Here is a 72,089-nt window from a genome sequence, read left to right on the forward strand (position 1 = left end):
ATTGGAAAATATCTGCTGAGCCAGCCAGCCCAATCCTCTGCAGCTGAGTCAATGACAGTTGCGGGCACTTAGCACCTTGCTGGCTCAGGATTAATTTCCATGCTCCTTCACTGCCCTTTATACCCATACACACAAACTACATTGAAGTCTTAATGGTATTTTAAAGTCCACACTCCAAAGTTAGGAATGCCAGCATGAAGATTGCCTGTGCACCCTTCATTTGCCCTCCTTGTGCATATGCATTGTGATACAATCTTACAACCTACATGCTTTCAGCCTGGCATATTCTGCAGCAGCCCAGAGCTGCAATTGCCAGGAGAAATCCTGTTCAGTCCTAGGCTGGAGCCTGCCCAATGTGGACAGAATCTTTGTGGATTTTAGCTGCTAACATCTAAGAAGTCTCTACTCAGAGGTACAAACTGTGATTTTTCACAGGCTTATAATTTTGCCAAATTTGGGCAGATTTTCACGAGGCCAGAAAAAGGTGCTTCCTGACACAAAGACAGCCTCCTGCTAGGTTTCAGTCATTGTTCCACTCCTGGAGGGGTGCTAGATTTTTTTCAAATAAAAGGTCACTAGACTTTTTTTATGCTGGCAAATGACCTTCTTGGAAACAGCTAAACCATTCTGGGTGAAATTTTCCAAAAAATAAATTCAGCTTGAGGCAGACACCTGGCATGGAAAATTTCAGCCTGAACAGTTAAAGTTTGGCAAAGTCATAAGCAACTGAAAGAGGATCTGATAACAGGAAGTGTCAAGCTACCCGCCATTTATAATTAAATCCCACCAGTAAGGGGTCAATCATGGCTTTATGAGAAGCTCTGGGGCAGCGGGAAGTTGTGCTGCACCAAGAGCAGACTAGGACACAGACTGTGATTTGAGGACTCACAATCTACACCCCGGTTTCCTTATGCCCCAGCAGGGGGAGGTACCCAACCCCAGTCTCACATCTGGTGCAGCGTACAACCCCTGCTGCACTGGCCAGCGCGCTGGGGATGACAGTGCCAATGCTTTGCCTCTTTCTCCCCCATATTCCACCTCTTCCCCTCCCTTGGGTGATCATAGCAGCTTCACCAAGGGTGTTCTCCCTTCTGCATAGCTACCTGTGATATGGATAATCATTGCAGGGGAAGAAAAGGGGTGGCTTCCACCCCTTTACTCTGTTGTGTGTGCATGCAGGATGGCCACAATCCTACCCTGAATTTGAAAGCAGCAGAAGAAATTGGACAAGCAAGGTAAGTCAAGGAAAAGCAGCAGCTGCTGTTAACGCGTGTGGTAAACCAGAGACAGGCGAAAGCAGTGCAGGGCTGCTGAGGGCCCAGACTAGAACACTGGTGACAGACGAAGTTGTTATTACTGAGGGTCCCAAACAATTTCTTTGCCTCAGCGGACACAAATGAAGAAGCAGGTAACATCCTAGACACAGAAACGTGTCTCCTGGCAGGTAGAGTGAGAACTGTTAAATTGGCTCTTCCTGTTGCACTGGAGCAGATGAAATGGCCATTACAGCTGACAGCTTCTGGAGGTTTTGAATGGTTCTAACAAAGCCCCAGGTCAAGAGGGCTGCAAATAGCAGCGCCTATATTTAATCCAAGAATAAGGAAGGATTCAGGGAACTGCTGCCATAAACTTGACATCAGCTGTGTGGCAAAGGCACTGGAAGCAATGATGAATGAAATTGTTAGCTCGCTTAGCAATGCAGCAGTTGGGGACAGTCACTGTGGATTCCTGGCATGAAGACCCTGTCTGATCATTTGTCTGATTCTTTTCATTGGCCACAGCGTAGTTCAAGTATCTGAGCATGAGCCACTGAAATGCTGGTCTCAGGAGGAGCCAATGCAAGCTAATCTATAGGGGGCATTCTATCCCTGGAACATTTATGAAAACAAGGATGATGATGATGATGAATTCTTGGCTATGTTGAGACCTGGGATTTATCTGAGCCGATAAAGAAATTGATTTGTATTTTTTTTTAAAAGCATTTAATCTAAAATTCCCTGTAGATTCAACTCTGAGTTCATTTTTTGATCATAGAAATGAAACAACTCTGGACTTTGCTCTTTTCAGAAACTACTGACTCTGAAGAGGTGGAATGAAAGCCATTCCCCTTCCCACCTCTTATGTTCTGCTGGGTTTCAAGAGGCCACAGAGGCTAGTTTAGAATTCTGGTCACTTGAGATGACACTAGGCTGGATGGAGATCCTTGGACAGACACTGAAAATGACCAGTTTCAGCAAAATCAAAGGCAAGAAAGTTTGACATCCTATGGAAGTGGGTTAAAAAGTGAGTGAGGGACAATGAGCATCAGAAAAAGGGAAGTCCAATGACACAGGGTGGAGGAAGCGCTGCAGGAGACTGTATTGGAATTAGTTGCTTGCCTTTGCCAAATTCTGCTCCCAGGGACTGATCAAAGCCCATTAAACTAACCCATTGGCTTCAGTAACCTTTGGATCAGGCCCTCATTTGCATGCATTCAGCACTGATGACCTCCATGGGGAGTATAGGCAGGGCATAATCTGGCCCCTTGTCTATAAATTGTGTGTGAAGGTGGTATAATATTCTGATAACACAAACATTGGCCAATGGAGCCAAAAAGGAACGGAGCCAGCAGATGCCATGACCTGCTGTACAGATTGAGGAATTCAGCGTGGACGAGAAACGTAAGCTAATAATAACATTCATCTCTTATGGATTATTCCTTAGCAGTAGCTCCCAAAGAGGTTTACAAAGGGAGGTCAGTATCATGACGACACCATTTTACAGATGGGAAACCAGACACAGAGAGGGGAGGTGACTTGTCGAAGGTCAGGCAGCAGGTCAGCAACAAATGTGGGAATAGAGCCCAGATCTCCTCTGTTCCAGTGTAACCTCTCGGCTAGGGCCTAGAATGATAGTATACACCCACTCATGCATTGCAGGTCAGGGTACACACCAGCCAAGAGACTGGGAGAGAGCTCGTCAGTGGTAGCATGAAGCAGGCAGTGCTATATAAAGTGCAAGTATAAAGTATATATAAAGCAGGCAGTGCTATATAAAGTGCTATATAAAGTAAATGATGTCCTCAGCTGCTGTAAACTGTAGCTCCATTTGGCCCAAGGCTTCAGTGAGTACATATGGGATTAGGAAGCAGGCAGAATCTCCTCAGCAACTCTCCCTAATCCCAATCATGTTTGTGGGTAGTAGAGTGAACAACAATGAAAATAAACGAGCTCTCTGGAAACCACAATGCTCTTTGGCTTGGGCTCTAAAATCTCCAGGTGTGCAAAAAGTTTCACCCATAGACTGAAAACCATCACTGCATGCATGCCTTCCTGCTCAGCCCACTGCTGTGAATTTCAGTTTGAGAGACAGCATGCTTTCCACCTTTAATTGGATAAATAAGACACAGACGGGCTCTGTTTTTATCTGGCTCCCTCTTTAAGACCAGTCTTCCTCTTCTGATACTGGCATGCCCTTTCCACGTTCTCTGAAAGCTTAGTGTACTCCCCTTTCTAAGTGACCAATGTGTTAATAAAGCTGGCCCCCAAACCAAACCCTGCCACAATCTGCTCAGCCCATTCATCTTCCTGCCTGTTTACCACCCTATGTGTAATTTGGATTGGCCCCTTCCCCCCCGATTTGTACTTATTTACTACTGTTCTCTGACCTTGGTCAGCAGTCCAATGGTTTTTAATCCAATTGCAAATGTCACCCTCAATAGGCTATGCACCAGATGGATTTACAGATATACAGATTAGTTAAACAACAAATCAGGGGAACGTGATAACTTTCAAGTATTTGTGGAGTGTAAATGAGCAGCCACATTGAACCAACAAGTCTGTTCACAGAGGCAGGTGTTACTCAAGCAAGGATGTGTAACTTTAGTGCCCTCGTGGCCACGATGGAGTCTGTTCTGCAGGCAGCTCTGGCCGAGAGAAGGCACATGCAGCAATGCAGCAGGAAAAATCCCTTCCACCCCAGGGGCACCTGTTCCAAACTCCCCAGAGTGAACACCCCCCTCCCCCAAAGGAAAAGTACACTGGATGTAACAAAGGGAGGTATTTATTTACAGAGGGATGAGAGGAGAAAAACAACAAGTGGAAATATAGGGCGAGCAGTAAAACAGGGCTGCATTCAAGCCAAGGCCCCACAGGCCCAGTGGTAGCACAGTCTGGAAGGGCAGACACTGAGCAATGTGTCTGCACACAGAATTCAGCAATCCAGTGGTGAGTCTTGGGTGTTCCTGGTCGCCTTCGGCGCCAGTGAACTTTCCCCCAGCAAACCCCTCCGGTGCCCTCTTCTGCTGCTCTCTGCAAAGCCACACAGAGCGACCACCTCCCTACTTAACTATCTAGCAAACTCCTTCCTTATTCCCAGTGCAGAGTCACAGCCCCATGCAGCTCTGGGCAGCCATGATACTCAGTCCTGCTCCAGCCTGTCCTTCTCCGGTGATTCCTCCCTGGCACAGTGCTCCTCCTGGCTCCTGTCCTGGGCTGTCCCCAATCGCTCAGGCCTCTGGCAGGTTCTTTGTACTTCCTTTGCAAAGGCCTACGGGCTGCTGCCTCTCCCTCCCTCCAAACTCCAGACCCACCCCCAGCGTTTCCCTCACTCTCCCCTTCCCCCCAGGAAAAGGATTTAAAGGGGCCATGCTCTCTAAACCCTAAAGGGGTTACAGATAGAAAAATCAGGGCCCTAGGAGGGGGAGGAATTGTTCAGGGTGCAAAGGGTTTTAAAATAGGATGAAAGGCATGAAACTGACAAATGGAACATTTAGGCTGACTATTAGGAAAAGCTGCCTAATGCTGAAAACGATTAGATTGTGGAATAATCTCCCTATGGAAGTGGTGGGAGCATTTTAAAACCAGATGGGACAAAACTCTGAAGAATGTGCATTAGGGAATGGTTCTGCATTCTCAGGGGACTGGATGAGGTAACCTCTGGGCCCTTTCCATCACTCATTTCTGTGATGCTATTAAAATAATGTAACCTGATATCTAGTACTGCAGCAAAAGCCTTTCCGGAAGTCCAACTGTATCATGTCTGGAGCTTCATCCCTGTCATCTCTCATTGTCATTGCCTTGGAGAAGTTAATCAGAACTGCTAAGAGAACAGATGTTATTGTTGTCAGTTTTGAGTCCATGTTCTCTGCCAGGCCCTTTGGGTAGATTTTTTAGCCATATTTTATACTAGAAGTGGGTTGAGATGGCTGAGATATTTCAAAGAGTAATTTTCCAGCTGACACAAGCTTAGGAGAGCTTCAGGGCAATCAGCTGGATGAGTTTAATGTGAGACCTGGCTCCTGATTCCCAGCCACTGACTGAATGAGGCAAGTCATTGAAACACTCTGTGCCTTAGTTTTCCTATCTACAAAATGGGGATAAAAACCAACCACCTATCTTGGTAAAAGACTTTAAGATCTTTGCACAAAAGCTGTTATATGAATGCAAATGACACCTTAATTAGTCGTTAATTATTATTAACAGGAATGCCTCAGACAATTACTCTGAAATTAGGACTAAACAATGGTTGCATTATAATTAGACAGCTCGCTGATCTCTCCTGAACGGCAGTCGCCATCCTGCCTCAAACACCTCCTTCCCCTGACAGCCAGTGTCAAGGTGTATTTAGGCCCAGTGCAGCACTACAAGCCTGAGACATTCCATGGAGTATGAGGCACCCCAGAGTTCCAGTTTCACACAACCTGGCCTGTTCCTAAAACACCAGAGTGCACAGCCGTTCAAGGGAAAGTGCCATATTGGGGCTGAGCACAGATAGGACACTACTGGGCCTCTTTTCCTCTTACTTTGAAGATAGGTAAGGGCTGTAGGGGAAGGGGAGAGTATCATGATAGGAGGAGGTGGAGGCCTAGGGGATGGAAACAGGAAGGCCAGTGCATGGGGTGGTGTCATAAGCAGGCCTCCTCCATTCAATTTGCCCCACTCTGGCGCTCCAGTTGGGGAGCGGGGTTGGGATCTTGTCCTGCTCCACGCGGCTCCCAGAAAGCAGCCGGCATGACCCCCCCTTCGGCTCCTACATTGTACACAGTGACACGGCCAGGTGACTCTGTGTGCTGCCCCGTCCGCAGGCACCGCCCCGCAGCTCCCATTGGCCAGGAACAATGGCCAATGGGAGCTGCAGGGGTGGCACCTGCAAATGAGGCAGTGTGCAGACCTGCCTGACTGTGCGTCAGAGCTGGAGGGGGGACTTGCTTCTGAGAGCGGCTTGCAGTAAATGCCTCCTGGAGCCTGCACCCCTGAGCTCCTCCTGCACCCCAATCCTCTGCTACAGCCCTGATCCCCCTCCCGCCCTCCCAACCCCTAGATCCCAGCCCAGAGCCCCCTCTTGTACCCCAAGCTCCTCATCCCCAGCCCCAACCCAGAGCCTGCACCCCCAGCCGGAGCCCTCACACCCTTCCTCCACACTCCACAACCTGCCCCACCCCAGAGCCCTCGGCCCCCCACACTTCAACCTGGAGCCCAGTCCCACACCCTGAACTCCTCATTTCTGGCACCGCCCTAGAGCCCGCATCCCCAGCCAGAGCCCTCATCCCCCTCCCGCAACCCTATCCCCAATTTCGTGAGCATTCATGGCCCACCATTCAGTTTCCATACCCCGATGTGGCCCTCAGGCCAAAAAGTTTGCCCACTCCTGCACTAAACCCTGTTTTATGACAATTTTAAGAAAGGAATCCCCTCCATAGAATCTAGTCACTTTTGGCTTGACCAGAGAAAGGTTTATTTGGTAGAGATATTGCCTATGGACTACAAAGATCCTGTCACAGGATGTCTCTTAAAGAGAATCCTATTTATGACTAATTGGCTGCCTCCCGGGTGATGGACCTGAGGGCAGGGATCAGATGGTTGCCTGCAGGCCCCACGTGGTCTTTAAAATAAAGGGCCAATAAGAAGCTCAACTGCAAGTGAGACCTGCAGGAGCCGGATCAGGGACCTGTACTGGATCCTGCTTTATTTATGTTGAACTTTTTTGATCTGGAGAAATAAAACTCAGTGCTGAAGAGAAACAACAGAAGCCCTGCTGCTTATGGCAGTGTTGTTGATGCACTTGCCAGTGAGTTGGCCTTCTGGCTTACAGATCCCAATTTCAGTCTCAGCCCACATAGTGAGCCCAGCTAGTAGACCCTGGAAATGTGATCTAGTATGTTGTCACCAATCAATGGACAGAAGAAAACTGAAATGCTGCTGGGATCTAGCTATTCACAGGCATTTCTCAAATAAACACTCTGTTTGGGATGACCAACTTACCTGCATGCCCATGAGCATGCTACAAATTACCCAGCAAACCTATGGGTTAATGGCTCCCATTACTTCTTAGCCGCCATTTTGAATAGTGTCACTAGTGAGGGATAGTTCTGGGAGTGTGGTCACAATTCCAGCCAATCACTATTTTCCACCTTTGGGGTGTAACCCTTATGGTAGCCACAGCACTGAAGATGGCTGTAACAGAGTTCTTAGTGGTTCCTCCCTCAGGGGGTGGGCAAACCTGGCCACACCCAGTTATCTGCAATGGATGGTCACAACACCAGCCCACTTCCCTACTATTTGCAAGGGGTGTATGTTCTTCTTTTAGTCGACCTCTGTAAACTGCTCTGGCTGGAGGATCAAAATAGAAGTCACAGACCCCTATGTCTTCAGGAATACTGTCTCCCTTTGGTCCCGGCAGAAAGGGCCGAGGTGGCAAATCTACAGAGCTGCCAACAATCCATCCCCAATATAATGGGTCTACGGAAATTGATCTGGCTGGGTCTTACCCTGAGAGTCTGCTGTACTGTCCTCAGGGCCAGGGTGAAGGTCTCCTGCCTAGGAGTTTCCTCTGTGGCATCAAGAGTCACTCCTGCAGTCTGCTGCTTAGGGCAATCCTGCTCCTTTCCCTCTCCCTGCTGACTGCAGTTTCCTCCCTTTTAAAGGCCTCCTCCCTATCATGTATGACTGACAGAGGAAAGGGGTGGGACTAGTCCCACCACCAGGGCCTCTCTGGCCCCTTCCTCATCTGTGTGGGGCCTATACACCCTGTCACAATGTTGCTATCTATTAATTTGGCAGGGAATTCAGAAAGTCTTGGACCCTACACCACTGATTTGCCATTGATTTTAATGGATGCAGAATGATACATCTAATAAGTACAAAAAACAGCCATATTTTAGAAGTATAGTTATATTATGCACAGTGTGTAGGAATATGTAATACTGTTGTAGCCTTGTTGGTCCCAGGATATCCTAAAGCTTTCTGTAAGCTCAAAAGCTTCTCTCTCTCATCAGTAGAAGACGGTTCAATAAAAAATATTATTTCACCCACTTTGACTCTCTAAAATCCTGGGAGCAACATGGCTACAACACCACTGCCTGCAAGCATTCTATTATGTCTAGTAGATTAACCAATTAGCCTGTGTCTTTTTTAAGTGTTGTTTTTTGATGGGATTTTAGTGCTTACTTAATTCAGGTCAAAAAAGAGAGGTTTCCTCTCAAACATTTTAATTAACCATCTACAGAAATCTCACAACCCCAGAGGCTATGATATTAAATATTCAACTCAATATGGATATCCCTCTCGGATTGTTATAGTCAAGCACAAGTTATATTCACCCTCTTTTATTCAAGTCAAAATACAATAAGCAAATCAAACCCTCCCATTCCAGAGAAAACAAGTTAAGGTTGATCTTTGACCTAAATCTTCTTCCACCCAGAGAAACAGGACCAATGTGAAATTTGTAAGGAAAGAGACCCACATCTGCTTGGGGTCAGTCATTTTGGTCAGTGGAATAGCCAGGGTTTTTGGGGTGACCATCACTACGTGTTCCTCAGCACAGGAATTCAGCCTGCTAAAATCTCAATGCCTCAGATCATCCATGGAACAAGATCATCCGGTGTTTTCTGAAGAAAGCTTCAACTCTTCACCAGGACTACTTAATGCACTATCCCATTAGGTACATAACCTCTGGAAAGTCATATTGTTTCAAAGTACACTCTTCTTAAGGATGATGGTAGCGCACTTTCCAAGGTTCAGTGGTGCTCTATGGTGTTAGCCTGGCTTTGGCTTTCTGCTACGATATTACTGTTATGCCAAGCTGGCTTCCCACCACACGCCATCCAAAAGCTGAGCAGCTCTGTTCCAAAGAGAATCGCACCTGCCCATGAATATGATCTGTCAGAAATGACCAAAGGATGCCCCCAGAGTCTCCCACTCCTGCTCATCCTCATCCTCTTTTATGTGGAACTGGCACGAATACTGTTCCATTCAGTCTTCTGCGGCAGAGGGATGCCATATGGAGGGAGGTAGTCAAAGAACAGATAACATTTAGGAAAGGGCAGCGGGTCCAAGTGTGTAGGAACAAAAGGCAATGTGTTGGACAGCCAGGCTGACGTCAGATACCCTTGGGCTGGTGAGTAATACTCAATGGGGGGTCCTGCAGCACAGATGTTGCTGGGCATCGGGCTGGAACCCTGTCATAAATGGGAAAAAAAAACCAGAAGAGAATTCTTTAAAAAGTCAACACAGACCTTTAGTTAGATGTAATTTACGAGCAGCCCAGGAATTTTCCCAGTGTTCAGCAATGAAAACTAAGGACTTGTAGACTTTAAGGTCAGAAGGGACCATCTTGATCATCTAGTCGGACCTGCACATTGCAGGCCACAGAACCTCACTCACTCCTGAAATAGGAGAGAGATATCATGTGTACCAACATGGATAATGCTGTCCAATCTAGGAAACAATACCAGGGCAAACAAGCACAGATTAACATAATGGGGTGAACATAGCAAGGATTTTTTACAGAAATGAGGTGGCATGGTTGCCTACACCAAAGTCCCTATCTAGTCCTCTTCTAGCCTATGGCTTCTGCAAGGTGTTCATCCTCTCAAATAATTGCTCAAAAATTGATATAAAAAAGGTGAGGGTCCCAGAGACAACATGTTCAGCCCCTGAAGGGATGAAGTGCATTGTATTACTCTTGATTGGTCTCCATTTGTCTAATTAAAATTCATCTGGAAGGGCAGGTTGGTCCAATGCAGGCTTTTTGGGGAAAGGGCTTGGAAATAAAAGGGGGAAACAATATTTCCACAAACAGACACCTCCCCACATATGCACTGAAATAGACTTACTTTCAGGAGGAATGACACAATGTCTCTCTCTGAGAAAAAATGGAATTCTTCTGGGTAACAAAGACTCTTTTTCTTTGTAACACCTGTACAAGGGAGTGATACTGAAAAGGGTGAGTCTCTGTCTTGCTCACTTCCTTTACACATGACCTCCCATACTCACTGTGATTTCCAACTTTGGAGCTGGAATGAAATCTGCTTCGGTCAGATGCTGGAGGCCACCGAAATATCCTAATTTTTCATGTTTCCTCCACTTTGCTCGCTGGTTCTGGAACCAGATCTGGGTGCAAGGGGAGAAGGAGGGAAGGCAAATGAAGGTATGGCAGGAATAAGACAGGTCAAAAGAAAGGTTCACATCTGTTTCAAAGGGACATTTCTGATACTCTTTGAAGATTTGATGGAGAGCGACAAGCGTCCAGGGTAGAGAGGCCTGTATGGCAAATGGCTCAACCTACCAAAAAGAATTTGCTTTCACAATAACACCTTTCCTACTATAGGTAATGGACAGGCTGTGTAGTATCTGTGTTTGGACAGACATGGCAACCATTGTTTGATCAGCAATAGCGCACATTGAGCAAGGTCTGTCAGCCAGGATACAGGGGCTTTTTATTATCCTTTTGGGAAAGTGATAAGGGATCTATAAACAGCAATCAGAGACATATTGAGGAGTCCTCATTTTAATGCTTTTCCTGAAGGGCATAGCCCCTAGTACAACACTGCTCCTTTCCCCAGGATGGGAGAGTAGTTTCAGCAGTAGACATAAAGACCTGGTGGAGGGTTCAGTTGGATGATCTACTGGCTTATGATGAAAGTGTTACCAACTGAACTATATTGATGACACTTCTTTCTATACTACTAGGTAAAAATTTTTAAAGCACTAGAATGGTTTAAGACATCTGTGTCTCATTGGGACTTGAGCCTAAGTCAATCAAATGCTTTAGAAAATTTTACCCATTAAACTTGCCCTAGCTAAAAGACTCCTACTTTTCTCCAAGGAGCACCTGTCTGCCAGCTGACTTGATCTTCCTGGCTAGTTCCAGAGACATGGCTAAATATTTACAGGCTAACCACTATAGCGGTACATGGGTGTATCATTGGTTGCATTGCTTGGTCAAAAAATATTTAAACCCGCCCTCTTTTGCATCAGGAGCTCATGAATGCAATGCAAGTCTTTCATTCCTTGGCAAGTGGTTCAAAGGGAACAAAGGAAATTAGTAACCAAAAGTAGTTACTGTTGAATATGTGATTTTTTTTTAAAAAAATCCAGCAACAAACAGGTTAATTATTTCTGCATCTCTTTCAGATGAATTACTTGGAATGTCAAGTGTCTGCTTTGTTGCTATTGGCTAAAAGATCCTGGAAAGACAAACTTGTATATGTATTGGAACATATGTATGGAACGACTTAATCCAGTATCTAGTGGACAGGATTCCTATGACAAAATGCACCATAAAATTACCCGTTTCTGGATTATTTACAGAATGGTCAAAGATGGAATGGACCATGAAGACTCAGCTACGTTCTCACCCTTTATGGTGATCTTTCCAAAGTCCATATCCTGAGGCATATTCATAGATTATAAGGCCAGAAAGGACTATTGTGATCCTCTAGTCTGACCTTCTGCATAATGCAGGCCATAAGATTTCCCTGAGTTAATTCCTGCTTCAGGTCCAATAGCTGTGGTTAAACTAGAGCAGATCTTTTTGAAAAACATCCAATCTTGATTTTAAAAATTTTCATTGATGGAGAATCTGCCATGACCCTTGGTAACTTGTTCCAATGGTTAATTATACTCACTGTTAAAAAATTACACCTTATTTCCAGCTAGAATTTTCAACTTCTACTAATTGGATCTTGTTATACCCTTCTCTGCTAGACTGAAGAGATTCTTTGATTAAATTTTTCTTCCCCATGTAGGTACTGATAGCCTGACCACATCACCTCTTAACTTTCTTTTTGTTAAACTAATCAGATCGAGCTTTCTGAGTCTCTCATTAGAAGGCATGATTTGCAATCATTCAATCCTTCTCAAGGCTGTTCTCTGAACCCTCTCCAGTTTTTTAACATCCTTCTTGAATTGTGGACACCAGAAATGGACACACAATTTCAGCAGTGATTGCATCAGTGTGAAGTAATATAACCTCTCTACTCCTACTTGAGATTTCCCTGTTCATATATCTAAGGTATGCATTAGCGTAGGCGCCGAGTTTCTAATCTGCTGAGGAGTGTGCCACCTGGCTCTGTTCAGGCCCTGTCCCTTACTCCACCCCTTTCCCCAAGGCCCCCCCCCACCCTGCTTCTTCTCACGCTCGCTCCACTCCACTTCTTCAGACCTCTTCCTGCCCTGCCCCTTCCCCGCCTACTTCTGCCCTCACTCCTCCTCTCACCTCCCAGCACCTGCAGACATTGCAAAACAGCTGATCTGTGGCAGGTGGTAGGCGCTGGGAGGGAGTGGGAGGCACTGATCCGTGGGGCCCGCTGGCAGGCAGGAGGCATTATGGGGAGGGGAAGGTACCAGTAGGGGGGCTGCCGGTGGGTGCTCAGAACCCACAATTTTTTTCCTGTGGATGCCCAGCCCTGGAGCACCCATGGAGTCAACACTATGTGCATTAGCCCTTTTTGCCATAGGGTCACACAGAGATCATGTTTAGGTGGCTATCCACCATGATCCCCAACTCTTTTTCAGGATCACTGCTTCCCAGGATAGAGTCCCCCATTCTGTAAGTATGGCCTATATCAGGGGTGGGCAAACTATGGCCTGTGGGCCACATCTGGCCCGTCAGACTATTTAATCCAGACCTCAGCTGTCGCTGGAGAGCAGAGTCGAGGGTTTGCCCCACTCCACATGATTCCCAGGAAGCAGCCAGCATGCAGGGTCAGTGCAACCATTTAGGCAACCTAGGCGGTCGCCTAGGGCACTAGCATTTGTGGGGTGGCATTTTCTTCAGCAGCGACTGCGGTGGCTGGATCTTCAGCTGCCCTGGTTGCCACTGGCATTTAGGCGGAAGGAGCTGGGACAGAGGAGCACGGGGAGGCCCACCTGCAGCAAATAATGGGGGGCGGCACACAGGGGAACTCCCCGCCCCAGCTCACTCCTCCCCCATCTCCTCCCCGTGCATGCCATGGCCGCTTCACTTCTCCCACCTCCAAGGCTTGTGGTGCCTAAGCTGATTTGCCCTGCAAGCCTGGGAGGCGGGAGAAGTGAAGCAGCGATGGTGTGCTCAGGGAGGAGGCAGGGCAGGTGTGAGCTGGAGCGGGAGGGGGTTCCTCAGGGCAGAGGGTGTGGGGTGGGGAGCTGCCACAGGGGGGCACCTCAGGGCGGAGGGGGGAGCTGCCGCTGTGGGGGTGCCTCAGGGTGGNACCATTACTCCTTGCTCTGTCATCTGCTACCACTGAGAACAGTCTAGATCCATCCTCTTTGGAACAGTCTAGATCCATCCTCTTTTACAAATTTCCTGTTTTGAAAAACATGTATATTTTTGTTTTAATGTAACCCAGATATATGTTGCTCTTTATTAGATTGCAGACTTAATATTCAGCATTTCTCCACTGCAAACTGTTCTCATGACAAAAGAATTCTCCGAACAGAAAAGAAATTGGATCCACAGAGGAGAGGAATTAAAAAGAAATCATTTCCAAACTAATTGATTTGCAACTTTAGACAATGCAGTGTGCACCAACCAGCAAAAGAAAAACGTGAGGCCAAAATACCTTCCAAATTTAATGGTGTTGATTCTTTTTGTGTCATTTACAATACATGCAGATTTGACTTTTTGCTGGGACTAGTATAACGATATGTCATGCACTGAACAAGCAGCTTACTTTATAGCTAATCTCTTAGTAGGTTAAAATGTCCATTAGTATCATTTGCCAGAAGGGAGGGATGAGATCAGCAAATTGTGGGTACGTTAGGATTTGATCTGGCAATGAATTCAATTAGATCAAAGCATTCTAGTTCCAAATGCCTATTTTTAATTTTATACTTATGCCTGAAGGGAAAGAAATGTGTGCCATAGCAGATATATTCTATGATGATAACTGAGACATTCAGGACTCAAAGTACTCATGATTTGAGGGCTATAATGTCAGCTGTAGGGATTTTTAATTAACACCTTCTGTATGCATTCAATATGCTCCCCCATCCAACAAAGGTTTTTTTTCCTCTTGAATTCTCTGAATTGCTTCAGGTCTTTTATCACTATCAAGCAATAATAGCAGCCAGTACATTAAAAAGAAATTAGCCAACAAAATGAAAGATTTGCTCGGCAGAGAATGCAGTAAAGTATGTACAATCATTTATAAATGGGCGTTAGCTCTTGCGATGTTGTTTTGGGGAGGGAGGCTCATTGGTCAAGGCAGTGAGTAATCTTCAGGTGACTGTGGGAGTTAGGGGTGTGAGTGAGCGAATAATCATAGCATTCCTTCCACAGCAACCATGACCAAATGTCATCCTAGATCCTTAAGGGCCAGAATATAGGCCAGGCTACATGATTATGTAGGGGTATAGGTAAGACTTTATCTGCCATGTGGCCTTCCCATATTTTGAGTCCAGGTGTAGAGGAACAAGAGGGTGTACAATGTCCACTGCTAGGGTTGCCCTCCTCCCCACCAAAGTAAGCGGGTGGGGGAAGCATGGGCTCTACCCTCACCAATGTAGTGGCCATGGGTACAGACAAGTAGCAGATTATAACCACGCCTGGAGCAAGGCAGGAGCAGGGAAAGAATCTTGCCACAACAGGTTACAAAGCCACAGACTAGTCCGGCCTGAAGCCAGATTCATCGTCGCACTCTGATGCACAGAAAATACATCCGTTTCTATGGAAAACACCAATTTCTTCAAGGATTCAATTGAATTAATTAATTACTTATTGAAGTAATATTTATTAGTGGTCAGGAGAAGCCATGATTCCTCCCTGTCCTACCTTCTTCACCTTCAGTTCCTCTTGCCTTCTCAACATTTCCCACTGCTGTCATCTATTTCCACTAAAACAACTCTCCTCCAGACTCCATCTCTGCTCTTGCCCTTTCATGTGGGGCAATAGTCACAAGGGGGACTTTGGTGTCACAACACTGAGCATTGCAGCCCCTTACTTTTAGGGGCCCTGCTTCCTAATGGAATTTGCAGCCCCCTGGTAGGCACCAGACACTGTATAGCAGGCCTGGGGAGAGTTAAGCACCTAAACAAGAGATTTACTGAAGCCAGCACAATGGCAGGGAACCACCTAATTTAGCCAGTAGGAAATGCTGAGTAGAACGGTGTGGCCAAAGCTCTGCTCCTCAAGCAGTTAGACACCTAACTCCAGGCTGGAGGGAGACACTTATCTCTTGTTGGGATACACAACTATGACCCCTCATCTGGAGTTAGGCACCTAAGCTATGTCAGTCCTGTCCCATGAAATGGACCTGCAGTCCTCCCCCACCCCCGCCCAAGTCCCTGCTCCCTACTTGGGCAGAGTGGGGATTTGAACGTGGGTTTCTCACATCCCATATGAGTGCTCTAACTATGGGCTATTTGGTATGAAGGATCACTACCATCACCTTCTTCTCTAGTAGTATGAGTTAAGTGAGCTCAGAACACGCCTGCTAGATCAGACTTCACAGGGGACATAGCAGGGGAACATCTAGTTTGAGAATCCTGCTGGAGTTTAGTCATAACTTAGCTGTGAAGCTGCTCTGTGCCATCAGCACTGAGATGGCTTTGTAGATGCCCACTGGATGAAATTTAGGTATCTTTATCACTGGCAAATTGGGTGCTTACAGGGTTAGGTGGCAGCGTTAGGTGGGTTTGTGAATGCCTCTGGTGCCTAACTGCTCCTTTAGGCACCTAAGTCCCCCTTGTGACTCTAGCCCATGGAGTCTTCTCCTCCATCTCTTAATCATCCACCACCTCAATTGTGACTGTGGTGGCCTCATGGTATCTATCTCATTCCTACCATTTCCAGCCTCTCTTTCTTTAATTCCTTTGGAACATCTGCAGGGCCGGTTCAACCATTTAGGCAACCTAGGCGGTCGCCTAGGGCACTAGGATTTAGGGGGTGCATTTTCTTCGGCAGCAACCATGGCGGCTGGATCTTCGGCCACCCCGGTCACCGCCGACATTTAGGTGGAGGGAGCTGGGGCAGGGGGGGCACGGGGAGGGCCTCCTGCAGCAAGTAAGGCAGGGAGGGCGGCACGCAGGAGAGCTCCCTGCCCCAGCTCACCCCTGCTCCGCCTCCTCCCCGAGCACGCCATGGCCACTTCACTTCTCTCGGCTCCCAGGCTTGCAGCGCCTAACCTGATTGGCGCCGCAAGCCTGGGAAGCAGGAGAAGTGAAGCAGCGATGGCGTGCTCGGGTAGGAGGCGGGGCAGGGGTGACCTGCTTCACTTCTCCTGCCTCCTAGGCTTGAAGCGCCAATCAGCTTAGGCGCCGCAAGCCTGAGAGGCGGGAGAAGTGAACCAGCCACGGCATGCTCGGGGAGGAGGCGGGGCAGGGGTGAGCTGGGGAGGGAGGTGCCTCAGGGCAGAGGGTGTGGGGTGGGGAGCTGCCTCAGGGGGGCACCTCAGGGCGGAGGGGGGAGCTGCCGCTGTGGGGGTGCCTCAGGGTGGGGGCTAGGGGACGGGGGAGGGCACAAGGTGGAAGTTTTGCCTAGAGTGCAAAACATCCTTGCACCGGCCCTGCCAGCATGACCCCACTTCGGCTTCTACATAGTACACAGAGGCGTGGCCAGGCAGCTCTGCACGCTGTCCTGTCTGCAGGTGCTGTCCCCACAGCTTCCATTGACCACGGTTCCTGGACAATGGGAACTCCAGGGGCGGCACCTGCAGAGGGGGCAGCACGCAGAGCTGCCTGGCCACACCATGGAGCCAGAGAGGGGACATGCTTCCCGGAGCTGCTTGCAGTAGGCGCCGCCTGGAGCCTGCACCCTGAGCGCCCCTGTGCCCCAATCCACTGCCACAGCCCTGATCCCCCTCCCACCCTCTGAATCCCTCGATCCCAGCCCAGAGCCCCCTCTTGTACCCCAAGCCCCTCATCCTCAGCCCCACCCCAGAGCCTGCAACCCCAGCCAGAGCCCTCACCCCCCCATGACCCAACAGCCTGCCCCATCCCTGATCCCCCTCCTGCCCTCTGAACCCATTGGTCCCAGCCCAGAGCACCCTCCTGCACCCAAAACACCTAATCTCTGGCCCTGCCCCAGAGCCCGCACCCCCAGCTGGAGCCCTCACACCCCTCCCATGTACCCCAACCCCATGCCCCAGCCCTGATCCCTCTCCCACCCTCCGAACCCTTCGGTCCCAGCCTGGAGCCCCCTCCTGTACTCCAAATGCCTTATCCCCAGCCCCATCCCAGAGCCCTCACCCCCCAACTGTGCACCCCAACCCGGAGTCCCACCCTGCACCCTGAACTCCTCATTTCTGGTCCTGCCCCAGAGTTTGCACCCCATCTGGAGCCCTCACAGCCCTCCCACGTACCCCAACCCCCCGAAGTGGCCCTCAGGCCAAAAAGTTTGCCCACCTCATGCCTATATTCTTTGTTCCTAGATGTGCACATTTACGTGTAGCTGTATTAAAACACATGTTGTTTGCTTGCATCCAGTTTAGCAAGCGATCCAAATCGCTCTGTATCAGTGACCTGCCCTCTTCAGTATTTACTACTCCCCTGGTCATTTTGTCATCTGCATATTTTATCAGCAATGATTTTAATTTTTCTTTTTGGGTCAGTGATAAAAATGATAAATAGCACAGGACCCCGTAGGACTCCATGTGAAACACCAGCTCAGAGATGATTCCTCGTTTACAATTACATTTTTAGACCTGTCAATTAGCCAGTTTTTAATCCATATAATAGGTGCCATGTTGATTTTACATCATTCGAGTATCTTAATAAAAATATTGTGCAATGCCAAATCAAATACCTTCGGGAAGTCTAAGCATATCACATCAATACTGTTACTGTTATCAACCAAACGTATAATCTCATTTAAATAATGGATGCGGGTGCAACAGTACTTGAGTTAGGAAACTGTCATCTATAATTATTAGAAATTCTAAGAGTGTTTTAGTGTTGGAAGCATGAGAGCTCCATTATGTGCCACTCAGACTGAAGTACTCCGTGATAATGCAGCTGTTTCCCTAAACATTTTAGTACTTCAGCAGTCGGTCATCCTGTTCTCTAGTGTGATTTGGTGGTCTACAACAGACACTAAATAATCCCCCTTCCTGTGCTTTATATACTGTTAGGGCATTGTGAGTAAACTGTCCCTGCCAATGTCCGTGCTATGGCTGTTCCATTCGAATGCCTTCTTGTCATCAAAATATTAGGCATTAAAATTATAGCTAGCTGAAAATCAGTCCCAGTCATATAAACTGTCCTCTGTGTTAAATATCTTGTATTATATTGGGATTTGTTTACATGGATGCCTCGTAGTATGGAAACCCTTTCCACAGAGTAGGAGAAAGAGCCCAGGACCAGCATCCTGTGAGTAATTTAGCTCTGCAGATGGAAGATTTCCATACAGAATTGGGCTAAGCATGTTTCAGTTATAAAGTACGTGGCGTTCCCCTCTGGTGTCTTGTAAACAGCATCCAAATCTGCTGCATGCTAATATATTTCAAATGTAATAGATCTCACATGCAGGAAGGTTATGGTGTCAGATCTCAGCTGGCATAAATCAGTGTAATTCCATTAAAGGCCTGCGAAGATATGCTGATTTATGCCCCTGTGAATGTGGCCTGTGGGTCTACCACGTATGGTATCAAACAGAGAACTACCAAAGGTAACAGACTGTGTTTCCATTTGGGCTAATTTTTGAGATGGTGTGGAACAGCCATGTGGGTCACACTTTATATTGAATATACATAAATAGTTTGTAAAGGATTGATAAATGATTAGTAGATATTTTAATAAGCAGCCAGTCAGTTGTTATAGAGTCCAGCAGGTTGCTTATTGCCATTTATAACACATTATTTATGTCTGTGATATGCTGCTTATTACATCTGTTATTTATTAACCATTTGGTTAATCCCATCAAGGGTGAAAGATACTTTTCCCTCTCATCTGTAAAATGGGGATAATGATACTGAGCTCCATTGTAAAGCATTTTGAAATCTAAAGATGAAGAAGTACTATGTAAAAGCCAGGAATAATAATAATAATAATGATTAATAAACAATTTATAAATGTACCTTCAATAGAAGGTATGGCTGCAGTGTGTGTATGTGTGTGTTTGGGTTGGTGTGATGCATCCGGTATTTTAGGGGCACAGACTATACCTGGACCCTGGCTTCAGGGAGGTTGATCTTTGCTGCCAGTTGGTTGCGGATGTGAATGTCTGGATAGTGAGTGACCTGAAAAATCTTCTCTAGCTCCTGGAGCTGCTCTGCTGTGAATGTCGTCCGGATTCTCCGCTTCCCTTTCCTCTCATCTGTACAAGCAGTGAAAGATCAGTCACGCTGTATTATAAGGATACATTTATAAATAATTTATAAAGGTTAATAAATTATGACTATAGATGTTTTAAAATGGTTAATCAGTTGTTACAGAGTCCAATAGGTTGTTTATAACCATCTCTACACTACTTTCTAATAACATGCTTATAACCATCTATATCACATAGCGCTCAAATCTATAACATGCTTGTAGTATATATTGATGTAAAATGACTGAATGATTCATTCATGCAGCATCCGTTTCACCTGTTCTTGTGCCCATCATAAAACCCAGTCACAATCTCTCTGTTACCCAGATGGTCTTCCAACCCTAAGTTTACCAGTCAGACTCACCTTGCTGTAATCATCTATGGCCTTCTGCTCTGAAAATAGAATACTCCTATTAAGGGAGTCTGAGCATACAAGTTCTCCTACTTGTTTAATTTTAAACAAGCATTCAAAGTTCTCCCTTGACTTAGATTAATTTCTCTGTTGACCAGGAGATCTTGAGTCAGGCTGAAGAAAAGTGGCACAATGTACAAATGCAGTAGCCATTTGCCTTTGGTGAACTGTGTTTAACTCTTATTTTAAGGTCATGAGTGAAGTTTTTTTGCTGGCCTCAGCTTAGTTCCTCTGTCTACTACACAAAACCACTGCACGCAATGAGGCTGCTGCGACCACTGTGTCTACTGCTTAGTATGTTTCTTTGTTAATTTGTGCTCCCTCGGTTTGTCTGATGTATCTTCCTGATGCCACTTGTTTTTAAACTGAGATTAAGCTATTTTGGGCAGGGACCATCGATTATGTTTTTGTACAGTAACTAACCCAATGGGGCTCTCGCATCTAGGTGCTACTGCAATACCTATGATAAATAATAACCACCACCACCAGTTGGACTATTTGTCTTACAAGCTCAGTTGTATGCATGTTTGTATGCTTTTAGAAGTTACAGGTCACGTGAATGGCCACGTGGCTTGATTCTGACTTTATACTAGTTTTACACCAGTGTAACTCCATTGAGTTCAATGGGATCACTCCTTATTTACACCAGTAAGAGCAGAATTCTGTCCAGAGTCTACATATGATCTCCTGTTGGCAGTGCAAGTAGGCCCCTCCAGCTTGGATCACTTGTTCCTGCTCTCTCTATACCGGGGGTTGGCAACCTTTCAGAAGTGCCGTGCTGAGTCTTCATTTATTCACTCTAATTTAAGGTTTTGCATGCCAGTAATACATTTTAACGTTTTTAGAAGGTCTCTTTCTATAAGTCTATAATATATAACTAAACTATTGTTTTATGTAAAGTAAATAAGGTTTTTAAAATGTTTAAGAAGTTTCATTTAAAATTAAATTAAAATGCAGAGCCCTCCAGACTGATGGCCAGGACTCGGGCAGTGTGAGTGCCACTGAAAATCAGCTTACATGCCGAAGACGACATACATGCCATAGGTTGCCTACTCCTGCTCTATACTATGCTTTCATCATTACATACCACTAACTAGAAGTCTTGCAACTAATAATGAGCAGGATGTTTGCTGCATTTTTAAAAAGTTACCTTGCGGAAAGCCATGTAGTGAACAGTTCTGCAGGACACAGTCCTGTCTGGTTCTAGACATTGTAATGGTCAGTCAGACTCTTGGTCAAATGCCAAATTACATGGTTAGATACTCTGTTATGGTGTGGCTACTCTGTGCCAAACTGCCAGCACAAAGTGGTCTTAAAGCCTGCATAACAGCCACAGGAAGTGCTTGTTTGCAGCGTAAGTTAGAGTAACCCTCAGGCTGCTCTAATGTGGCTCAAGGAGGCAAGCCCTGCACAGAGCAGTGGCAGAAGGAGCAGGGGTCTGCAACAGTCAGTTCTGAGTCAGCTGATTTGCGGTATGTGCAGTTGGACCTGTGGTTCAGAAATGGAGAATTCTTCACCTAAATAGGATGCTGTTGATTGATCCACTTGAGAAGATACATCCTGAGTATTACGATTCATGTTTTCTTTCTGAACTTGAAAAACTGAAGCATGATAAGAACATAGCATTTCTAATCTTACGAGTGACTATGATGATCTTGCTACTCTGACCTGAGGTGACTGCAGTGAGAGCATTGGTATAATGCATGTTGCTGGAGAAAACAATCTATCTGAATAGTAGCTTTTGTTCTTCCATGGTCTGGTGACAACTGCCAATTTAATTATAAGCAAACCCTTCCTAATGGGAAAAGTTATCTGGAGCGGGCTGTCAAAAACAGTTACCTTTTCTGCTTTGGTTGAAGATTTGACTGTTAAAAGAAAACGTACCTCTTTGGGGCTAAAACATTTGGAAAGATGTGACACAGATTCCTAAAGAACATAATTGCTCTCTGAGCTACAGAAAAAAAAAATTGCACAGAAATGGTCTGAACTGGAATCCCATCTACTTCCTTGTCACCATGCTGACATAGAAAACCAATGAGTAGTCAGTTCTGAGACCATGCCCTGGCAGAAAGGCTAATGGGCTATAAGGGGATTTTTGGAAGGCTAATGGGATATAGTTTTTGGAGACTGCTAAGTGAATTATTCCACTTGAAACATGACAGCTTTTTGGCACATCTCAGGTACTTTAAAAATGGATCCAGTTATGCAAGAATATATGTGAGAAGCATCAGTTGTCATGAGCTCTGCATCTCATTCAGAATGAACTAATACAGCTCCCCTCTCAAAAAATTAAATCCAAACGATTGGACTTTTCACTAGCACATCAAGCCACCATTCATTAGACTGCATCCCTAACATTAGCCCCAAGGAGCAAATGTCATTTATACCAAGTCTTCTTGACATTATTAGATCAGTGATCTGCAATGGGAAACACTTTTGTGCACATATGTTGTAGGTAGCAGTAGTCAGGATCACACAGAAGCCCTGATTATAATGTTGGAGTCTCTATGGAAAATAGTTGCCAAAAGGGATATCACAGCAATGGTTCCATCATGAAGAGGGAAAAAATATGGGCGTTTGGTGCTGAGAATATGAATCTTTAGGCACTTTATGTTCCATGTGTATGTCCCAGTTTGAACTTAGTTCTTGGGTTCTCATTGGAGGATTTTTCACCACACAACTCCATGAGCGTGGCTGGCCATCCAACCCTTGTGTGAAATACAGCAGAAAAGCAAGATCAACAGTATTGGCAATATTCTGCCAATCCGGTGATGCTTTCTCACTCTGTAATGAATCCACATGCGATACCGATATTGCCATTTAACATTTCCATTGTGATAATGCTTAAACAACAGCCAGGTAGAGCCCCACAATGTTAGGCACCATACAAACATACAGTAAATGATGGTCCTTGCTTAAACAGCTTATGTACAGACATCACGGTCATCACTTATACCCCATACCACAAACCACAAGCCTCTACTACTTGAGCGAAAAAGAGAATGGCTATATTAGCTGACCATAGTAGTGATAGGCCTTCTGTTTATGTTTCCTCTCTGTAAACTGCCCCTTAAAGGATAATATGTTCACACACACTTGAGTCAATAACATTATGACAAGAAACTGGAACTGGTGAAGCATGAAGCCTCTAGTCCTGGATGTCAGCTTCAAAAACTTCCAGGTGTTGAGTACTGTGGCTGTCTAGCATGGCATTTGGTGCCGAGTTAACTGGGTAGGAGTTCGTTAGCTGATCTGGACACAGGAATCAGGCAACTACATGAACTTCTCGAAAACATCCAGAGAAACAATGTCAAGCCTACAGAGGAGGATCAGCTCTAGAGGTCAGTGCTGTTCCAGAATTTATAAGATTGGTTGGAACTTAAGGTTTTATTCACAGGAAAAGGAAAATGTGGGAATCAGAAAGATCTGGAGAATGTTGGGCCATATCCAGAGCTGGTGGAAATCGGTGTTTTCAAATTAGTGGAGCTATGTCAGTTTAGACTAGCTGAGGATCTGTCCCACTGCCTGGGATGTTTCAGTATTCTCAAACAATGCCAACATCTGAGCAATGAAAGTGCTTCCTCGCAATGTCCATTTCAATGGTCTCAGTCATATCAGTAGACGGCAAAGTGTCCAGGAGCAACATGTCCTTCAGAAACAGAAGGATCTCTTGAGCTTGCGGTGTCATATTTATTCCGCTGAAATAAATGATGTTGTGCTTTGCGATGAGCTGAAAAAAATCTTTCCGGCATTATTCTAACAGCTCTAATCCTCCATTCTGGTATCCCTCTTGAAAGGGCTTGGCAAACTGTTTTCCAATATGTGTATTGTACTGGGGAACATACACACGGTGCCTGGGAGTGTCACTTCAGCTGAGAGCAGTTTCTCAAAGCTAAAACTAATAAAATAAAATAAATAACCTGAGGTCAACTACGGATCACGTAGAGAATGAGCGGACAGGCTTTGATTTCAACTGGAAATGAAATTGCTGGCGAAATAGAATGCCTTGAACTAATAAAGGATTTTGCCACTAGGAGAGCTAGAAGACTGCATTTTTAATTAAATCTAATCAGTCATTCTGTTTTCAAACAAAATCTATTTTTTTAAAAATCTGAGACTGTACATTAACATTCTCCCCCACAAGATGAAACTTTCTCTGACTTTAGTTTCGATAGTTTTTTTTTTTTGCCTTGGGATCTTAGCTTAGAGATCCCATGGCAAACAACAGAATTCAAAATTAGTCTAATAAAGAATGTGGGATGAAGATATAAGACAGAACATTTTGGAAATGTAACATTGGCTTTACAAATTTGTTTCCAAAGTCTCTGGGGAAATAAGAATACATATGAGTTTTCTTGAGCTATTTCTATATGTAAAGCTGGCACTGACGCCTGCAGCCCTATGCACGTTATGCAGGGTGTTTTCCGCTGGCAGGGCCAGAGCGAGGCACAGGAAACCTAATGGGCCTGCAGCCCAATTCATAGAGGTGGCCCAAACTGAGGTCTGACTGGTGTGGTTCAGGTACTGGTGCAAGAGCCAGACCAATGGCAGTGGTGAGGAACAGCAGCACTGGCCACCCCACTACCCACTCAGGTCTGGCCCCGTTGCCCTCCATCATGATCTGGGGCGGTGGGGCCAAAATTGAACAGTGCGACACCCCCCTCATGTACCAGGTTGCAAAGCCACTCACTCAAATTTTCTCCCAATACCTCCAGTCATGGTGGAGGACCACAGAGCCAAACCTGAGTGGGCAGTCAGGAGGTCAGCGCTGCTTCTTGCTACTGCTACCATGCAGCTGGCTCCTGCACTGCTCCCCCGAGGGCCTGCCTGGCCTTGTCCTGCTTTCAGCAGTCTGTGTCCTCTCCGCTCCACCTGCAGGACTCACTCAGCCACAGCATCAAGACCTGCTACAAATATGGGGAGCTGCGATGAGTGCCCACATAGGGGAGCTGGCCAGGAGGGGGGTGGCGGAGAGACCTGAAGGGGGCAGACCTGAGGGGGCGTTGCTAGGGTTTTGCCTAGTGTTAGGTAAAAAGGCATATGGGTAGATTCCATGCTAAGTTAAAGTGAACATGATTCATACCATGTGAAAAATGTCTGGAAGTGCCCCTGAAAGCCAGTGATATTCAAGTAGGCAGTGTGTCCTGTGAAAGGCATTCAGTCACAGGTTCATTGTCTGCTGAAACCAACTCCACACAATGCAGGCAGCTAGATATGTCAGCTTTCGGAGATGCTGCAGAGATATAGCTGTCTTTAAATGAACATATGGTTAACATTGAAAGAGCCAGGTCATGAACTAGTGTAAATCAATGTAGCTGAATTAAAATAAATGAGAACACACCAACTGACACCTGCTGAGGATCTGACTGTTTATTTATAATTGGATTTGGGATAAAACCAGAACATCAGAGGAACGTTGTAGAAATTTAGATCCCGATTCCCACATCATCTCTGCTGATAATATAGAATCACAGAAATGCAGGGCTAGAAGGGACCTCGAGAGGTCATCAAGTCCATCCCCCTGTGCTGAGGCAGGACCAGGTTAACCTAGACCATCCCTGACAAGCATTTGTCCAACCTGTTAAAAACTTCCAAGGCTGGTGACTCCACAGTCTCCCTTGGAAGCCTACTTCAGAATTTAACTATCCTTTCAGTTAGAAAGCCTTTACTAATAACTAACCTAAATCTCCCTTGCTGCTGATTAACCAGATTATTTCTTGTCCTATCTTCGGAGGACACAGAGAACAATTGATCATTGTCCTCTTTATAAGAGCCCTTAACATATTTGAACAGGTCCCCATTTTGTAGTTTACATTTGTTTTTTCCTTCCTAACTGTGGTACTTCCTCTTGATTGAATTTCATCTTGTTGATTTCAGAGCAATTCTCTAATTTGTCAAGGGTTCTTTTGAATTTTAATCCTGCCTTCCAGGATGGGATCAAACCAGGGACGTTCAGAGCTTAGTGCATGAGCCTCTACAGCATGAGCTAAAAGCCAGCTGGCTCTTAGCTAAGCCTGAAGAGCAGACTCATTTAACTCTCTCTAAATGGTCTCAGTGCCACTGGATGGGACAGAACATCACACCCAGAAGGTGTGTGGGTTACACTTGCAATCCCTCCCAGCTTGGTGTGATCTGCAAGCTTTATAAATGTACTCTCCACTCCATTATCCAAGTCATTAATGAAAATATTGAATGATACTGGACCCACAACAGACCCTTGTGAGACCCTGCCAGAGACATATCCCTCGTTTTACAGCAAACCATTCATAATTGCTCTTTGAGTATGGTCTTTCAACAAGTTGTGCACCCGCCTTATGTAGTTTCATCTAGACCCCATTTCCTTAGTTTGTCTATGAAAACATTGTCTGGAACTGTGTCAGAAGCCTTACTAAAATCAAGCTATTTCACATCTAAAGCTTCGCCCCAGACCACTAGGCCAAGGGAAAGTGGAAAGAGGCCACCCAAAAATTCCTTTCCTAGGAAGCCAGTACCTTTAGACTAGTCCTGCTCACAACTCAAAGGGCCTGAGTCTCATTTACACTAAGGTCCCTTTACATCATTCTATTCTGAAGGCTCCTTTATGCTATCAGAGCCATGGAAGGGTTTCCAGGGCTATGCCTACACTACAGACCTTACAGTGGCACACTGTAAGATCTCCTAGGTAGCCGCTCCATGCTGACGGAAGAGAGTTCCCCTGTCAGAATAATTAAACCACCCCCAACAAGTGGCGGTAGCTATGTTGGCGGGAAAGCGTTTCCTGCTGACATTGTGCTGATCACACAAGCGCTTTTGTTGGTGAAGCTTTTGTCAGTCAAGGGTGTGTTTTTTTCACCTATCACTTTTTACTAACGAAAGTGCTAGTGTAGACATAGCCAACGTATAAATGATCCCTACTGTAAAGAGGCCTTAGGATACAAAAGGATCAGGGCTCAGTACTCGCCCTGCTTTGTGACAGTATGTTTGGAAATACTTAAAGGGTGGGTTTAGTTATAGTTATTTTGAACCAATTTTTCTCTGTGTACCTGAGCTGGCTGGATGTCTGGTGTCTTAGAAAAGAGATTTCATACTGGGCATCACTGGCATTCTTGTTTTTAAAATCCTTTAAAAAAGACTTCCCCTCTCTTTTTAATCTGTTTTGATTACAGGACTTCCAGGCTGGCACTTCAGGTCACTTTCAATGAGGTTTTTCATGGTGACACTTGGTTAGTGTCAGCCAACACCAGGCTGGAAGTGATCACTCTTCTTTAAAAGAGTCAGTTATTATGTTGTGCTTCACTGGCGGCGTTAAAACCAAATTTGTCTGTCTGGGTATGGAGAGCTGTCTGTGGGGGCTCCCCTCTGTCTTGAAGAGACTGCTTACTGATTTCAAAGCACTTGTGCTGTGGTTTTTAAGTAGCCATATGGCAGCATGGCTAATCTTTATTATTAAAGTGGTTCCTTACTCCTTATTAAAAGGGACTGGCTAAAGCAGGGAGACTGATTCTAATTGGGTATGTACAAATCGCTCTTGCTAGAGCCTTCTGCTAGTGAAGCGTAGCATTTAGTATCCTGCTGCTATTTGTTGAGGCATTGCAGAAATGGAGCAGCAGTACACAGGAGTTTTTAAAGGTTTGATTTCCCTTCCTTCCATCCAAATCACTGTGGATAAAGTTGCCTTCACCCTGGCACTGAACACATTGCCAGATAATGTGGCTGAAAAACTGATAGGTGGGGACCCTAAGCTGTATGAGCAGGAAAACTAAGAATACCAGGTCAGACACATCTTTAGGCAAGCAGAATAATGAGCATTTTTCCCCCTAATGAGAGACTATTAAATATGGACCATGTTTTGGAACAGGCCTTGCTGAGCTGCCACTGCAGCAAAAAGCCATGGCGGGTGGGAGGGGGGAAACACGACTTTTGAAGACTAAAGTGATCAAATCAATTACCATCAAGAATTTTAATGGTAATTGATAGCCTGTTTGCTTTGGGCAAAATAGTGGCAGCTTTGTTTTGGAGAAGTCACAGAAACTTGAGGAACTGTTAGAGAAATTCTTTTACCTAAGTTTGTTGATGGTTGGGTTCTGTTTATTTAGACAGAGGAGCAATTTCAAGTGCTGTCCACTAAATACCTGCCATAAAGATATATATGTGTGTATGTACAGAAATGCACACAGGGGCATGCGATAATGTGCTAGACAGAAAAACTACTCACTTCACATCTCTGCTTCCTTCCTTCAAAAGCAGCAAAACAGCACTAAATAATGATAACTGACTTTCATACAGTGCTTCTCCTCAGTAGATCTCTAAGAGCTTTACAAAGGCAACTAGTATCATGAGCCCTGTTTTGCTGATATGGGATTTGGAGGGACAGAGATGTTTAGAGACTTGCCTGAGGACACCTGGCAAAACTGCTGATCACATGGGTCCTAAGAAATTAGAGTTGGCCAAATTATTCATTGCAAACAATTTACTTGGGGCTAGGTTGTGACTTGGACTATGCACCCATGCAAGGAAGTAGGAACTCCTCTTGCCCCACGATACAGCAACCCAGACCTCAGGTTCTCAGATGAGTAGGGCTATGTGCCTTTTTAGTTCTTCTGTGGAGCAAGTGGGTAGGAACAGTGGATGGAGGGTTGGCTCCACCTCCTTATTGGCTAGTGCCACAATGTGCTGCTGGTGTAGGCCAGCTGTAACTAACTACCACCAGGGGGAAAAGAGGAGTCGGGGGAAGGAGTTGTGACTCAGAGAGGACTCTGACTCACAGTGCCTCCCGGGGCTACTCTTGGGGTCATGCAAATCACACACAACTCTTTTGCTCAGGGCTGTACCTAATGTCAGAATCTAGCCTGTGATGACTTTAGCCCTTATCTTCTGCTTGGCTGCAAAGAGATCACAGTGCTGCTAATTCCTACAAACATGCTGGAGCACTGGAGTGTTTGTGAAATGCTTGGAACAAGTATTCAGTCCACAGTCGGACGTCATTACTTGAGCGTTGTGACTGGTTGCCTCCATCACATGGTATTGTTTCTGTGTCCCAACTGGATGACAAAAATGGTTGTAAGCTGCTTCCAGCCAGAGAGAATTTGGGTTTGTTATATCAATAATTTCCTTTCTTGCTTCAATAAATATCAGCTACAGGCTTGAACTTTGCTTTCTGTGAATATCTGCGTAAGTCAAATGTTTGTTCTGAGGATGCTCACAAACAATGGCTAATAAAGTGATAACAACAGGCCAAATCAAATAATGGTTTCCAGTCTGGCAAACAGATTTTTACACTGTTTAGCCAGCTCTGTAGGAAACAGACTGTTCACACAGGGATGGGAGTATTATTGGGGGTCTCAGACAGATCCTTCACTAGCTTGTTCTTGCTAGTTGTTATTACTCGCACCTGGAAACCTTTACACATCAGGCACACTTGCTTACATTGCTGTCTCAGTCAGGGTCCCTGCTTCCTCCTCTGCACTTTGATTCTGTCATTAACTTGTTATGTAGCCTCTGCTCTTGCCTAATTATAGGCTAAAACTCTTGTGAAAAACAATAGAGAAAAGACATGCCTTCAGTTTCAAAGTGGAAGTATTAAAAGCCCAAATCCTGGTGTTGTGATTGAAAGTTCTCAGACCAGTTAGCAAAAACTTATAAAAAACACAGAAGACCTTCGAGATAAATTTATCAAAAACACCCTTAACCTACAAATGGTCACATCACACAGGTCCTATTATCAGGAGCCTATTGCCCTATAGCCTCTGGAAAATGTCCTCTATAAATGTACTATGCTAGGAAAATGGGGATTGGAGGAGGGAAGTACCGAACCCTTGCTTAATGGTCTCAGTTTTTAAAAACCGTGTTAAAAAAACCCCAAAACAACATTTATGATATTGAGAAGCTCTGTCTACCTGTTTGCATGCTTCAGTGCCCACTGGCATCACTGAGAGTCGCTCGTGCATGTGCTGAGAATCGAGAGGGGAGAATTTAGCCTTAGTGCCTTCTATTAAATAGTCAGGAGGAGTAGTTAAAAGCAGCATTACCCTTGTAAGAGTGAGAAGAAAAAACACTAGCTTCCAACAGCTCCCAGCTGTACACCCAACACCACATGGAAATATGAATATCACATTGCTACCTGTATATGTGAGTGCTACACCTTAACACTACATATAATGCAGGAATTATATTGGTCTGCAGCGAACTAGTGAGCTAAACAGTGGCAACAAAATGTACATCTAAACATTTACCCTTTGCTTCCCTGTTTGCCCTGTTCATTAGGAATTGCTCCCTTTTGTTCAGCAAGGTGGGGTATTGGTTTTGCCCTGGTCCCAGATCCTTTGGCTCTGGTAAGCAGTTTAGTGTATGCTGGCTGGACAATATTTATTTGGGATTGGAATGGTTTGCAATATTTTATTAACGGATGCTTTGTTGTGGCTGGACAAGCACTTTACACATTTATTAAATATATGAATGTCTTAATAAAGTTCCGGTTTTAGAGTGAAAAACTATGACTTCACAGATGTTTCTGAAATTGGACTGTGTGATCCAGGAAGGGCGGAAACTACAGATGATGAGGTTTGGGAATTTGAATAATATGCTCAAGCTGCAAGGTAAAGAAATGGTCTGTGTCTGACATCAGTGTGGACACTGAGATTTCATAGAACGTAAGCTCTTTGGGGCTGGGCCCATCTTTTTGAACTGTCTTTGTACTGTGCCGTGCACACACAGTGAGGTCCTGCTCCATGATTGGCAGGAGCGGCTCCAAGTTTTTTGCCGTCCCAAGCACAGCAGTCAGGCTGCTTTCGGTGGCGTGCCTGCGGGCAGTCCGGTGGTCATGTGGATTTGGCGGCATGCCTGCGGGAGGTTCGCTGGTGCTGCGCCATTGGCTTCCCCACTGCCGAATTGCCGCCGAAGCCATGGGACTGGCGGATCTCCCTCAGGCGCGCCGCCGAAAGCCGCCTGCCTGCACCCTCACAGCGACCGGCAGGCTACCCCCCGTGGCTTGCCACCCCAGGCACGCGCTTGCTGCGCTGGTGCCTGGAGCTGCCCCTGATGACTGGGGTTAGTAGGTGCTATGGTAATATGTTATGATAAATAGATTTTTATGCATGATAGAAATCCATTCAAGTGTGTGTGTGTGTAACTCTACAAAAAATTCAGAACACTTTTCAGTTTAAATAAAGTCAGAATTATTATCATTCACCAGTAACTCTAAAATGGCTCCCCTTTCCAACCAACATATAAGGACCACGCAGAGATGATGCAAAACATGGCAGGATCAGTTATTCAGAGTGACATGTAAGGATCATGCCTAGTGAAGGCCCCACTTACATATTCCATGCTTGATCTTTGAAGTATGCATTCATGTGATTGTCCACTTACCAGCCCTGTGGCAACCCACACAAAACCTCAGGAGGTGGCTTGTACTCCCCATGTCAGAGCCGCTTTGCAAAATTTGGTGAAAAAATAAAATAAAATAAAACACGTCTGTACAAATGAAAAATCACTGCTGACCGGTTCAGTGGGTATCTGTTAAGATTTTTAGCCCGACTTCTCTGTGGTTAGGCTGCTGTGAGCAGATCAACCCTGTGCTCAAGTCCTTCTGGTGGCTACCAGTCAGCTTCCACCACTGGTTTAAGGCTGTGATCCTAATCTTCAAAGCAAATCATGGACCAAACACCAGCTTCATCAAAGATTAAATTATAATTGATGAACCTCCATGAAAACTGCACTCCTCTGGGACAATGCAGCTCACAAAGCCCAGGACAAGGTGGGTGAGAGCTGTGGACAAAGGGTTCTCCCTCAAGGGGATCAAGCAATAGAACTGTACAGGAGACTAGCAACTCCAGAGTCTGATAGTCTTTAGGAACTGCTGCAAAACTCCTCTCTTTGAAAAGACCTTTCCACCATAAGAATGACACTCACAACACGGACACCCCTAATGTCCCCCTCAGCCCCCACAACTTTGCAGTCCCTCCCCGCACTGAGGAGGCACTAGGACCCAGGTGGTGTCTCTTTCCCAGCCTCATGTGGGCTTGGGAGAAAGCTATAAAGGAGCCAGCCAGAGACTCAGGTTGGTTAAGGGCAGAAGCAGCCAAAGCAAACACCCTGGTTTGTTCCTTGGCCTTTCTGAAAACTCTCTATGAGTCTGAGTGGACTTTCTCTGCCCTGTGCTGATTGGCTGTTTGCTCCAACCTTTCCCTTCCCCCACAGCCTCTCCGCCTCAGTTTCACTCCACACCTGCCTCTTTTACACTCTTCTCCCCAGCCTTGTCCTCCTCAGCTGCCTTCCCTTCAGTTTTCTTTCCCTTTAGCTGATCCCCTCCAAAGTAAAGCCACAAAAATAAAAACATGACACTAATCTGACATTTGCCACTATCACATTGCTCACTCTGCCTGTGTGTTCTACCCCTTCCCACACCCTGCCTCTGCCTTGTCTATGAGATTGGAAGCTCTTCAGAGCAGGGACTGTCTACTAGTCCGTGTTTCTGAAGGGCCTAGCACAGTGGGGCCCCATTCTTGGTTGGTCCTCGGGCACTGCCATAATATACATGATTAATAATAAAGACCCAACACAGCATGACCCAAAATAAACAAACAAACAACATCTTAAAAAACAAACAAAAACCCTACCCCAAGTAGAGTTATCATCCTGGAAAGGGAGAAGTGCCAAAGACTCCATGAAGCCTCCTGAGCACTGTGCCGTTGTTATCAATTTTACATGGGAGGTGCTCAGATCCTGTGGTGATGGGCTGCAGTATGAAACCTTAAGGTAGACAGACAGGCAGAAACCTTGTTCCCTTTCTGTAATGTAACATAGGATACTGGGACCAAGTAGTGCTGCTCTCACACTGATGGGCTAGTTTTCCTGGGAGAGATTTAAATGTCTCTTGGAATGAACAAATGAACCAACTAACTAATCTCCTCGGTGTTTTCCCTCTGAACATTAAAATTACGGATTTCAGCTCACACACATGAGGAAGTAGAAGAGAAAGCTCCACAGTAGCATGAACTCCATCACTTTGCCCATTTTGGGCCAAATTTTTCGCCTGTCCTGGGTGAGGGGAGAACTGTGGGTGATGTTGAGCCACTGAAGCAACTCCTACACCATCCTGCATCCATAGTCAGTGCAAGAGGCATGGCTGGGGGAAAGGAATGTGACCAGGTTGTCCCTGTGCCCCAGCCATCTCCAGTCCTGTAGCCAGCACAACTTAGAGAGACCTTCAGACTGCTCTACCCTGTGCCAGAAGTCTTGCCGAGCAGAGAACAGCACCAGAATCAAGGATGCAATGGTGGCTTGAAGTCACCTTTACTCTGCTGGACATCTGCACTAAGTGCTCTTTTGTGGCAGCAAAGATTGGGCCCACAGTACATACTTAACAGACTAACAAATAATTACAACACTGGGCCTGTTTGTCCACTGCCTTGCAGTTTTGCGTGGATGTACATGGTCACACAAGGCACAAGGCACCGGAGAACCAAGCCCAGTATGTGTAAGGAATTCAGCAAATGCCATACTGGGTGAGACCCAAGGTCCATTCGGCCCCTATCCCTCCTTTGGCAGCAGCTGAGTTTGCATGGAAACTTAACTTAATCATTTCCTGACTTTAGTGTGGTTAAATCCATAACCGTAACACTGCATTATTTAAGGGACAAATCTCAAGGGTCTTACACAGCCAAAGCATTGATTTAAATCAACGGGGATTTGTCTGAGGCCAGCCTGAATTAAAACAGAGACAGGAGCTCAGGATTTGAATTTATTCAGTAGAGCTGTGTCAATTTACAGCAGAACGCTTGTCCCACTTGTATTTCAGTTTTGTATTAGAATCATTGCACTCCTGGCCTGTTTTGATAACCATTTATAGTTGCACATACCCCAATACCAGTTATTAATCATTTCACAAAGAGCCACTGCTATCAGCATTCACACACAGCACAGGCAGCTCTAAAACAGGGTCTTTCCCTATCTTGTCACTTTATAGAATATTACGGTTAGAAGGGACCTCAGGAGGTCATCTAGTCTAACCCGCTACTCAAAGCAGGACCAATCCCCAGACAGATTTTTGCCCCCAATCCCTAAATGGCCACCTCAAGAATTAAACTCTCTTGCCCTGGGTTTAGCAGGCCAATGCTCAAACCACTGAGCTATTCTTCCCCCTCAGAGTCCACTAGCTCAGCTACTAGTGCAAACTGTTCAGAAAAAAGCACTGTGGAATTTTTCACATAGCAAGTAATGTGGCAAAGTCAGTCACATTATAACTGGCATCCAGTGGAGTGGTTAGCAAAATTAAGAGAGCTGTCAGTGTAGTAATTCTAACATATCTGGTCCCAACCTCCAGGATATGAAATCGATGGATAGGAAATCACTTTTCTCCAGATTGGGGAGAATTGGGCTCTCATAAAGGAATATTCTATCTGTTTTGCTCACTCCAGCAGTCTTGTCACTGTAAATAAACTGTAATAAGGCTATAATTCTATTTATTATAAATGACCCAGTATTTCTAACCCTTTATTGGCAGTGGCCATCTTGTGAGACAGTTTTATCACTTGTAATGCTGTTGTGTGATGAGTTCGTAGCAAAACAAGTGCTCACTCCAGACTCAGGATGCGTTCAGGGTTCTGTTGCAGGCATCAGCCTGTAGTCCGTGAATGTGATACTGATCATGCAACCCCATTGTCCTCTTTCTCCCTCAATGCCCCTACAGTTTACCTTTAGAAGTGGCTTGATATTTCTCTCGCTCTCTCATATGGACACACACACACACAGCTGCTTATTGGGGCCTGGAGGCGTCCTTCCCAGATTATCAGGGAGTTCCGGGAAATAGGGTCTTTTGGGTGGGGTCCCAGGTAAGGATTAGTGTCTCCCAAATCAAAGGCTTTTCGGGGGGCTCCCATAGGACAGCAGGACCAGAGGACCCCTCCCCCGCCAGCATCCCTGCTACCAGTGCTGTTGCAATGAGTTGAGATGCAGAGAGATGATTCAGAATCCTTGGCATTGTAGCTAGTGAACCCCTGGGGATTCCCTAGCTACCACACACTGGGGATTACTGGGTGTACCAGCTACTGCATTGTGAGGTAATCCCTAGTGGCTGCCTAGCTACTGCATCAAAAGCCTGCTCCAAAGTCTGCTGAAGTCAATGTCAGTGGAATGGAAGTGCAATGGACGTTGGATCCGACTCTAAGGATGGTGGGTCTACACTTAGTGGACCTTGCCTGTCTGCCTTTCCTAGAGACACTGTTACTGCGTAGGGGAGCAACCACCTCTAAAGAGGGAGCTTCTAGGCCATAGCTGAGGGCAGGAAAAGATGGAGGAAGGCCATCAGCCCCTCTTCCCTAAAAGACTGTACAGCTAAGTGAAGACAGAGTTCCTAGGACCTTTGTGTATGTGTGTACAGTTATGGGGTGGGATTTTATACAAAATCCAACTCCTCAAGTGAACCTGCTAAGGTTGATGCAGTGCCATCCCCTGTGAAAATGGATCCTGTCGAGCCTAATTTGTGTGCACCAGAGATTCCAGTGGCCTCCATTAGAATCCTTTCGCTGCCTACGGTGGGTTTCTACAGGAGGATATGTAGCTGCAGGAACCCTTAGTCCCAGGAAGTGGTAGATCAGTAGACCCACTGCTCTGTTCCAAAACCCAGTTACAGCTGAGATCAGAAGGCCTTAGTTTAAAATCTCCATCAGGAATTCCCACTAGGGTAACCCACACCAACTGTCATCTGAAGTGTCTGGCTAGCTCTAATCGTTTCTGACACTGGCAGCACTCAGTTTCCTGCTTTAATAGTGGTTTAATGTCAGCAGCAGAACGCTAATCTTGTGTGACTAAAGGAGAGATGGTGCTGAACTGGAACGCTGGACCAGAACCCCCCGTTAGCTTTGGGGAAATTTGACGCCAGCTCAGCATCTAGACATTGCAGTTTAGCTTTCCCTCTAACCTACAGAAATGTTTATTTTTAACCACTCAGAGTGAGTTCTTCTTGTGGGCATTAAATCAATGCTAGTGAGACAGAAACTGACTCACAGCTTCCACCGCTGGGCTCTCCCTACATTGCCCTATTACAGCAAAATGGCCTTCTCTGGCAGGGGGTTCATTACAAACTGTGGGCCTGATTCTGCTGTGCGCCACAGTCCATGGCAAAGCTCCCATTTAACGGAATGACAGCAGGAGCCAGCCCTTTCAATGGCCTGTCACAGTTTATTCTGTGAGAAGCATTTACCTTATAAACATTAGAACATGAGCTGAGAAAAACAAGTGGAATTTCAGTGATGCCAGCCCACAATCCCGCATCCTACAACTTCCCTGGCTTCACTCGTTCACACACAGGAACTAAAAAAATGCACAGTCCCCTGCACTGGCATTTTAAAAACACTGCACTGACTTTTTAGGGCTATCCACATACCACTCCTGAACTTCTCATTGCTGCTGCCTAGAACCAGGCCTTCCTTCTCTATTATATGTGGACCTCAGCTTTCTGGTCACACATTATCTAGTGTGCTAGGAGGAAGTTGCAACTTGTTTACTAAGAAGGTCAACGTTTCCCATACAGATACCTCCTACCCTAAAAATATATGTAATGCACAAAGTCACCCTGCTATTGCAGAGCCACCGATTGCTCCTTGCTGCTGTCCATGGCCATTGAGGTTACTCCTTTAGCTCGAGTGGCAGAGCTCTGCTCCTGGGAACAAAGTTTCTAGGTTCTGACCCACCTAGGAGCTGATGTTATGGAAAAACTGTTGTGATGGCTAGTAATGGCTGATATTTAATGGTGACCCCTGTATGTAAAGCACCATAACCGTTGTGATTTCAAGTACCCTTCCAAGAGGTAAGATCTGAGTGTACTCACCATGGAGTGGATGGTCTGCTGGGAAATCACACAGCTGAGCTTCCTCTTCTTCATGTTTTCTCTTGCCTCCTAGGTGCTCATGTACCTCATCTTCACTAAGAAAGGCAGTTGGGCTTGCATCCAGGGCAGTGGGTCTTCTGCAGTGAACTGGCCCCATTGCACTGGCCTTGGCCACAAGTGCAGAGGGTGAGGCTGAGCGAAGCATCTTTGCTGAAGGTAAGGCATTGTCTGATTTCCACATGCTGCTGGCATCTGTGAAGGGCATGGTACATGAGTGCTTTGTGTCAGGGATGGGCACCCTCCACTTCTGTTTCAGTGAAAGCCAGAAACATGGGCACTTAGTTCAGACCAGCATGTGAGCAGGAAGAGAGGTGAGAAATCTGAACTAGTCAAGGAAGGCATTGGTAGGGATAGGCTTGTACCTGCTGAACTGTGGAGCAATGCTAGAACTACATGTTCCATTGGCATTTTCGTTGTGAATACAGGTTCAGGTGAAGCTTTGAGACCCAAGGAACCAGACGCTCTTTTCTACTATACTCTACTTTTTCGACTTTCCAGGCCTCATGATTAGATTTTCAAAAGAGAACCCTGCGTTAGGGCTAGGTGGTCACAAGTTCTCAGCTCCCAGTGAGGAACCTAAATAGGTGGCCAGTTTTTCAAAAGAGGTCAGCATGCTGGAGGCGGTGTTGTTTTGAAAAACTGACATTACAAAGGAAGCTGTTGGATACCAAGTAGTTTCGATAAACCTTAATTAGAGTTTAGAGGTACCTAAATGGGAGTGGATAGGGTGACCAGACAGCAAGTGTGAATAATCGGGATGGTGGTGGGGGATAATAGGAGCCCATAAAGAAAAGACCCAAAATAGTGACTGTCCCTATAAAATTGGGACATCCAGTCACCCTAGGAGTGGAGCTCATTTGAAAATCTGCTTCCAACTGGGGGTACTGTGCTCTTGAACACCAGGCCCTGAACTCTTTGGAAACTCCAAATTCACATTCTGTGAGCATCAGGGCCGGCTTTATGACCCACGGGGCCCAATTAGAATTCTCGGCGTCAGGGCGTCCACTCTGCATTTTCTGCGGCTCCGAAGGACCCCCCACAGCCAAAATGCCAAAGACCCCTGGAGCAGACCTCCCGCTGCCAAAATGCCACCGAAGACCCCTGGAGTGGGGCACCCTTAGGTGCGGGCGCGGGGCCTTCTTCAGTGTGGGGCCTGATTCTGGGAAATTGGGTGAATCTGCTTAAAGCCAGCCCTGGTGAGCCTCTTCCTGGTTTACAAGGAGTGGAGGTAGCTACATGCACAGCCTCATCTGTCCAGAAGAGGTGCTGTAGAGCTGTGTAAGTTTTGTCTTTGACCTCGCTGCTTCTCATCCACACACCTCCGGCAGCCTTGAACTGAATGTGAGTCCGGAATTTACATTAACCCTGCACTGGTGGTAGCCCATCACTCTGGATTCTGGTCAAGATTTTGTCCCATTATCAAGCTACCCCTGTATATTGTACCTTTCCTGTCTCAGCATCTGAGCTGACAGCAAAATGAGGTTGTGCTGAATTTTAATCTGGTCTAGCTAGGTGAGGCTGTTCCCATAGCAGTATACTTTTCACCTGACTATTTGCATGGAAAGAAAATTTGGCTTTTAATATGTATTTTATTTCTGGCCTTGACAAAGCACCTAAAGCTTTAGGCTTTGTGGAGTTTCACTTTGAATACGTTTTACTGTGTTCTGTTGATAATCACCCACACAGTGGCGATAATTATATCATCTTGAGACAAAGGGCCAAGACACAATGACTTCAATGGGAGTTGCACAAAAGTATCAGAGGGCAGAAACTGATCCAAAGAAAATACAGTCAAAAAAGCTTTGGAAATTACCCAAAGCTTCTTAGCAACAAGGGACAATTGTTCAAATGTTATCTTTTCAAATGATCACAAGTCTTTGCAGAGACTTCTACAGACAATCAAATACAGCCCAAGCATGTTGACCTTTAGATCCTGGTGCAAGGTCCATCTCTTCTCTCAAACGTGGTAGGGAGGGAAAGGGGAGCACTGTGTGGGTTGATGTTTACGTCTTTCCTTTGTGGGCCTTGGAAGTTCTTGATGTTGGTGATTAAAATTAGTTTTTTAAAAAAAATAGACTAATTAGAAAGCTTGTTTCTCTCAAAAACAGAAGTTGGTCCAATAAAAGATATTACCTCACCTATCTTGTCTCTCTATTTTTTCAGGTCATTTTATGCAAACAGGAAGGATGGTCCAGTGGCTAGTGGGACATAGAAGACCTGCTTCAAGTCCCTGCCCTGCCAAAGATTTCCTTGTGACCTTAGGCAAATCATCTAGCCCAGTGGCTCTCAACCTTTCCAGATTACTGTACCCCTTTCAGGAGCCTGATTTGTCTTGCGTACCCCAAGTTTCACCTCACTTAAAAACTTCTTGCTTACAAAAGTGTCACAGCATGCTGATACTGAAAAATTGCTCACGTTCTCATTTTTACCATATCATTATAAAATAAATCGATTGGAATATAAATATTGTACTCACATTTCAGTGTATAGTATATAGAGCAATATAAACAAGTACACCTCTACCCTGATATAACACGACCCAATATAAGATGAATTTGAATATAAAGTGGTAAAGCAGTGCTCTGGGGGTGAGGGGGTGCACTCCGATGGATCAAAGCAAGTTTGATATAATGCGGTTTCACCTATAATGGGTAAGATTTTTTGGCTCCTGAGGACAGCATTATATAGGGGTAGAGGTGTATGAAATTTTAGTTTGCACTGACATCACTAATGCTTTTTATGTAGCCTGCTGTAAAACTAGATGAGCTGATGTACCCCCTGAAAGACCTCTGCCTACCCCTAGGTACACGTACTCCTGGTTGAGAACCACTGATCTAGCCTCTCTTTCTCATCTGTAAAATGGGGACAATATCACTTCCCTACTTTATATGGGTGTTGTGAGGAGAAATCCATTAAAGCTTGTAAGGTGTTCCAACTAGAAGTATCTAAGATAGATCAATTCACTTGGGGGGGAGGGAGGAGTAGTTAAAACATTTTATAACTAACATAATACAGTAAACTTCCATTTCACATGCTGCCCCATCCTTTAGTCTTTCACGCACAAAAGATCACAAAGCACTTCACTGAAATGCTCAGATACTACAGAGATGGGCATGATATATGGACCTCAATAGAATAATCATAGGCCAAAGAGGAGAAAGACTCAGAGGAAGAGAGTGACAGATAGCGGGAAGAACACCTTTATTGGTGGAGACTGGAGGAAAAGACTGAGCAGGCAGGGAACAAGCCGTTGTGAGATCAGAGAGGCAGAATGGGGTGGAATTAAGCATACAGAGAGTTTGGAAAAATCAAGGGAGTAGTTTTGCAGTAGGATTGAAAATAGAGAGGCAGTTACTAGGAAAAGAAGGGTGGAGGGAAGAAGGCTGATATTTTGTCTGTAGGAACAGAGCTGGCAGTTAAAAGACCTGGGTTCTGTTCCCACCTCTGCTGCAACTTCTATTGTGACTTTGGCCTTCCTATTATTTGGTGATGCTTCCTAGAAGGAGCAAGCAGTCTGGCTGAAGTGGTGGCAGCATTCAGAACAGCCAATTTTTGTAGGGCATATTCATGAGAGAATTTAAAAAAGTATTTATGAATTTGAGCCAGGGAGAAATTTTCTTTGGCGAAGGCAGCTTTTTGCTGCAGGGATGGTGACATTTCAGCCTGGCACAACCTGAGAGGAGCATTAGTCATGTGCAGAGAAATGGCCTTGACAGCTGGCGCAAAACAGCCTCTCTGTCCTGGCTTCCATTCTCACAGCAAGTGATGGTGAAATATCATCGGGAAATGATTTTTGTCAGCAATGTTGCCAACTGCGGCGGGAGGGTTGTGGGTTTTTTCCCCTCCTGATTCTATATCTAACTATATAAAAAAGTGCTTTTTATGGATTGGGTGATTTGGCAGTATTGAACAGATGGTAGCTACTCAGTTACTTGCCTTGATCTAGCCTCTCCTCTGCAATAAACTGGGTGTAGTGCAGTTATGGGTGAGGTAAAACAACCAACATATACAAGTTTCTCAGGACAGAGGCAGTGAGTTCCTTGATCCTGACTGGGGACTTTGGGCACTATAACAATACACGCATAATACCAATATTACTGTTTCTGCTACTATTACTAACTCCCCAGACCCAAACTTTCCAGCCTGAACTGTCTTGGAAAGATAAAAAAGTTCCCAATGTTGGAATGCTGCTTCCAGAAGTACAGGACAAACTTTTATTTCAGGCCTGCTTCCCCTCCTATTGAAATCAAGCACCCATGAATTTCAGCAGAAGAAAAGTCAGAGTGCCAATCAGCTCACCCACCATAAGAGGTAACAGGATTCTCTCTTTCTGAATTAAAAGGATCTGATGCACCAGTAGTTCTTGGCCAGGAAAAGTTGTCTGACTCGTGGCAGCCTGCTTTGCAGATGGAACCCAGAGCTGTTTGAGGAAGTGGAGGAGCTGATCAGAGGGGAACATAGGGCTAATGACTGAAGTTATTTGGTGCCCCTACAAAAGGTGATGGTTACTCCATCTGGACCCAGTGGGAGGATGGGGAGGGAGAAGCTAAAGACAAAAATGTGGTAAACAGGATGAAACTGGCTTCTCCTTCAGAGGTCTGCATCTTTAACTCCATAGAACTCTTTCAAACACATTCTCTGGCCAATTCCAATGTGCTTTGGATCCCATGCTGCAGTTAAGCGGACATCTGGTGGGAATTTTTGCAAAGTAAATTCATTAAATCTAAGCACCAAGGAACCTGAGGAATAAAGAGCAGATGTTGCCTGATCCAAATCCCATGGAAGTCAACTGAAAGATTCCCATTAACTCCAGCGAGCTTTGAATCAGACTCACAGAGCCTAGCATGCTTTGGGCAGGGGCTGTGGAAACTTTTCAAAAGGTCCTGGCAATGGACTCCAAGCCTGAGCTGCAACATCCATTTCTCTCCCAGAGACGCATTCCGATATAAGATCTGCTAACCCACCTCATTTCTGATCTACTGTATGCACTGTTATTCTGGTCCTGCTTGCCCTTCCAGCTCCTTTCTCCGTGCAGCTGCACCCTGACCTGCAGCACTTCTTACTGTTCCACTCCTAAGCGCTCGCACAGTTCCATTAATGCCATTGATTCCTGACCTGCACCTCTCCTGCCATTGCAGGCCGCTTCTGCCAATACCCATTATGCTGACCTGCAAACCCCACTGCTGTTCCAGTTCTGGAGTCTCCCTACAAGTTTCTCAGTGCACTGCAGTTCCCACCTGACCAGCAGTAACCCAAATCAGGAGTGGGCTGGGTTATTATGTAACATGCCCCAGGCCGGTGTTATGTGGCATAAGGTTGAGTGACTTTGATGAAACACAGTAATTATCCTGAAATGTACAGCCGAGGGTGTCACTGCTGTTATGAAATAAACCTTACATGGAAAAAACTGGTGGTTCTGCTGGAGAAATGGAAGGGCAATTAACTCATGTATCTCCTTGGTGTTGTTAACGTGCATGCAATGTCACTGCCTGCCAATCAAAAGCTTCATTTCTGTCCTGCATTTTAAAGCCACTTGATCAAGGATGGGAGTGAAGTGGAACAAACAACACCAACAAACCCACTTGATATATTTATGGAGAGGAGGGTACATCTATATAATTTACATAGCTTGTCCATGTTTCAGTGATTAATTAGTTTGTGTGTGCATTGAAAGAATTAAGTAGTATCTTTATTTAAAGTATATATTTTATATTGCCATAAACATATGGGTAATGCCATTAATTTAGCACACAACAGATGTGCAGACTCTATTATTGTTTTTCGGTAGTGGGCTGAAGAGTCATCACATTCTCTCTCCAGCCACCTTCGGTTTCTAAGCTGATAAAATTTCCTCTGCTTGCACTTGAGTTTTTTTTTTAAAACAAAAAGGAAAAACAAATTACAATTCATCAAGTCAAGGGATGGGCCTTGCTGTGCTGGCTTCATCATTTCCAAGTTGAACAACTGACTGGGCTCTTGGCTGGAACTGTTTGGGGTGAAAATGTGTTTGTAGTGACATGCAGTAATGAAATCCCTGACATCCTTGGAGTCCTCTGCAAGGACTTGTCATAGCTAGGACTGGGATTTGACAAGCTCAACAGGGATGCAAATTGAAACAGAGGTGGGTTACTCCAATGCCCGCCTCAGTTCCAGAGACGCCAGAGTTAAGACATAAAGGTCTAGTCTACACTGTGGAAATTGACTGTGTTGCATGTTCCACTTACAACACAGAAGAGCCCAACATTGTTAAAATGGAGTTCAGCCCGGCTGTATGGATGGGACTGCATTGGTTTGTAAGCATGTTTCAGAACTGAGCTAAAGAACAGGCTTTAGCATGATTCATGGCTATGGTTACAGCAGGGTATGATGCTGGCAATTCTTAGGAAATCTACCACCGGTGCACTACAGCCAGTGGTATAGACAGTGGGGATGCTAATAGAGACAGGCCACTGGAGTTTTTACCACCATCGATGACAATGATAAAAAATTGGTGGCTGATTGACATTAGTGTTTCCACCGTCACTGGTGGAGCTGTCCTAGTGGTCGAGCCATGACAGAGGACATCTCAGATGCTCACAGCAGAGATGCAGTCTGAAAGAGCAGACCAAGTTTTAACCAGGCCCGAACATGATAGATATTTTTGTGTAAAAGGGGCCAAAATTCCAGTGTATGATTGAGTTTAACCATTGTGTTAAGTATGGTTAACACTCAGCTGCAGCCAAACTGGATTCCAACACAGTTGGTCAACAAGTGTGGACAGAGGAAAAGTGTGTTAGGCTAGAACACATTTTGTGAATATCATTCTAAATCCCTACCTAAGCCAGCTGTGCTGCCTTGGTTTGGTCCAGTTCACACTGGCCATCCAAGATGTATTAAAACCTACTTTGGACCCAAAAGAGTGGAAATCTTGCTGGAGCACAGTTCTTATTTAGACCGTAAGTTCTTTGGGGGCCATGGAATGTCTCTTACTACGTGTCTGTACAGTGCTTAGTGCAGGGTTTCTCAAACAGGGGTCGCCGCTTCTGTAGGGAAAGCCCCTGGTGGGCCGGGCCGATGTGTTTACCCGTCTGCAGGTCTGGCCGATTGCGGCTCCCACTGGCCACAGATTGCTGCTCTGGGCCAGTGGGGGAGGCAGGAAGTGGCGGCCAGTAAGTCCCTCGGCCTGCACCACTTCCAGCAACTACCATTGGCCCGGAGCAGCAATCTGCGGCCAGTGGGAGCCGTGATCGACTGGACCTGCGGACGGGGCAGGTAAATACACTGGCCCAGGCCGCCAAGGGCTTTCCCTACAGAAAGCGGAGACCCCTGTTTGAGAAGCCCTGGCTTAGTGCAACAGGGCCCTGACCCATGACTGGTATCTCTGTGTGCTATTGCATTACAAACAATAAATCATAATTATTAACCTCTGTTGTAAGGTATGTCAATGTGGACGAACTACAGCTGGTCAAAAAAAGAGCTGTTTTTTGACAAAGAATTGGGTATTTATTTCTTTTGGTGGAAAGTGGCTGCTTTCTGCAGAAAATTTCAACTTTTTTTGTCGAAAACCCGAACAATCAAAAATGTTGATTTTCAATCTTTTCAACAAAAAGTTGAAATTTTCTGCCGGAACAAAATAGTCATTTCTGATTAGCTCTACGCCAAATGGACCAGAGTCAAGTAAATGAGAGTTAAGAAGGCCAACACACTTGCTGTTCTGCAGCACTGGAAGTATGCTTGTGTTTGCTGCTACCTAGCTCGCTCCAGGAGTTTATGAAGGAGCCTGTCTGTCTCCCATGATAAAGAGAGATTTTAAAGAAAAAGTGCTTTCTTTTCCTGAGTTCTAGTAATTGACTTCCAACAACACTTAGCTACCTTTTCCTTACAGTCCATTGGTCCTGTTTGAATCTGGGCAGTTGAGTTTATCATGGCAAGGCATCTGCATGGGATTTGGCTCTAATGGAAAAAATCTGGTCCTGGTATGCACCTGGTTGCATTAGGTCTGAATTTGGCCCTCAGGCCTTTTTTACAGGAGGAGGAGATGTTTATCTGAAGTAAATAATATGGAGATTTTTTTGAGGTGAAAGGTCCCAGGGTATTTTATTGGATTGTAATTTCCAGGTGTTCTTGGACTTCACACTGTTGCTATGCACAGGTCACATAGGCCCAGGTCTCTCAAAGGTATTTGTATACATAACTCCCACTGAAATCAGGTGAGACTTCAAATCAATGGGAGTTAGGCATCTAAATACCTTTGAGGATCTGGGTCATTGTTTCTTGCCTGTTCAAATAGTGCATCTCTCTGTCCTGAGGCTCTTGAGACTTTGTGGCATACTGAATGCCTCAAAGGGGTGGCAGTAGGTGGCCATGGCTATAAGCAAAGTAATTCTCCAAAATCTTTTTGGTTTCAAGTTAAGATTATATTCGTATGTGTGTATCAAATATGCTGGGCCTGACACTCTCCCGACCGATGAATTCCCAGATTTCTGCAAGGGCACAACAGTACAAATTCTACTTAGTCACACCAAACAACTTAGAAAGAGGGAAAGTTTTCATTAAGTAGTAGAAATGGTGCTTACCCAGGGCAAGTTCCAGCTGTAGCCCTGATCCCATGGCTGGAGCTGCTTTGGCATGGCTCCGGCTAGTCCTTGGTGTACTGTTTAGGCAGGTCCTAGCAGAGGGTTTCTTTAAGATCTCTTCAATAGAAAAAGACAGAGCAGGCTTCCCCCGACTGCCACATTCCCCAGAGTCACACATCTTCATCCCACTAGGAGGAAAGAAGACCAACTCCAAATCTCTTTTTGGGTGCAAAAGGGAAGAAAAAAGCCTCTACCCTGAAGCGCTCTCTGCTGCTTGCTTATTCCAACAGCAATACAGGTGAGTGAGTGTATTCCTCTCCTTACCGGCACCCTTCTGAACTAAATCAGTGGCAGAGGGAGCAATGGAGACCACTAGTGTTTGAGAGCGCCCACACCCTCACTTTCTGATCCCAGGAGCCCACTTCAAGGCCAAGAATAGCTCCTGAGTATCTAGCAAAGTAACACCAGATGACGATTGGGAAAAAAATCTAAACAGCTCCCAAACCGCTGCAGCTTTAAAGGACTCTGCACAATCTCATTGTAATCCCAGGATGAGGAGTGTTCCCTGCAGAGTCATGGCAAAAATGCCCAGGAAAGAGTCACTTCGCTTAGGTGAATAATGTTTGTGAGGCGATTATCTTCCTTTTCGCTTTTCCACAAGAATCGGTTAGAAGTCCCAGTATCTTTTTTCTTATACTAGTATGACTTGAGAAAATAACTGAATGCTAAGTCAATGCATTCCTTTGTGCCCAGTTACTAACAGAAGGGGCACAATGAAAACTTTCCAGAAATATTAGACCATCTCATGCAGAGAGAAAAGGACTTTCCCCAGCCTGTAACTTGCAGGTTTACTGCTGCCCTTTCAGCCACAATCTTTGAGTCAGATTTTCTCCTCTTCCAAACACAGAACCCTTTGAAACTTCCACATAGGCCCTTGTCAGCGTCTTCCCTTCAAACCAGGCATGCCAGAAGGAGAAATCCCTGACAATCCGCCTGCACAAAAGTACTCTCCTTTTTCTCAGCTCTGGACCAGGGTTGGTTGAGGAACCTCCCACGAGTTGTCTCCTCCTTCCAGCTGGGTGTCTAAACCAGGGGGAGAATTCCCTGGATAACGCTGAAGAGTTCCAGTTATTCCCCTCTGCCCCCTTCTTTGTTCTCATTAACCTTTATTTAACGAAAAATATGCAATTGGTCCAACTTTTTTTAACCTTGGTAAATCCTCCTGGGATTGCCCCTTGCCTCTTACATTTTTCTAGGTCTGGCTCCCTTTTTCTGCTTGTTCCCCTTTTGTGCTTTCCTTATCTGTCTCCTATAATTATATCGACAGGCCCTTCCTTATTTGTCCAATGAACTGACAATCTTTGAGCTGATTTCCCATCATGCGATCTCTTGGTGGAGCTAAGACCAAAATTACTGTGTAACCAGGGGGCAATAAAACACACCTGATAAGATGAAAGACTTTCTTTTTCCAGGGATTCTGGAGACTGGGCAAGCAGCGAGGGCAGGGGGAAAAGGGTGGTGGAAAGGCTCAGAATGCTGCAATGAGTCATAATGAAGCATATTTAGTGATCTGACTTTATTAATCAAATTTCTCCACAGGAGGATGAGCAGCTCTTTCATACTGATAAAAAAAGGAAGGAGTTGAAAACGAGTAGTGTTTTTCTTTCTTCCCGCATATCCTTCTGTCTGCTGTATCTGTTCATGTAAAAGATGCCCCTACGTCCTCCCGGGCAAGGGACAATCTAGCCCTCCTCATATGAGACAGCTCTCTGGTTAAGGGAACCCTTGGTGTTCTTTCAGTACAAGGGGTACCTCTCACCCATCCTCTTATGGGATACCTCCGTAGGTAAGAGATGCCTTATCATTCTCCTGGAGAGTACCTTAAGATCCTAGCTGTCTTTGCTTGTTAACCATTTTGCTTAAGGGCATTGCTATATCTTTCTGACCTGCCTTTTGGAAGGTTGGGTGAATGTGCTTGTCCAGTCTAGCACACTAGCTCCATCAGTAGCTCTGCCTGGGCGCTCTGAGCATGGGGTTTTGTTTCAGCTCAGTGTTTAATTAGAACAGCGCTTTGTGGTTCAGGGCTGTCTTGTCTTTGTGGGCAGGGGTGGGAGTGTGTTTGTGCAGGGGGATGGGGAAAACACCTTACACCTCTGGACTCGGTCTTGCTAACTCATGTAGAGTGTGCTTGCTTTTCCCCTGTAGTTCTTGACCTGTAAACTGGAAACAATTTGAACGGATTCTGTTTAGGGAGAAAGGGCAAGGACAACCCTGGTGCAGTATAAATGTTCTACTGAAGCAGTCAGTGACTCTTAGATGTCTACTATGCCAGTTTTTTCAGACACAGGGCAATGGCTCATGCACCAGTAGCCTTAGGGTATGTCTACACTTGAATAAAAGACCTGTGGCATGCCTGCAGGCTGCCCTGGGTCAGCTGATTTGGGGCTGTGAGGCTAAAGATTGCTGTGTAAATATAGACTTGGGCTGGAGCCCAGGCTGAGAGACCCTCCCCTCCCATGGAATCCCAGAGTCCAGGCTCCAGTTTATGCCCAAACTTCTATATTGCAGTTAAAAAGCCCAGTAGCCTGAGCCCTGCACCCATGGTCAGCTGACACAAGTGAGCTGTGCATCTTTAATTGCAAAGTAGACATGCCCTAAATATGGTTCTTCAGGCTGGGCCTCCCTCCACCTTTATCAAGGACTCTCTGAACTGGAGCAGCAAATAATTTGAATTTGCCTACCTCCTGTAGTTGCTGGGAGAAACCCAGGCAAACCTTCCTTCCAGGGCTGTGGCAAGTTTTGTCCTGGGTTTGTAGTTGCAAACATTCCTCTTTACTTCCAAAAAGGTTGATCTTTGGAGGTATGAGAAAGGTGGGGAATTGCAGGGAGATGCATGACTCATCAGAAAATGCCTTATCAAAAGGTCAGTTAATACAGAGGACCGCAGCTGTGTGAATGAGCTAGGATTATTTCAGGGAAACAAATGGCCCACCCACTGGTCACTCTCTCCAGCCAATTCAGTTCAATACACTTTTTTGGCAGGACAAGAGATCAGATCGTCAGGTGGCATTACTCCATTGGTATTTATAGCACCTGAGGCTCTGGCCCCAGGAATACTTTAAATGCTATTCTAAAGAAATAAGAATTGGACACTGTAGTATTTACAAGTCTTGCAGTTCAGTGCAACACTTTTATTCAAAATGACATCAACATCCTGATGGATGAAACCAGATCTATTATCTTACTCAGAGTACCCCCTAAACTCCACCTGTCTCCGTGTTTCTCTCTAGCCTACTTCCTGTTAGATACCTACAGGTCTACAACATGGTTGTGTGCCACAAAGCCTAACTGTGGAAGGCAGTGTGGTTTAGTGGCTAGAGCGCTGCACCTGGACTCAGAGATCTGAGCTGTATTTCTGGCTCTCTCAGTGACCTTGCGCAAGTCATGTCACCTCCCTATGCCTCAGTTTCCCCATCTATTAAGCAGGGATAATGCTGGTGACCTCCACTTTGAGATCTCCTGTTGAAAGTTATAAGAACTAGGAATTCTATGTGAGAGCTAGGTATTATTATGCCTCAGTTCACACCTTTAAATTTCTACAGACCCGGCTGTTTGCAGAGTCTGTAGAAATTTTGTGTTCAGCTGAGTTCAAATGAGGGGTGCGCATGTATGCATGTGCGCGCGCAGGCACATACACACACACACACACACACACACACACAGAGCTTTCTAATGGAGACTTGACTTTTATTCTTTCTTGTTGCATTGTTCTCCTTATTTACCATGGAACTGGTTCTGTCTGAAAGTATCATTTTACTCTTTGTATGTGCAAAAACATAACAAACCAAGGATGGTGACAAACTCTGAGGTCGTGAAGTAGGGTGGACAGAGTAAGGGCTAAAGGCACAGGGTTATGCAGTTACTGGGTGTAGTGATAACCAGGCCCTGACTGCTACAGGTTTTGTTGGGTGTGTTTGTATGTGTTTTTACATTTCCACTTGAACTGGAAACCCAGATGACTTTCAGCAACTACAATTACTGAGTTATCTAATTTAGATTGTAAACTCCTGGGGGCAGCAACCACTTCTTCCTCCAGAATGACTAAGCACCAAAGGCAGCTTTCTAAGAGGAATCCTTGCAGTGGTGAGTCCTTCTTCTGATTTTGTCTTTGTCAACCAAATCTACAGGTGTTTAAAAGCTTAGGTTCTGAAAAGTTGAGAATCCCTAGTCATGCAGAATTGAAATTAAGTGGGCTTCACAGTTCAGAATCAATTATTATAGAGAGCCTGTTACAAGGGAGAAAACTGTTAGCTAAGGAAGTCTGTGCTGGTGGCAGACAGGAAGAAGGTTCCCCTCTATCCCTCCAGTCTCTTTCTCCCTTCTATGTCTAAAGAGAAGAATTCAATGAGATTCCACCTGAAGCTGTGGATTCAGTTTTCCTAGGCACCTCCCTTAGCTCCTGCCGTAACAATCTGTGGTCACTGCACATACAGTCAGAATAGTCAGTGGTCACTGGGAATGGACCTCATGGCTAGCAACTCCAAAGCTTGAGCCTGGTCAGCAACCAGGAGCCTTTCTAGCCACTCGAAGGCACTGGCACACAGGACAAGCCATTTGCTAGAAGCAGAGCAGCTGTAAATTGTCGATGTCACCTCTGAAGCATCATCTCCTTGTAGGTTGCCTTCCATCCTTTACACCTTACTGGAATCTGACAGTCTCCCCAGTGACAGTTGCAACCATCTTCCCAAAGCTCAACAGCTGGCAACAATCCTAACAGAAAGCCCTTGTGACCAGCCTTCCAGAGTCTTTTTAACCTTAGCTGTATTGGCCCTGTTGTCTCTGTAGCTATCCCAACAAGCCCATACATTAGAAATGTTAATAAAGAGGCTCTGTGGGTTTGAACTGATGATGTTTATGATGTTTTATTTTATGACACAATGATCATCGACCGACATTGGAGATGGCATCACCTGTCCTTGAGGTGAAATGGACTCAGAGAGCTATTGTTCCATGGAAAGGAAGTGAGTGAGTAAATAAATAAATAATAACAACAACAAAAGGATTGGAAGAGAGAGAAGAGCAAATAGTTTGAGTCTAGGATGTTGATTATACAGTTTGGTGATGGGGTTTAACAATTTCAGTTCAAGTTGAATTTATTCTCGCCTTTTGTAATGCTGAGGAGGTTTTTTTTCCTAAAAACTTTATGAATGTTTTCCACTGGGGAAAAAAAACAGTAGAAATCTATGCAACTTTATTTAACCTGCTGCTTGAGTCCAGGTGCCTTTTTGTGCTGCACAGCTGCTGTTGTTATGTATGGGTGGGTATAGCTAGAGAGTTCAAAGGGCCACCCTTTCCGTGGCAGTGCAAGGCTTTGAATGCTGATCAGAACACAGGGCTGCCTGCTGCAGATAGAAGATGGGTCTGGTTTTTGTGCTGTTAGGTAAATGCAAAGTTATATAAATAAGAACGTATGTGATTAACACAAGCTCTCCTTGAAGTAGTATGGAGAACACACATCTGTCTTTTGTTATGATATGGAGGCTCTATGTATGGTAACAATGGAATCCTTGAAGGTAATGGCCCAGAGGATTGATAACAGAATCAAATAGGGAGCATATCACCTCTAACTTATTATTTCATAGTGTCATAAAGTTTAAGGCCAGGAGGCATGATTAAATCATCTAGGACAGGGCAATTAAGTTCCACCTGGATACCCCTGTATTAAGCCCAAAGACTTTAGATAGACTAAAGCATTTCAGTACTCAGGAGACTAAACTGTGTGGCCTCCGGTTGGTAGTAAATAAATGTGTTTAGTTATGCAAGCAAATGAGCTTTCCGTGTCCTGGAGCAATGCTGCATCACCCAGATGTGGAGAGGACATTCAGCCCCTCCATCCACCAGACCCACTGAGCTGTGCTCTCATTGTTATTATCTGTATTGCAGCATCACTGATGAGTATCAGTCAAAGATCAGGGCCCCATTCTGCTAAGGGCTTTACAGAGCAGAGCTAGGCTACAATTTTGTCCCACACTTTTCCTTGGCAAAAAGGTTCAGTGGCTGAAATGTCTTGGCGTTCGTGTCAGTTTCGTAAAATTATTTATGTTACAAATAAAAAAACCTGAAAAAATTCTGAAAAAATGGCAACATTTCATTTTGATATTTTTGAAATGGAAAGTTTTAATTGTTTGGTTTGACACAACTTTTCATTTCAAAATTTCCTTTGACAACATCAGAAACATTTTCAAATTCTCAAAATCAAAATGAAATGTTTCGGTATTGTTGAAGCCAAACATTTTGTTTAACCTGAAATGAATTTTATTTTCAACTTTTTGATTCACCAAAAATCTCAAAACATTTCATTTTCAGTTTGACCTAAAATGACCCCCAGTTTTTTGGACTTGCCAGTGAACCAAAACACCTGTTGTTTGCTCTGCTCTAGTACAGACACAATAAAAAAGTCTATTCTACTCCAGTTCATATATCTCCCTCATCACAGTAGCCTCTGAGTGCTTTCTATTGGGCATTAAGCAACGTGACTCATGTCTGTCATGTGTGTTTCATCCTCTCCCCAGGGGGAGAATTGTACATGCAGGGAAATGTTTTGGTGTGCTAGGATTTTTTTTTTATGTGCATGCTTCTGTATGTTTGTGTTAGAGAGGCAGGTTGAAGACATGCGCCTTGCACTGGGAGTGGAGGAGGGTGAGGTTTGTGATGGCCCTTAGAACCTCCCTCACTGATGAGCTTTACTCTTATGGCAGAAATTTCCGTTGTGCCAGAGAAATGGATCTCTCAACCATGGTCTTCCCAGCGCTTTAGGCAGCTGTTCAGAACTTGCTCACTTACCATGTAAGAATTTGGTTTATGCTGCATCTTTCATGCGCCAGATTTTCTCACGCAATAATTTAGGTACTGGTTGTTAAGCAACCGTGAAGGCAAACAGAGCAGCCATTATGTGACCTTCAACTTCTGTCACCACTGCCACATAAGCTGAAGGCTGTGTCAAAAGTTAGCATCACATCCAAAGTATAACACCACCCAGGTTTGTCCATTTACATTCGAGCCGAACTAGCATTTGGTATATTCCATTTCTTTCCAACTGTTGTTATTTTACACAGGGCTGGGCAAACACCATGGCAAATAAATTCTGCTCTCCTCCCTGTCACCGAATGCCTGCCCAAACCTATTTTTATAGGTGCACTCTTTTTGAGGGTTAATCCCTTGTAAAGGTGCTAGTGAGTCTAACTGATTGAGCAAACAGTTCTTGTTCTATTTATAGATTGTTAATGTGTGACTATGTCTGTGACTTCAGAATGGGCTTCTGGGGTTGGTAGAATGGTACATGCTACAGGAAGGATTTAACTGAAAAGAAAGGACTCTGCAGTACTAGATGAAATAATTTTGAGTGTCACGCATGTTTACCTTAGACTTTATGAGTTCAGAGAGAACCTGGGCTTTGGAGAGGTTGTAAAACTCAGCACAAAGGGTATATTGACAATCACTGGAGACAGGGAGAAGTCAAGGCAGGGTACATTTTCCAGGCTTGCCGGTAAGCTCTGGTATGGAAATTTGGGGGTGGAGTGGGGTATGCCTATGACAGTCATGTGAGTTCCAAGCAGAATCATGTGATGTTCAGGGGACTGCATTTGCTCACTGAGATCTAGAGAAATCACTCCGGTGACTTTGTGAAATCCATGGGATAGCCTCTTCTATATCCATTTGTGATCCATGCCTCAGGCTCCCTCTAACTAAAGATTTGATTTTTCTCTGTTGTAAGCTTGAGATTTTGAGGATGGGAAGCCTTCCAGGGGCCATATGAGTTCCAGAAGTATAGGACACTTTCTGATATCCATATGAAATCAGAGGGATTCATGTGGGGGAGGAGTGAGGGGGGCAGAGATGTACCTCTGATAGCAGCATGTGACTGGGGGAGGAGGAGGAGGGGAATATCTGTTTGATAATCATGTGGGATCCAGATGTGCGAGGCTCCTTCTAATATATTCACATAAGATCCTAGGCTATGAGACATTTCTCTTATTTGCATGAGATCCAGAGGCATAAGAACCTTCTGATATTCATGTGAAATCTGGGGATGTGTGGGGGTGAGGAAGAGAAGGCATCCTTTTGATATTCCAGAGAGATTTTGTGGGGGTGGAGAACCATATGTTCCCTTTGATGTCTGTGTGAGATCTGAGGGCCTTGCTAACATGCAATGTTTTTATTTCCTCCTTCTGATTTATACAAAAAGTAAAAAAGCATAGTTCTGGGATCTGGTCTCAGGTACTGTGGTGAGGAAAGCCAGGTAACTGTGTAGATGGATGAACAGATAGCTACATATCCTTGTCAAGTATTTAAAATTCACTTCTTACCAATGACAAATCCAATATCTTCTAACCCCCCATGGCTAGAAATGACTAAGCAAGAGAGAAGAGCCCTCTCTCACATGACTTAAACCTCACTGCTTTCCCCTCTCTTCCCACCAAAGCTGGAGAGAACTGGTGGACTTTGCCATATGCCCTATAGGGCAACATGTGGGCTGTTTCAAACAAAGCGGGGTGTGATAGTGCCTTGCTTCAGCTGCCCCCATTTTAAACTGAGTGAGCTACAACTGGAATGGCTACACTGCTGCTGGATGGCACAGGGAGAGAGGGGGATCCCTCAAGCAGCTGGGTAGGTGCAATTCTGGATTCTCTTGATGTCCATGTGATATTCTCCTGTAGCTCCTTGGCATAATGTGAAATTAGAGTCTGATTCACCTGCCACAAAAATGACAGAACAGTCCTGATCCTCGCACACCAGCTTTTGCCATTTTGCAGGACATCCAAGAACTGAGAGAATGGGAGGGTTAGTAAAGAGTCAGTACTTCAGTCAGATAATAGTAATTGAACTCCTGTATACATGGCCCTTTTCAGATTGCTGGCTGTAGAAGGTACAACAGGAGATGGGGACTGTCCTGATCTCTTTACCCTCCAGTGTCTCGATGCTCTGAGATGCAACTGGAGCAATTTAAAATAATTTTACAGCATGTAAAACTCTGACATTGATGTTTGTCTTGGTGCTTGCGGACATCCAGCCCTTTCGAAAGCACCATGTGGTAGTGAATTGCCTTTCTCAGAAGGATGGCAGCTAATTCATACTTTCTTATTATCTGTAGAATAATGGATTCAAATTCTACTTATGTTACAAACGTAATGAGTTGAATGTTCTCGTCCTAGTTTCTAGAGCACCAGATAAGCATCAATGGCTGTCGCTGGAGTGGAGAGATCCTACACTGGAATAGCAGGGTGTGCTGCAAGTCAGGGGTAATCTGTATTGTCCAAGTTCACCTGTAGGTCTCGGTCAGGAATAGCAGGGAGTACTGCAAGGGAGGTCTGAGATGCTGTGGCAGAGTCACGTGGTGGCTGTCTAAGACTTGTAACAGCAAGGGGCGCTGCAAGGTTAGGAATGAGAGATACAGTGACAGAGCTGTGGGGTGGGATCCAGCCCTGGGATTTCTGGGGATGCTGCAGGACAGGAGTGAGGTGCTTTGGCAGAGCTGTTTGGGCTTCCAGACCTGAATACCAGGAAACATTGCTGGGTCAGGAGTGAGGTGCACTGGCAGAGGCCTACGTGATTCGGTTTTGCATAGGGCTTATCCACACTACGGATGGCAGCTGCCAGTGCTGTCAAGGCTTCACTTTCAGAAGTACTAAAACTCAGCTGAAATTCCAAGAAGGAACTAAAGAGATTGCATTTTAGTGATTCCATTAGTTCTGCTTAGGAAAGCTGGAGAAAAATGTCACTTCCAAATGTAGACAATGCATCAACATTTCAGACTCTGCCAGAGAAAGTTATGTCAGGCTGACCAGCTGGCTACCTGCCACAACAAGAAAGCAATCCACTACCTTCCTACACAACTTGGGAGAGAACTTTATGTCTTTAAATGGAAATTTAATAAATTGTAGTGGATCAGAAAGACACAGAAACAAACAAAAGGAGACTCCTGTCCCTTGCTGGGGAGAATATGCATCTCTCAGTTGCTCTCTTCATAAAACAGCTCCCCTCTTCCTCCTTTCGGAAGATCTAATCCCTCCAGCCTCTCCCTAGAGATGTTCAGAAGAATGTGAAGTGCACAGTATTCCTAGGTTCTCCATGTTTTGTTTTCTCTGATGGGTTCCAGTGGGATCTCCTATTTAGTCCACTCTAGGGAGAAGATGCTTTTCTTTTATTTGTCCCCTTCTGCCTGATCATGAATTATGTGCTGATGTTTTCCCTCACTCCTGCACCTCCCTGTAATATCCCATGGGGGGCCCATTAAGCAACTTCCTTGTCTTATCTCCCAAGGGAGACAGATCACATGCTTGCAGTGGTAGGGGCAGGAGGGGCTCTTGTGGCTCAGAAGATCACGGACTGGAAGCAGCACGTCACCACTCCTTGGGATACGGGCAAGCTATCCATTTAAATATGAAGAAGCACATGGGTCTGTTGAGTGGTATGAATATTCTGGCTGGGTATGGAGGATCTTGATTAAAGGGTAGACTTTGGTTTTCACTTCTGTTGGTTGATTATGTTTTGCAATATTTGCATTCATTTAATTTCCCATACGCTTAAAGTTTAGGTAGGTGCATCTGTGATCCATTGGCGGTGGTGTGTTACGTGTTCTGCGCTGCACCTGCTCTGCAGAGGAGGTGAGTCTGTTACAGCTGCAGCTAAAAAGCCGTGGCTGAAAAGTTCAAGCTACAGCTGCTCATGGTTTTAACTCTGGAGGTCCCTGCTTCAGTTCCTGGCATGTCAGCCAAGAGGACTGCCATCACACATTCTAAACATGAAAACACATTCCGAGCAGGGGTCAACCCGCCCCCGTTTCTCTAAGAGCAGAAGTGATTTAAATTAGTTTCCTTTATACACTTCAGGAGCTTCACCCTGATGAACCAGCTGCCTGACCCGGGCTATGAAGTTGCATAGGCATCATGGCTTTTCCCTCCAGCTGTCTACAAAACAAAAGCAGTGATGCTTTAGCTGTGGCTCTTACTGTCCTTGCATCAAGTACACCATTTGCATTTTATCTATCAGATGACATACAAGACAACTACTTCAAAGAACATTATAAACTAAGGCTGAAAAATCAAGCACTGGAAAGTTGGGAAATACTAGAATTAAGGTTACCTGTACACATGCACTATGATACTGTTCTTAGTTACATGGTCTTATGCCGACTGTTCGTGAAGGGGGATCAGGCTAATATGGAAGGGGAAAGAGCTTGCTCCACAACAGAGCCAATTGAGTGACTTAAGAGTAACTCATCTGAATGTGCCCTCCATCCTCCACAGCCCTGAGAAGCCTGTTCTTTGGGTCTCAGGCCCTTCTCTTTGTCTCTTAAGAGCTCCCAGGGGTTACTGAAACCACGTGACTTCAGTAAATGCCATGGTGCTACTGTGGTGGATGGGAAGAGAAAGCAGGAGGAGGACTGGATTCCCCAAATAGATACCCTGTCAGGCAGGGGGAAGGCAAAAAGGGGTACTGCAGGGCCTTTGTCCTCCCTCATCTGATATGGAGGAAAGAGTGTTCTTCAGCCTGAAGCCCTCAAACCACACTCCTGGCTGATAGCTCCGTTTTGAAGCTGTTGATTGAGTGACCCCTTGGTTGGGCTCGGTGGCCTATTCAGTCTCTTTAGAGGACTGACAGCCCAGGAGGAACCATCACCTCTCCCTAAGTAAGGGAGAGATTGCACACACCCAGTGCCCAGATCTGTGACTCTGCATGTGAGCAAAGAACCATGCTGGCCAATCATAGAAGGTTTCTGTTGTCCCCCCTGTGGGGCCAAAGGGAGCCAGCTTGAAAATACCTAGGGTCTGTGGCCATGGTGTACAGGACAGCTGGACCATGCAGGGCCAGATTAGGCATTTTGAGGGCCCTAGCCACACCCTCACATGGAACTCTAGTGGTGACAATGGCTCCTTCATGTCTGTCAGTATTGGTAGCTAGGTTCCCTTTGAGTTCTGGTCTGTGCTACTGGTGGGGGCAGGGCTGCCCAGAGGATTCAGGGGGCCTGGAGCTGTGGTAAACTATGTCCCAAATCTGGACCTTAGCGTACAAAATCTGGGTGCTTACTGTGAACCTCCCCAAACTTATACCCAGCTTGGATCTTATTTCGCTGCCACCAGATAGTATTCGAGGCTACTATCAGCCTGGGTTCTCCAATTCCTGGGGGGACCCCTCTCTGCCTCCCCAACATTTCCCTGGGAGAACCCCAAGACCCAGACCCCTGGTCTCCCAGCTCCTTCATACGGAAAACAAGTTCCTCCACCTTGGTGCTCCTCGTTATCTTGCATCCGTTCCCCTCCCTGGTTGAGCCTGGGCGATGCACGTACTAACTCCCTGAAGGCAAAACAAAGAGGTAATACCCTCCCCCTGAGGCATGCCTTCAACCTAGTAAGCTAACATAAGAGATTTCCCCCCCTCCTGTCCTCACAGAGAAAAAAACCAAAAACTCAACCAGGTTTAAAAGAAAACTTATATAACGAGAAAGAAATAAGAAAAATATCATCCCTGCATTAAGATGTCAATACAGGCTCTGCGATTATAAAAAATAGAATAAACAGTCTGATTTAAAAGATACCCAATTAAAGCCAGCTAATCAACACCATGTAAATAAAATCAAGCATCACAGCCGATTACTTTGGTTCCTTGTACTCACACTGATAGTGAATATTTGAAGAAGATGGAGTTGAAGAAAGCTTTGTTTACTACCAGCCGAGGAAAACAAAAGACCCTCGAGTTCCAGTTCCCTCAGACTTTAAAAAAAATCCAGTCTCTGATTGTCTCGTAGGTGTTTATCGGTCTTGTTCACCCTTGCTAGCGTAAGAAAATTAACGCCTTCTATCACTTTAAGACAGGGGCCAAAGGTAATTTCGGGGGCCTCCATATCAATTAAATTATATCTCAGTAGCACCCTTGGGCGGGCAAATTGCCCACTTTGGTTCCCCCCCGCACCGGCAGACTGGGAAAATAAACGCTTCTGCATTCAGAAAAACCAGGTTTGATGAAAATTCTATTACAAGGTTACTGGTTCTCAGCATCATAGTGCTAAAAGGCACTAAGCCATTAAAGAGTTGGACCAAAATTTTCAGCAAACTTTTTTGGATAAAAACTAGGATTTTTAAAGCAAGAAAATCCTGAGATGCTGTTGCTTCCATCTATACAATTTGTCTTGTTTTTTTTTTATGAAACTGAAATAGTTGCAAACCTGAACATGGTTTGAGGTTTCAAATGTGTGGCATATATTTCTGCTTGCCTGGGTTTGATTGTTTAAAGACAATAAAAAATTTCTGGCTTAAAAAAATCCAGAATTTTTGTACCCCCATAACTTGTGACCAAACACCTGAGCCCTCACCAGAGATTTCCAGGTTTTCTGATACAATGCTGGCTTTCCTGATCATATCCATAACTTTGGGTTATTTAAGGTTAGAATAAGAAGAGCATATTGGGTGACCAAGCAATCAGCCCAGTATCTGTCTACTGAAATGGCAATGCAAACTCCCAGAGGAGTGAATCTAAAGGTAATGTGAAGTGATTCTCTGCTCCATCGTTCCACCTCTGACAGAGGCAAGGACACATTCCTTACCAACTGCCTTAAACATTAAGACTTAACTACATGCATTTATGTTTCTAGAGACTGGTCTCCATGGTCCCTCAAACGGAGACAGTACTTGGGTTTTCTAGTTATAGCTTTCATGTACCTACTCCACGAACTGAGCATTAGATTGTTCCAGAATTGCATGAACCTATGTTGTGAAACTGAAATGCTCTAAATAACCACCATGCAGTAAATGGATACAGAGTGCAAAATTAAATGAACCCAGGGGTTCTCAAACAGGGCGTCCTCAGGGTCACGAGTTATACTGGGCGGTCGCAGCGGTCAGGCCTCCACCTCAAAATCCCACGGTCCTCCAGCATGATTATAATGTGTACAAATCAAAGAAAGTGGTTTTCAATTATAAGGGGGGGTCGCACTCAAGTTTCTATGGTGAAAGAGTTCACTAAGGACAAAAGTTTGAAACCACTGAATAACATCTAAGCCTCAGTTAATGCCGGAGGGGGTGGTTCCATAGATAGGTTGGGAAGAATATTTCTTTCTCATTGATCTATCCCCAGTGGCGCTATTTAAATGAATGCTACCCTCCACCTACATGACATCTCTATGCGACGTGAATTAAATATAGCATAATTTGGCATTTGAGAAGTGAAAGTGGGATGAGTCCCTAATGGAAAAGCTAACTAGCTTGGCTCTTCTTGCAACTCAAACTGGGCTGAAGGACTTTGAGCAGGGACAAGACTGTGCCTCCAAAGCAGCCTGGCCCGCCCCATGCTGACCCCCACCCACGTCTGCCCCCCCCAATGCCCCCCCGAATCCCCGACCCATCCTGCTCCTTGTCCCCTCATTGTTCCTCAGAAACCCCACCCAACCACCACCCCGGGACCCCAGTCCTCCTCCCTGTCCCCTTGACTACCCCGACCTCTATCCACACCCCACCCCTGAGTCCTGACAGACCCCCGGAATGCCCAGAATCCAACCCCCCGTTCCCTGTCCCCTGATCTCCCCCCAACCTCTGTCCCCTCCTTGTGCCCTGACTATCCCCGAGACTCCCTGCCCCTTAGCCAATCCCCCCGGACATGGCCCCTTACCCCCAGCTCCCCCCTCACCCAGAGCTCAGTGCATCCCTGAACAGCTGCAGTGTGCCTCCAGCGGGGCCTGAGCTCCCTCTGCTCAGCCCGGATCTCGCAGCCCCACCCCCTGACTGCACAGTTCTGAGCGGGGCGGAGCTCAGGAGGCCGCCGGAGGCATGCTACAGTGCTGCCCGTGGATGCTGCTTGTTGCGCTGAGGCTCCAGGAGAGGGATGGAGGCGGGAGCCTTGGTCATTCTCTTGGGGGCCCCTGCGGAGCCCAGGGCCTGGTGCAAATTGCCCCACTTGCCCCCTCCTCTGGGCGGCCCTGTTTCTGCTCTGCGAAGGCAGGCAAGATTTTACATTAGCTTTTCTACGAGCACTTCCCTGTGGATCGCAAATAATTTTTAAAACTTATTCTCCACATTTGCTCGACATGTTACAAGGCAGAGGGGAGAATGCAGTGCAGTGTTTATGAATTCTTTTGTAATTTGGGTTTGAATTTGGATACCAGGATGATGTAGATTAGGATTTGGTCCTAATTGCCCACCTTCTCCTACTTCAAAGGCATGTATTTGACTCACTCTGTTACGTTACAGGTGAGTAACAGAGAGCCAACTCATATTTTCAGTTCCAAAATCCATGAGCTCTAAATCAATGCTCTGTTAGCAATAGAGATAATCTCTCACTTGGCTATCAATAGTAACACATTCAGTAAGGCTAACCTCCTTCCTCTCCCTCTCATAAAATCCCTTATCTATAATTTCTGTAAATCCACAGAGCTCTGCCTCCAAAGACAATAAAAGGAATTTGAATTAATATGTTGTATCAAAGCATCTTGACTGCTAGCCGAAGAAGACATTTTCACTCAAATTGTTAAATAAAACTGAAATGCTGGGCACTCAGGACCCAATCCAGCTCCCATTAAAGTCAATGGAAAAGCTGTTAGTGTCTGCTTTTCACTGGTATCCAAGTATGAGAAAGCATGAAGTGCATCTAAGCTGTACATTTTCTAAAGTTGTGTTTTGAGCTCAGGGCTGCTGGTGACATATACTTTGGACTCAGCGTTTATATCGTATTTGGCTGGTATACACTAGAAAATTAGATTGACCCAGCTACATCACTCAGTGGTGTGAAAAAGCCATATAATTGAGCAATGTAGTTAAGCTGATCTAAGTCCCCATGTAGACAGTGCTATGTTGACTGAAGAATTCTTCCATCGACCTAGGTACTGCCTCTTGAGTAGGTGGATTACCTACGCTGATGGGAGAACACCTCCTGTCCCCTCATCATCGGTTATGTCTAAACCAAAGTGCTACAGCTGTGCTGCTGTAGCGTTTCAAGTGCATTTGGGCAGATCAAAGCAAGTTCGATATAACGCGGTTTCACCTATAACATGGTAAGATTTTTTGGCTCCTGAGGACAGCGTTATATCGGGGTCCAGGCGTATTTATTCTTCATATAATCGTAGTGCCTAAGCATCCTAGTTATGGACCATTGTGCTAGGCACTGGACAAAAAGACAACCCTGTCCCAAAGAGCTTGCACTCTAAATATAGGAGAAGTGACACCAGTGAATTCAGACATCCATGTGTCATTAACATCCCATTGTTTTTTCATCCTGTCCCTGGTGGGATGTGGCTTTAATGAGCTGGGGTATCTGGCCCTCTGTTCATGCTCTGTCAGGTTTTAAAATCCTGCATTCCTTCCCCCTCTCCCCAATCATTCTTCATTAGTAGGGAGGGACATTAACATGCGGTTGGGATCTTTGTCTTTTAAAGCCTTCAAGCTGCTCCTGCTGCGTGTTTCCCCACTTCGGCCGTAGTTCGTTGTGACATCGCAGTCAGTAGCTTTGGAAAAAAATTGGATGTCTTGTGCAGTGAGTGATGGCTGGCATTCCTGGCAGTGCCAGCCAGGATAAGTGAGGTGCAGGAATTTTAATAATAGCAAGCCCCTCATCAGAAGCTAAACTTCTCTTGGCTCATTGCCCACATTTCCCCTTCTATCGGGGAGTTATATCCGTGGGCCATCACACTCCTGTCTTGCTGCCTCCTTCTCTCTCCCTCCACTTAGTGGTTCATTTGCTGATCAATCTGGGATTAATTAAAACAAAATTCAAGTAACTGTGCTGATGCTAATTCATTTATAGCTACCCACTCGATGCACGGATGTGTAGGGGCCACAGGTGAGGAGGCACATCTTGCCAATAGCCAGCAGAGGGAGCTGTGCACACAGGCTCAATGGCAGTTTAGCTGAGAGTGTAGTAGGAACTAAAAGTAAATGATTCCCAAAACACCCAAGAACAGAGGTTCTCAAACTGGGGGTCGGGACCCCTCAGGGGGTCATAAAGTCATTACATGGGGGGTCATGAGCTGTCAACTTCCACCACAAACACTGCTTGCTTCCAGCATTTATAATGGCGATAAATATATTAAACAGTGTTTTTAATTTATTAGGGGGGTTGCACTCAGAGGCTGGAAATGTGAAAGAGATCGCCAGTAAAAAAGTTTGAGACCCACTGCCCAAGATATAGTTTCTACTTGTCCAGGAGGAGGGGATGGAATATCTTGAAATAACCAATTTGCCACTAACTGCACCGTAACTTTCCTATCAGGGATACAGGAATACAGTAGAACCCCTTTGTTATGAACTAACTGGGGACTGAGACATTCCTAAAATTGAAACATTCATAAAATATAACATCTCAAAATTACAGTAGATATGTTGCATAAATTGCAGTATGGTGCACTGCCTCACTTTCTCCTCATCATTCAAGCCTCTCCTAAACCATGCCCAATGCATTGAAGGCACCAGAATGTGAAGAGATGTCAACTTGTTCTTCGGCCACATCATTTTCCTTATGTGATTTTTTCTGCCCTCCCCCCCCTTTCTTTGGGAAGAATGGTTCAGCTCACTGGTCATTCATAAGACTGGTGTTTGTAAAATTGAGGTTCTACTGTATGTGTGGTCCCCAAGAAAACCAAGTGGAGAATTCCTTGATTTAAGGACTTAGGACCCCAGTTCTGTCTCATGTTGGATTGTGCCTTCCTACTGTGAACGTCTGCATTTGGTTTAAGTGAGACGGCTCTCACAGAGCTAGACTGAAAGCTCCCTCTCAGAAACAGGTGGCATGTAACACTGATGCCCCAGGAACTGCCCTGGCAAGGAATTGTGACTCAGAGACGCTCCTTAAGTCACAGCTCCTCCAGAGCTCCTGTTTCGCTTAACAGAGGAAGAATATAAGTGGAGTGAGAGAATCTCACACATTTGTTATATACATTATTTTAAAAGGGTGGGACTGTACTGCATGGACACAAGAGATCCTATGAACTCCAAAGATTTACGATCTTCCTCCTGATCACCCCAGAATGCAAGTCCTTTTTAACTGACATTGACTAAACTTCTGGAAAAATATATTGTTTATAAATTTAGTGGGAACCATAAAGGACCAAATCACATTGTCAGTTGTGGGTTTGCAGCACCTAATAAAGTCAGGAAGTTTCTCGTGCATTAAGTGCTGCTTCTACGATGCAACCGAGACCAGGGTCTGATGCTTCTGGGTTTTACTGAGAGCAGCCAGAGGTTCTGTCACCACCTGCCCTGTAACCTCTGTTCTGTGCACCTCTGGCTCACAGCCCTGACACCAGCAGCATGGCCTCACTCTAGCCTCCACCAGCCTGGTTGTTCCTTGCAAGGTGACACCACCAGCCCTTCTGTTTAATACACAGCTCTGAGACAATATTGTAATCAAGCAAGAGTAAGTTTATTAACAAAGAACAGATAAGTAAAAAGAGAAGACAACAGATGTGGTTACAAGGTACAGAGAACAAAATGAGCTTTCTTGTGGCTCTGAACTCTAAAATGAACTTTATAATTGTTGTCTGTGCAGGCTTCTCACCTATAGTCATTTCCATCTACTCTGGGTTTTCTGACCAAGAGGATCCACTTCTCATCCACTCATAGGGCACTGCTCACCCTTTGTCCCCTAACTGATGGATGCCAAAATGGCTTATGGCCTTTGCTTTTATTTCCCAGAGTCTCTTTTCTCTGTTTAAAAAGACAGGAAGGCTTTCTGAGGGTGCAGGATCCATTCCCCATTATGATCATTCAGCCCTCTTCCCCCCGCTGCTCTTTGAGCTTGATGGCTTTGTTTACCTTCTATATAGGTGTGGTTTTCACTGCCCTCTGCAGTGCTACCTGGCTCAGTTTATAGACACTGAAGAAATAGGAAAACAGGCAAAACAAGTAACATTCCTATGTCTAGGACAGGCTGGGCTTATGCAGTCCTTGCAAAATACCTTTTAAGGATATGTTTCCAATACACATCTATAATTCTTTCTATGACTCCCCCCCACCGTACATACACCATGCAATAATATTAATGACCAGTGTGTTACTGGTTTGCATATGACACCTTACTTAACCCTTTTAGATACAGATTATGGCCACAGCGTGTTGGGACAATGAATGTATCAGGTCTGATGTGAGTTATGGTGGGCTGTACCCTCTGATAGTTGGCACTGAGGAACTCCCTGGGTTATAGAGGGCCCCATTGTGCTGGGTGCTGTGCAAACATATAGTAAGAGACAGCCTCTGTCCTGAAGAGGTTACCATCTACACAGACAAGATAACAGATGGAAGAAAGGAAATGTTATCCCCATATTACAGCTTGGGTAACAGGCACAGAGAAATTAAGTGACTTACACAAAATCACACCGGGAATCAGTGGCTGAACTGGGATGAAACTCATCTCTCTTGAGTCCTAGTCCTGAAGCTTAACCACTAAGGTGTTTAGGGTCCAAAACTATACAATGGGTTAGATTGCACAAGCTCCCCCATTCTTTGGGATGAAACAAGTCATGCATATTTGCAGTGTGTCTCCAGTCTAACTTAGTATAGTGTTTCAATATGGCATCAATGTACTTATTCTTGTTTAAAAAAAATGAGTTGGCAGTAACTACCAATGTTGTTTCAATACTACGGCAATAGGTGCTTTAGAAATGCATAGTTTGATTAGAGATTTAACATTCAGTAGGAGTTCTGGCACAGACCAAGGGCAGCAAACATAGCCAAGAATATGCAGATTCCTAAAACTCCTTCCTGTATGAAATCTCAGGCAGCAGCTTGTCCATAGCTAATGAGAAGGAGAAAAAAAAACATAACAGTATAAACAGTCTCTCTCACCTCAGTACTTTCTCAACAAATACATTACCCAGCTGGCCCTCCTGCCCAAGTCTTTCTATCTCCCTTCCTCATTCTGATGGAATCAGTGCTCTAAATTACTTCTTGAATTCAGGAGATTAGGTTGATCTGTTGTGTTTTATTAGCTGAGATGATTTTGTGCAAAAACTCTTTTAGATTCATGAATGATTATGCCTCTGCAAAGAAGAAGAGCAGCTGTGGGGTCCGATAGCCGAGGCTGATCATGGTATGTTGATGGGAGACTTGCATGGATCGCATGCAATTGTTTAAAGGTGACCTGCAAATAAGAACAGCGAATTCCATTTCCTGTAGTACAATGTGCAGAATTGTCCCCCACAAGTCAGGTTGAGGGTGCTATTCTGCATGTGAACCATTGAGAACCTCCCTTTCGTTTCATGTCAGGTCCTCTGACCACACTGGTGGGTTCCCGCTTTGCTGGAACTTCCCAGAAGGCAGGATTTCCTGACATCACACTTCCCCGGGAGCCCCATTGGAGCCAGGCTCTGGGGCTGTGGATAATGACACTGCTTTAGTGTATAGTTTTCAGTGTTTCTATTGTATTGTCCCAAGAAGACTTGTATTTAGAACCCCATTGCACAGCCTGGTGGCTGGAGAGATGAAAAGGGAGATGAGATGAGCAGAGAGGGAGGAATTCCCTTGCCCAGGCGATGGAACAGCTCCATAGTCACTCTGCCCAGGACATGCCACCCAGGTGGCTGAAATAGCCTATGCAGGGCCTGTGTGTTAAAACTCATCCCCTGAGATGGGGTGGATGGGATGCTCTATGCAGTGGTGACTCCACTCGCCCCCACATGCCCTGCCTACTTCCGCCATTTGCATTTTAGTGCATGCAGTTTATGTCCAGAGATAAGTTTAGTATCTCATTAAAATGGTTATTGATACAGTATCATAGATGTTTTCTGGGGGAAAGAGCAGAGCAAATAGCAGAATCTCTGCTGCAAAGTGCTTGCACAATTTCTAAAGACACCAGTGAATACAGCCCAGTATAGTACAGTTCAAAACAAGGATTGAGTCCCTGATCCTCCAAGATATATCTGCACATGAGTAATCTTGTGCTTATGAGTAGTACCTCTGAGTCAATGGGCCCATTCACGCACCTAAACGTTTGCTCAATTGGTGCCATAGACTGTAAACGCTTCATAACTGGAGCTCATTTGTCAAACTTGTCTGCAAAACACATAGGTCCTGATTTCTCAAGGTACTTGAGTGTGAACGTATTCTCATTGAAGTCAATGGCACTGCTGGCATGCTTAAAGTCACATATGTGTTTAAGTATCAGAGGGGTAGCCGTGTTAGTCTGGATCTGTAAAAGCAGCAGAGTCCTGTGGTACCTTATAGACTAACAGACATTTTGGAGCATGAGCTTTCGTGGGTGAATGTCATGTCACGCATCCAACGAAGTGGGTATTCACCACGAAAGCTCATGCTCCAAAATGTCTGTTAGACTATAAGGTGCCACAGGACTCTTTGCTGCTTTTACACGTGTTTAAGTCGTTTGCTGCATCAGGCCCTGACCACGCCATAGTGACCACATATGTGAGGCTAAATAGTAAACAATACCGCAGAGCAAACACCAAGTGGAGAGTGGCTAAGGTGATAGAGCTGTTACAGTATATTGAGGCTATCCTCTCTTGTGGAAAGTTTCAAACGGTATGTTGATAAAGCTAGAATGGATTTTTTGCTTACAGATGTTAAAGTGAGAACGCTTTATCTCCAACGCTATACAGAACCCTCCTGTTAGAAATAATCATTTGCTTACTGTCAGCTTTCGTTGGTTACTTTACCGTATTCCCAGTCACTGTGAGTGAGAAGAAGTTGCCCTTGAGAATCTGATTGCTAAGAGCGAGTAAACATTTTCTGTTGAAGGAGGAGGCTGAGGCTCCAGCCAGTGAGACCAAAAGAAGAGGTTCTGGAGATTGAGAGACCTGACCTGTTGAGCTGCAAAGATAAGACTGAGCACAGTAAGTGTCCTTTGTGCCTTTGGTTAATATTTTTTCTACTTGTTCAAAGGAAATTTAATAAGATTATACACAGGCATCAGCACATCCGGACTTGAGAACATAATTTATCAGAGGCATGTAAAGAACCACCTGTAATTTCATACAAAATGGGCAGACGCCTTTCAGATGCCCCTGTACGTGCAGGTTCTATCCATTACCATAAAAAGATCATTTCTTCATCTAATCTCACTTTAGGAAGTTCCCCAGGTGGCAATTGTTACAATTGTAATAGTAGGAATAATTATCAGAGGGGTAGCCCTGTTAGTCTGGATCTGTAAAAAGCAACGAGTCCTGTGGCACCTTGAAGACTAACAGACGTATTGGAGCATGAGCTTTGTGCTGCCTGTAATCAGGTAAAAATGTGTGTGTTCAGAATAAGTGCCTGATCCTGAAAACACGTGGGGTCTGATTCTCATTTGCACTAAGTCCCTTTTACACAGTTCTAGCAATGTAAAGGAGCTGTAAAGTGGGCATAAATTACATTCACACTCACTTGAAGGCCCTTGTACACTGCCAGAGTGGTCTAAAGGAGTCTTAGTGGAGGTAAGAATCAGGTTCTTAATACTGAGAGCACACTTACTGCTGTAAATAGTCCCACTGACTTCCATGGGGGTACATAGAGTAGAAAGCACCATGCCTGATAATATGTGCTCGCAGAATCTCCCCCTAAGATTGTTAATGATAGTGACTTTGTTGCATACTTGTTTAAACGCTCCTGTGGCTAATAGAGAAAATTATTAGACTAACTAGTACAAATATCTTCCACTCACCTTTCATCCAAAGGATTCCAAAATGCTTCATATGCTGATAGATTGATCCCTACCCACTGATCCGGCAGGTAGTGAAGACCTGCCCTTAGTCTCTAAGGTGCCACAAGGACTCCTCGTTCTTTTTGCTGATACAGACTAACACGGCTACCACTCTGAAACCTGTTACCAAGACAGGGTTTGCAGCTGAGAATCCCAAGTAGAGACAGGTGCCAAACTCACTAAGAGGGGTCTGGCTTAGGACACACCACTTACTTGGCCATCTCTCATTGGCAAGTTTAGGCAGGAAGCCACCTAGCATGCTGGCTTTTGTGAATCCCATTCTGAGGCTCCTATCTCTCCCCACTCATTGCTTAGAGCGCCTGTGTGCCTAACTGAGGCTTTGTGAATCCTAGTGATTTTCTAAGGTACCTAAAACTTAGGCATGGTGATGCTCAATGTTGCCACGCCTAAGTTTCTTTGAGAATCTAGCTCTCATGTAGTGTTCACCCACTCCCCTAAATGTAGCCACAGCTGGGATAGAATCTGGAAGTTGTTTAACAGCAGACAACAAAACTGCACAAGAGGCTGGAGTGGAAAGGTTGGCACTGGAGAATATCAGAGTATCTAAAGGCACCTTACCTCTCTTATTGCTAGGCAGTTTAAGACAAGTAAGCTCTGTATGAGCTCATTGAGATTCCTTTGGAATTGAACACAGAGGACAAATTGAGGAGAAGACCAAAGTGTCATGTCACAGCACATCACAAAGGAGATTTTTGGATTCATTATTTAAACTCTCATGTTCCCACTGGGACTCGGTGAGGATTGTGACCTGTCCTCATTGAGATCAAGGTGACTGGTTGGTTAAGCACTTTCTTGAGTCAGTTTCTTATGAACCACAATCATTTTTCTTTCTCTCCCTCTGTCTGGTCACAGGACCGGGAGTCAGGAGACCTGGGTTCTACGCCTTGCCCTGCTGCATGCCCCTGGGCAAGTCATTTCACCTATGCTTCTTCTCCAATTGTTTGTCCTATTTATTTAGATTGTAAGCTCATAGGGTAGGGGTGGTCACTAAATATGGGTATGTACTGAGCCTAATGGGCTCTTGATTTTGGTTGGAGTCTCAAGGCCAATGTTTCTCAAACAGAGGTCCTCACCCTGGGGGTCCTTAAGGGTACTCCAGGGGTTCCACAGACCCTGCTGAGAAACTCCTCCCCCTCCCTCCCAGCACACCGGTGAATGGGCTTCCTACCTGCCCTGGCTCTGCGCCGCTCCTGTAAGCGGCCAGCATGTCCCTGCAGCCCTGGGGGGGAGGAAGGGAGGGGATCTCCACACGCTGCATCCGTCTTGAGAGCTGACTCCACAGCTCCCATTGGCCAGGAACTGCAGTCAATGGGAGCTGTGGGGACAGTGCTTGTGGGCAGAGGCAGCGCTTGGAGACCCCCTGACTCCCCCTGCCTAGAAGTCGCTGCCAGAGAGAAGTGCCAGTCACTTTTGGGAGCCACCCAAGGTAAGAGCCACATCCCACACCCCAACCCCCTGCCCCAGCCCAGAGCCCACACCCAAACTCCCTCCCAGAGCACACACCTCACACACTGTCCTGCACCCAAACTTCCTCCCAGATCCTGCATCCTGTCCTGCACCCCAACCCCCTGCCCCATCCAGAGCCCGTACCCAAACTGCCTCCCAGAGCACACATCTCACACACCCTCCTGCACCCAAACTCCCTCCCAGATCCCACACCCTCTTGTGCACCCTAACCTGCCCCAGCTTGGTGAAAGTGAATGAGGGTGGGGGAGACTGAGTGTCAGAGGAAGGGGGGATGGATTGAGTGGGGGAAGGGGCCTAGGAGAAGGGGTGGGGCAGGGGTGTGGTCTCGAGGAAGAGGGTAAGGCAAGAGCTGAGTGGGGGGTTTGGGGGTCCCTGAAAAATTTTAAATCAAAATGGGGTCCTCAGGTTGCTAAAGTTTGAGAGCCATTGCTCTAGGCAATATGAGAATGATAACAATATTATTAATATCCATTTTCTGTCCATCTAAGGTATTTCAAAAGTGCCCATCACTTTTATATCAAGGCACCAGGGTCCAAATATTTAAACTCGAGGTCCTATAATTAGGACCTAAATATGTATTTTGAGCACCAAAGTAGATGACCAGATTTTCAAAAGTGCTCTGCACTGAAGACTTTAATGAGAACTGTGGGTGCTCAGACGCCTCTGAAAATCAGCCCCGCTTTATTTCATTATCTAAATAGGTTGATTAACTATAGGCATCTAAACAGAAATACTTTGGCTCTTTTTTCCTTACAGTGTGGATGATGGTTTTTATATTTGGCACGCAGAGGATGAAGCATTGCATGTTATATTACTGGTTGTGAGAGGTGATAAGTTATATTAAATTTATCAAAGAGAAGGTTAACAGGTGACTTGATCATGGTCTGTAAGTATACCTGGCTGGAAAATGGAATTTCTGTTCCATAGGAAATTCTGACATTTCAAAAATGTGCTTTTGTTTAGAATCAGAATGAAAAGTTGAAATGTTGAAATTTAACACTGAACAAAATTTCTGAAGTACTGTATATACTCGTTCATAAGCTGAATTTTTTAGTAAAAAAGAGAAGCACCAGAGAAGGGGGTCGGCTTATGAACAGAATCTCTCTGCTTCTGGCCACTCTGCTCTCCCCCCAGCCTCCGAAGCAGCTGCAGCTCTGAGGCTGGCAAGCTGCAGCCATGCCACTTGGCCCCACCCCCCAGAGCAGGCTGTGCCTGCGCCACCCAGCCTGCCAGAGCACGCTGCGGCCACGCCGCCAGGCCCAGCCCGCTGGAACATGGTGTGGCTGCGCTGTTCCATCTAGCCCGCCGGAGCAGGCTGCAGCCGCACTGCCCACCCTGCCGGAGCAGCTCCAGCCAGGCCAGAGACATCCTGGCCCTTCCCAGATAAGGTGGGAAGGGATGGGATGGGGAGAGTGTGGGGGTCCCAGGCTAGGGGTGGGGCCATGTGGGGGGCGGTCACAGGAGTTACTCCCCTGACTCTCAGCTTCTCCCCCCCAAAAAATTTCCCCACCAGTTGCTGTCCCGGCCCTTCAGGGTAAGCAGCTGGTGCACCGGGGCATTTTGTTTACTTAGGTTTAACTCCGTGCCTGCGGACGCTCGAGGTAAACAAACCATCTCGGCCCACCAGTGGCTTATCCTGATGGCCTGAGAGCCAAGGTTTGCCAACCCCTGAATTATAGGGTTGGCTTATGAACAGGTTATAAAAATTTTCCATTTTTACTTATCCATCTTGGGGGGCTCAGCTTATAAACGAACTGGCTTATGATCGAGTACATACGGTATTTCATTTTGGAAACATTGGAATGACCCTATTGAAACCTTTTATTCCAATAAGATAAGAACATTTTATTTTTGATTTTATCCTTTCAACTATATAGTATGGTATAGTATCATATCTGCATATTTAAACTATATTCTATTCTAAAATAAAAGTCTAAACGATAAAGTTGAAACAAAGTGTTCTGACTATATCAAAATCAAGTGTTTAGATAATTTCCTGTTGAAAATTCCAATGAAATCTAACATTACCACAAAATGTTTTGATTTTCTGATGGGAAAATTGTGCTGTCTAAACATTTTTGACCAACTCTCTGTATAAATACCTACATGAGGAAAAGATATCTGATAGTTGAGGGCTCTTTTACCTAGTTGACAAAGACATCACAAAGTTCAATGGTTGGAAGTTGAAGCTAGACAAACTCAAAATGGATTTAAGGCACACATTTTTAACAGTGAGGGTAATGAATCATTGGACCCATTTAGCTGGCTCTCCATCATTTGAAGTTTTTAAATCAAGTTTGGATGCTTTTCTATAAGATATGCTGTAGTTCAGTGTGCAGTTATGACCTCTTATGTAGGAGGTCAGAATGGATGATCATAATGTTCCCTTGTGGACTTAATAAAACTATGAATTTCATCAGGGATTTGCACATTTTGGTCTTATTTTTTAAAAGTAGTTTAGGTTCTCAGTGTTGGCTCTTTAAGGCTCTGCCTAGCTCACTGCCAACAGAGGAGTGAGAAGGAAGGTGTTTTCTCTCTACACTTTTCAAATAGGGCTAGATGGGGCATAGACCTGAGTAAAGGTTGGTCTACAAGCTATGTCACCCTACAA

The 72,089-nt window shown here is 45.3% G+C and overlaps 1 protein-coding gene across 1 annotated transcript; it reads right to left on the reverse strand.

Moving 5' to 3' along the window:
* Positions 1-9,199: 9,199 nt before the first annotated feature.
* On the reverse strand, positions 9,200-45,503 carry ISX (intestine specific homeobox). Its single transcript, XM_032783632.1, has 5 exons — positions 45,320-45,503; positions 36,705-36,956; positions 19,340-19,491; positions 10,254-10,370; positions 9,200-9,436 (listed from the first exon to the last, which is right to left on the reverse strand). Exons 1-5 carry the CDS (start codon positions 45,501-45,503, stop codon positions 9,200-9,202), a joined length of 942 nt encoding a protein of 313 aa, XP_032639523.1.
* Between the last annotated feature and the right edge of the window lie 26,586 nt (positions 45,504-72,089).

This window comes from Chelonoidis abingdonii, chromosome 1 (assembly GCF_003597395.2).
Source record: "Chelonoidis abingdonii isolate Lonesome George chromosome 1, CheloAbing_2.0, whole genome shotgun sequence".
NCBI lineage: Eukaryota > Metazoa > Chordata > Testudines > Testudinidae > Chelonoidis > Chelonoidis abingdonii.

What these genes read in the sequence shown, in the direction of transcription:
- ISX (XM_032783632.1), bottom strand. Translation starts at nt 45,503, where the DNA reads ATGAAGATGTGTGACTCTGGGGAATGTGGCAGTCGGGGGAAGCCTGCT. An exon ending in AGCAGACCATCCACTCCATG is followed by an intron (nt 19,492 to 36,704) that starts GTGAGTACACTC and finishes CTGCTTGTACAG; the next exon opens with ATGAGAGGAAAGGGAAGCGG. An exon ending in CTCCAAAGTTGGAAATCACA is followed by an intron (nt 9,437 to 10,253) that starts GTGAGTATGGGA and finishes CATTTATGACAG; the next exon opens with GGTTCCAGCCCGATGCCCAG.